A 68,542-nucleotide genomic window follows, 5' to 3' on the forward strand; every position below is an offset into this window, starting at 1 on the left:
AAGTGAATGTGGACAAATAAGTTAAAAGGAATAAGAGACTTTAGGGGAGAAAAAAATCGTTTAAAACCAGCAGCGTCGTGGTCAACGAACAATTTCGGCCTCGTTCAAATTTTTTGCTCAAATCCAATTTTTTTCTTTGGTTCGGATCACACGGGGGCCATTCTGCTTGGTCTAGTTTTAAAAACAGCGTGTGGCCCCAACGGACCCGTTCGGACATTTCATTGGAAATTCTTTCAAAAACAGAGCGATTCCGAGAGGAGCCTTCAAGTTTGGCTTGCACCGAAGTGTCACCCCAAACAGGAATCAAGTCTAAGGCTTCATTATCCCCTGGCTAACTCCAGCTTCACTGTCCTCCATGTTTGTCGTCGCCATGGTGACTCCCTTGTCCGTTTTCCTCAGAATTGTGACGCTCGCCGCTCCAGAAAGGCGTTAAAGTCAACCGTGACCTGGCTGTTCAGACCGCAGTCGCGTTCAAGAGAATCCGATACGTATCCGAAAATACGAGTTTTGCTGTTCATTCAGGTCACATTTGAGCGAAAAAAATCCGATTCAAGGTCAGTTTTTTTGGCGTAGCCTTAGAGACGCCGCGTCAGGCTTTCCTCCTGTGGTGCGTTCTGTAGCGTTCTCAGGCTGGGCGGGGCCGACCTTCTCTCATCTACGTACACCTGCCGGCCGAGCTGCTCCACCTCCTCTCGGCTTTGAAACACCGGTTCATTCAGCCACTCCTCGCCAGTTTGTTGTGAGAACGTTTGGCTTAACGTTTCGGTTAACGTTTTCTCCCCCTGTTGCAGTCCACCCTCTGTTCCCAGCCACGGCAACCAGCGCAGCACGTTAACCCCCTTTTGTGGTCCCGTGTCTGTATTGTGGGTCCAGTTGCCAGGCTAGCTTACCGCGCCAGTGCGTGTTTAATCTAATTAGCTGCGTCGTCTCCGAGCCGCAGAGAAAGACAGACAGGCTAACCATTAAAAATGTTTGTTACCAAACACGTCGTGCAAACACGTGGACGCGACCTTCTGCTGTGATTCATCCCTCCGAAGAGGCTCACAAAAACCGCCTCAGCCGTGATTTCCAAACACAGATGGGACGCTCAGACACTGTTTGCGTTTGTAAATGACGCCGTTTCCGACCGCGATCAGTAATTCATGAGGTCTTTTCTGATGTATGTGGTGACTGACTGTGCAAAGTCTTCTGGGAAATCTGAGGAGTCATGTTTGTGTCTGCGTGTAACGGCCCGTTTGTATTGCAGCGCCCCGCCAGCCTGCAGAATCATTGAGCATGCTGCAAAATCAATTGCTTTATTGATCTATAGCTAATTAGAGGAAGATAAATGGTTCAACTAAACAAATACAGGCTGTATAATGAGCCAATAAAGCTCAAGACATATTAATTGAGTTCTGTATAATATGAGGCTATTCTTCTACATTAGGCTGGGCTCGGTGAGGAGTGACGTTTCGGGACGTGGTAAATCTTCAATGCATCTTTTAGCGCATGCAGCTTAGCGCGTTGCGTGCTCAAACCAGTGTAGCAACCAGTTCCCATGTTAGCATAACGCCTCTCCAGTGTGCCACGCGTGTTGTGTGCAGTCAACAGCAATCAAAGGCTAATTAGTTTGAGCTGAGACGAGGTCTGGCCCTCGGGTCAAAGATCATGACTGATGTTATAGAGATGATGGCGGAGGGAGGGAGACAGAAGCGCGGGGGGGGCTCTGGGATCTGGATCCTCATTAACGAGAAATCGTTGCAGCTAAATCAAATACTAAACTTACACCGAGCGCATATCGGTATCCTGACCACTGTCAAAAAATAAATAAATCTGGATTGTTTGTGTGTTTTTAGCAGAAAATGATGGGAACTGTGACTCCGGAGTCTGTAGATCCTCATTTGGCACACAGTTCAGGGACAGAGTCGCGACCAGGAGCGCCCTCTACAGGCCGCCTCGCTCCCCAGCCTGCTCCTCCTGACAACATGCGCTCTCGCAATGCTTCATTTGTCATAGCAGATGCTCCAAACTATTTTCCCTGGAAGCCTAAAATCAGAAGAAGTAAATTAATATCCTCTCCCCTCCCTTTTCTAAGTCCCCGAGACTCAGTTCATAGCCTGCACTAAGTGCCCTTGTTGACTCAATTGGATTAGCGCTAATATGTAAACACAGGAGGTAAGAGGAGTAATCCTCTAATAAGGGGAGGAAAAAAGAGCAAAATAAATAAGCGCAAATACCAGGCCTCGCCTTAAAGTCAGGCCTCTGTCAGGTAAGACGGATAGATGTGGACCATTAAAACTGGACCGGGGACATTGTGAGGTAAACAGTCGTGACCGTCGGGTGAAAGCGTAATTACTCGTTTGTAACTTAGTTGGATAATGGGAATAAAGCCTCCAGGGGATAAGACAAAGACTTGTTAATTATTAAAGCTTACATCAGCCAGGCACTGGAGAGTTGCAATTATTAATGTTGTTGTTCTTGTTTGTGCTTAAACACTACCTCTGCTGTTAATATGCTCATTAACCAAAATGAGTGATTTTATTACTCCTGATTTGATCTGCGGTCGGCTGAGCGTCGCCGCTGTCGTCGCTCGCCGGAGGATAAACGCGCGCCGACAGGTGATGAGAGGAGAGGAAAAGCCTCCCCCTTCTTTAAATGAAAGGGAAACAGACTGTTTCTATTCACACCAGCTGTTTAACATTTAACTGGTGAAATGTTAAACAGCTCGGATTTGGGCTCTCTTAATATCTGCTGTGTTAATTATGGTGCCGGGAGAAGCAGAGCGGCCCGATCCAGTCTGAATGGGAAATAAAAGACGGTGAGAGGTTTTTCAGTAAATACTCCGGGCAGACCTCCTGCCAATAATGATTTCAGGTGTCCCAACTGTTGTGGCGGCTCTTGGAGATTCTCTAATTGGACCTGTCTGCTCATGAAAAGGCGCCGGTCTCACCAAGAATGCGCGGCTGGCGTCATAAAGCATAATTAGCTTCTTATGACAGCAATTTTCTATGTGACAACTGTTTCCTTTGGCTCATCAGCTGTGTCAAAGACACACGTTTGGTCTTTTCCCGTGTTTTTCGGCTTCGGGAAAACTGACGAACGCGGTCCCGAGAAACATCAGCTGCACGAAACACACACAAACGCACACAAAATGAGTAAAATCAAACAAGCAATTATTTGTGTTCCCTCTCCATTGTGAGTTAAAACCATATGCGGCTTTAAAGGGTGTTCCTCCTCCTAATGGGCCCCGTGGGGACGAAGGGGTTAATTGATGCAGATGTTGTTGGCTTTTACACACGATGCATGGAGCATCTCCCCAGTGGCTCCTATTAGAGGCGCTTTTAATGAAGTGCTAAACAGAAGGCTTTCCTACAGCGGCCCGTCCTCAGGAAAACTCAGTGAGGGAAGCACTTAGCAGGAAAACAAGCGCCTCCATTGATCGCCGTGCCAAATAACGCCATCCTGCCCCCGATCGATGCTTATTTCTCAACTTATGGAAGAGAATGTGAGAGGAAGTCAATCAGGGAGGCGGAGGCGCGGCGCCGCCGAGGCCGCTTTCGAAGTTAATCATTCGGCTGTGATTTGTGATTTGATGGATCAATTAAGTGGCATTTTTTTTGTGGATGATGGGTGTGTGTGTGTGTTGGGTTTAACACGGCTGAAGTGAAATTCACACGTGAATTTAATTGCAAAAAAATAGCCCTTTGATTCTATAATTGCCAGAGGAAAAAAAAAAACCCACCCAGAACGCGCACGAGCCGGTGGAGTTTGGTTAAAGTGGGGTAACGTGATGGGGCTCCTCGCGGGCGTAACCAGCCCACAGTCACTAAATTCTGCTCATTAAAACGACAAACCCAAACACACGGCCACTCAGGCGTGATCTTCAGCTGTGTATGGCATCTGGCCCCCGACGCCGCCCCGCCGCCCCCCGACTCCCTCGAGCATTACCCGCACGTGTGCGCGTGGGCGCGCACGCCTGTGCTGGATCAGATTTTAAAACAATCAGCATTCCTTTCATTTCCAATTTACACCCGTCACAGCCCCCATTAGTGTCCACCGTGATATTAGAGCTTTATAAATGAGGACGGCGTCTCCCGTCTTGTCACTCTGAAGGAGTTTTCCACGTTTTTCCCCAGTCGCTGGGCCGCCATTCGTCAGCCTCTTCCATCCTGATTATCAGGAGACAGCAATTTCAAAGAGAGACATCTTAATAGTGGTGTCAACGTATTAATTAGAAGTGTTAATGAGCTAAAAGCAACCCAAATTAAATTAATGCAGCAATAGACAGAGAGCGAAATTAGCTTCAATTTCTGTAAATGATTCTGAAGTGTGCACAACGTATCAGCCTGTCTGAACATTCCCATCCCCCAAAGCTAATCAAGAGCTACATTGCAATTAGCTGCTTAATTAAAGCAACACTCTGCTCGGCAAATCCGGCACAATTAAGTAATGGCTGTTATAGCATGAAGACAGACTGTATTTTTCTACTGGAGGAAAAAATAGAAAACAACATATTCCATCCCTAATGGCCTGCGGGGGATTGAGCCAGCCAAGATGTGCCAAGATGGAGAGGCTTCTATCTCACGCTTCAATGGGATCTTTGCTCCAGCTGGAAGCCTTGTGAATCAATGACAGCCAGGCAGATCAAACCGTCCTACCCGGGGTGGCTGAGACATCTGAATTGGCAATGACTGGGGTGACTGTGTCCTAATCACCGGCTCTGTTTTAGCAGCTCAGAGGCTTCCAGCTGGACAGAGGAGATCCAGACTATTGACACTTTGCACATATTTCGGCGGTGGACCCGTCACCGTTCCCCGCGGCTACGGACACTGTTGTCCTACAGCTTCTGCTGGTGTCACTGAACGTCCCGGCAGCCAGGAGTAAACAAGGTTCACCGGAGCCAGTGCCTTTTAAGACCGGACGGAGAAATCGGCAACCCATATACAGGCGTTTGACCTAATGTGGCGCCTAAATCCTAAATCGCCTAAATCGTCGCTGCCTTTCTTTTTTACCTCCCTGGAAATATCAGGATCATCCCAGCTAATGTTTATTTCCTGTTTAAAAAGTGTCTGATCGAAGGGGTGCGAGCTGTTAATAGCAGCCGTCTCTGAGGTGGAGCCCAGGGACTGTGGTGTGAACGCCGCCCTCCGGCAGGCGGAGGCCGCGGCGCCGCCATCAGGTAACCAGGCCGGGCCGCTCCACAGAGACTCCGGTGTGATCCCGTCCCAGTCCCTGCTTCTGCCGGGAGCCGGCGTCTCTCATAAACACCATCTGCCAGATGAGACGGCCGCCGGCTCGGAGCATTTATCGGCAGGTCGAGGCGCCGGTGAAGAAAAACAAAGGCGTCCGCCTCCTCTCGCGGTTTTACCTCCGCCACACGGTTGTCAGTCACGGAAACGTGAAGCAGTAAAAGCATATCCGACTGGGCTGCGCTCCAGGACACGTTCCCCTTTGCCGAAGAGACACCTAAAGTGTTTGAAGCTAAATTAGCTTTTCAAAGGCAATAATTAGACTTCCCACCCTCAAGGTAAATTACCTGCTAACCAACTGAACTGTGTTCTAATTATAGGATCTCGCCTCTGAGCCGTCGCCGAGGAGCCTCGTTCCCAACAAGAGGGTGTAAAACACATGAAGGAACGCGTGTCGACGCCACGGAGCCTGCAGACACACGCGTGTTCTGCTCCCACTGATCTGCAACCCAGCTGGGGAAGCTGGCGAGCGGTGGAGTTACTGTTGGGAGGAATTAGCGGAACATAAACTGGTGACAAATGTCTTCCCTGTGCTGAAACTTTGACATTGAAACATGAAGTTGTTGTTGGGGAGGGTGGTGGGGGGGTGGGGGTGTTGCCCTTTGGCCCCGGGTAAATTGTTCCTCTGGGTTACTGCTGATGCTGCCACAAGGGGGCAGTGTGGCAGCGCGTCGCCGGAAAGAGCCGCGCATTTGAATTCATAACCGACGCTCGCACGGCTGCCGCTAATTAATATGTAAATTTGACATTGTTTGTTTGCCGCTGTGTCAAACTTTGATGTGAGAAGCCACTTCCAGGTTAACGGAGATTTAGCGGAGATTGCGGGCTGGAGACCCGCCGCACATCCCCGGCAGCCCGTAATCTAATATTTTACTTAAATACATCAATGGATACCAGCTCAGAACCTGGGAGACGGGCTAATGGTATTTTATTAAGCCAGAGTAATTGAGGATCCCATCAAAATATGTAATTAAACACTTAAGCATAATTATCCAACACAGCAGGAACCCCAATGAATTAATTAAAAATGTCAATACATCAATTTATTTGAATTCCTTTGTCCCCCTTTCTGCTTGTAATAATTAACATTTTAATTGCCTTCATTTGTGGTGAGTAAAAGAAATTCACACTTTATTGGACGGAGCGGATCAGAGCTCGCAGGAAGGTGTTTGCAGGATAAATGTTTAGCCTCCCAGCTGCAGCAGTTCAGGCGTCTGTTTTATAAACGTGTGTGTGTGTGTGTGTGTGTGTGTGTTCATTATCAGCCCGGGTGTGTTGCATACCTGGAGAGCCACCTAATATCCTCGGGCCACCGCTACATGTCAGGGCCATGAGAAAGACACACACAAGACAGAGGAACATCTCCGGCCCCGCTGGAGCCATTTACCTTTCTCCAAGTAGGTTCAAGATATTAATTAAGATAAATCGAACTCAATTCACACATTCTGCCATCTGCCTATTTATCAGAATTATGTTAATCACTTCTGTAGGGCAGAAGAATTATTACCCATTTTGTACATAATTCGTATTAATATTCAGAACTAAATGATTTTGCATCCTGGTCCGTGTGGATTCGCCGACGCCGCGACGCCTTTTCAACGCGCGGCGGTGAAGGAAGTGACACACTCGTAATGCACACAGAGTCCGTGACAGTACCCCCCCCCCCCCCCCCACACACACACACACACACACAAACAACATGGAAATGTATCCGCTCTAATCGTGCACATCCTCGTCATGGTGCACCTCACGCAGCGGCAGCCATCTTCCCCCGATCCGCTCTGTGTCAGTGGATTTGAAGTGGTTCGGCGCCCCCCCCCCCCCCCCGCCCTCGTCTTTTGGCCGGTAGATGAGCTACTTAATTAAACTCTGAGGAGACAATTAAGACGAGGCGGCTGCTCGAACGGCTCGGGTCACCCCGCCATTACGCGGGGCGGGCCGACAGGTGGCGCGGGGCCCCGTCAGGTGGCGGCTAGGCTAACAAATCGCCGAGCCGGACTGGATTTGGCCTTCAGGTTAGTAAATGTGTGGATTCCGCCGGCCGATGGCACGTCCGGGTCATGGGTGGGGGGGCTGAAGGGAGAGTGCCGGGGCTCCAACAGGGCAGATCACACTCCTGCACGAGCGAGGGACTAATGAGGGTGAGGACGGGGCCAGACGATGCTATGTGATTAAATTTAGATCTGGAGGGAGATCTTGACCCACGCTGGCCCACATCTAAGTGACATTTACCCAAGAGAACCACACTGCAGCTGAGGCTTATTAACCTTTTATAGATCTGAGCAGGGCCGCGCGTCTTAATTGGCAATTGGATTATTAAATAGACCAAATTCAGGGTGATTTGATCCAGGCAGGTGTACAAGGTGGGCGTCGCTCGGAAAGGTCCTCAGAGCAGAGGTCATCAGTTAGCAGGCAACAACAAGCACATCTGCTCATTTTTAGCGTTTTCATGCCAATCTAACGCTGCTGTAGCCTCAATATTTCAGACGTGTCGCATTAAAAGTATAATATCTCGGATGTTACTGTTAATTTTGTATTTAAAAAGAAATAAAACCCGACCGCCTGATTCCCTCTGCAGGATTTTCCAGGTAAAACATCTGAAGCAAAAAGCAGCTTAAAGGTTTTAATCACAGCCATAATTACTTTAATGGGTTTTATTTACTTTGACTTTAATATGAAATAAGGATGAAGTGGATGATCCAAATATCATCAGCACAACAGATTTTTCCCAGCGGCTCTAAAACCGCATCTGTCTCGGCGTTGACGCAGATCTTCGCCGCGAACGAGACGGCCACTTTTATGGACTTTTTACAGTCAGTTAAGATGACCGACAAGCACTGGGAACATTAGTTCTGTGCCACAAGTCTCATACATCAACTGTCTGGTGACAAGTAAGGGAGGGGATCAACATATTCTAAATGAGCAGACATAATCCCACTGAATGTGGAGTTAAGCCATTTCATAATTAGCAGATTTTCTAATGTATGCTGGGCTTTAATGACCTTTGCAAATGAGACTGGTTGTTTGAATTTCCATCCTTCACATCATTTTATCCCTGCCATATCTGCCTGATAGAATGAGTGCGCCGGTTGATGATACGCATAAGCTTAATGAACAAGTGCACACACATCTGAATGGAAACTGATGGGCTCCAGCCAGGGAGATTGGAAACGCATTTCCACACCTTGCATATCATCATCAGGGCCATAAGTGGCGCCGCTCTGACCCGTTAACAATGCATTTCAAGCCTTTTCCTTCAATTAGGGACACTCCTCTCTCAGACTTTGCTCATCAAAATGCTATTAATAATCTGAAAAGACTTCCATCAGCATTAGAGTCTTTTAACGAATGTAAATAACAACATTGTTGCTTATTCAGCAGCGAAGATGATAAGTTTTGCCCGTACAGCCCATTGGGTTTGTTGTCTGAAACTTACAAGAGCAGCGGTTTAATGAACCCTCTTTACAGCCTAGAAACCCTAAAAAATGTAAAAAACCCATTGATAAATTTGCCCCTCACATATATAAGCGATTTAGAAATCTGCTAATTACTCTTATTTTATCACAGCACGACCACTCCAACAAACTTTAAACATGGCGGAACCGGTGAAAGATGTCACATTATCCCTTCCCGTTCCAGATTGGAAGTAGCGAACAGCGAAAGGAAAATTTCAGATTAATCCGCAGATGTGTCGGTGGCGCCGCTAACACATGGCTGGCTCCGCTGAAAACCTCCGACATTCATCGCGTTTTTTTCTGTTTCCCCGCGCGCCATCAGACTCTAATCTGTCTGGGATTTCATGTGTGTTAACACAGTTACAGTTGCAGAGAGCAAACACTTCAACAGCGCCGCATAAATGTCTCAATATATTTACCAGACAATAAACAACCTATTCAGTTGGGGGGATTTGCATGAGAAACGTGAGCATTAGCGGAAAGAGACAAGTCTTCTGCCTTTCTGCCTCCGAGAAGGATGACTTCAAACATGATCCTTTGTCAAACGGGATACGAGGCGCAGCCGCGCAAGCCTCTTGGTTTTGGCAGATCTTGGCTCATAATGCCGTAGATTAGTAACAGCCTGACCACAGAGCTGAAATAAGCTAATTGCTTAATTAGCTGACCCAATTCCATAAGCTTCTTTTAGCATATTAACAAGAGCTATGTAACGAATAGTTGTGTTTTCACAGAGGTGGTGTTTGTTTGAGGAATTACAATAATGAGGATCAAAACACAAAACAGGCAGTCAGTGGCGCTCGTTTTCTTTTTTTTTTACAGCTTTGTTTTGATTTTACGCTTTTGTTAAAGGAAAAAAAAAAAAAATCCCGATCCTGTTTATTTGGAATTGACAATCCCCCTCAAACAATTTAGCATCTTTTGAGGAACAGTTTCAGTGAAATATCCTGGAAACATTTTCACACGTTTCACAAAGCAAGAGGGGGAATGAGGAGAGAAATTAGATTGGACGATGATTGAAATGGATTAATTTACATTTGCGCCATGCATACTTTACATACATGATCTCTGCACAGCGCAGGGAGTTCTGGGCAAAAGAGCACTATTTGTATGAGATGAACTCATCTATATGCTAATTCATTGGCATGTACAGACCTGCTTCATTTCTTCCATTCAGGTCTGTTTACCTATTAGCACTTATAGATGCAAAGGGAATTGGAATATTAAAACCAAAAAGCTAACGAATAAGGAGCATTAGCACTACATCACCAGTTATATTTAGCGTATTACGCCTGCATCTCTGCACTTTGTTTAAGCTAAACTGCAACTATTACAAATAAAATAAGCCAACTCTGTGAGTTATGACCGACTTGTTGCCTCCGACAAACCCCCCCAAAAGAGAAAAGCTGCTTAGCATTTCATGGAGTCCTTTTTAGCGTCCACAACATAATTCATGACATTACAGAGTGGAAACACTGACTTGGCCTCATAAGGGGATGTTTGACAGATCAAGCTACAAGTGGCGCAGAAATGCTAATGTAATTTCACAGAAAACCCAACTGAAAGAGATGCAATCAGCCATTCTTGATTCACACAACTCTTATGTTTAAGAGGATGACAACCCTCTTCCTCATTGTCTATGTAATTCACCAAAATTGCCACTTACAGCTGCTAAGAGCGCCACGTTTCATCTCCAAGCTTCCTCTGGTCTTTGCCACTCATCCCATTTTTACTTCCTCAAAAAGTGCCACCACTTCATTAACCTTGCCGGGCGACAGATAAGAGAAGCTGAGCATCAAAGCTGCCTGCCCACAGAGAGAACAGAGCTGCGTGTGTGGTGCAAACCATCCGGCGAGCAGAGACGGCCCTTTGTGCAAACCATCGCTCACAGCCCGCGCGCACGCTGCGCGGCGGCGTTTGGGATGTAACGCCAAACGCGAGGGAGACAGTCAAAGATTTTGAGGGAAATGCAAAATAATTGACTTTCAGGGCTCTTCTGTGATGCGTTCAGGTGCTGATCTGGACGCTTCAAACCCAACAAAAATCAGAAAAACCCACATAAGCATCAAAAGCAACTTTAGCCCAATGAGTAACAAACCCGACTTCCTCGAAGCATGAAAGTAGGTAGCAGGAAAATGTATTAACTGAGTCACAATATTGTTTTACATACACCACATACAAATCTCTGTGCTGCATTTAATCCCTCTACCCACAGTTTCTCAGAAAGGAGGATATAAATTATTTTCCTTTGCTGGAAACTGCAAATCCCTGTCTGGATTCTGTTAAAAGGCTTAAAATGTCACTAAATGCCAAGGCTGAGACTCCTGCTAACACACAGGTCTTTAAGACAAGATGTTAAAACGTTGAAAGTTACCTGAAACTGATGAGGTTAATATTCTTATCTTGAGCTGGCGCTCCTGTGAAAGTGGATGTTGAAAATAGCCAGGTAACCCTTAGCATTAGAGGCTATCACAGGGATTAGCGGCATAAACAGCAATTACGCATTTAATTGTTTATTGTCAGTGGCATTTAGGAAACACCTCGCATTAAATGGATTGGGACGCCAGGGTACGTTTGCTACGACGTGGTTGTAAATACGCGCTCCGCTGGGGGGGTGGAAAAAAAAAAAAACGTTCCCCAAAATAACCTGTCTAACTGCCGGATGCTGGGCTGTAAATGAGTAATTTACCATGAATATCCTTCTCAATCCCTTTACGGATGCTCTTCCCAGCCACCGTGCTCCAGCATGAAGGGGTCTGTCACTGAAATCCGGAACAGAGGACAAAGGGCCACCCCGCAACCGTGTTTGTTTTCCCTTTTTTTCTTTTAAAAACACACCATCCTGCGAGTTCTGCCAGCGTGAATCGGAGGTAAAATACAGCCCGCCTCTGAGGCAGCACAGAGGAGAGGAGAGTGAGACATTCTGCTATCTATTAAGACTCGCTTTATGTATATATTGTGTCTCGGAGGAATTTTACTGATCCAGGAAACCAGCAGGAACGGATAAGTGTGAGTCCCTAAGACCATGTGGTAAGCAACCGCGGCGGCGAATCTCAGGCAAGTCGAAAGTTGCTGCGCCGTTAAGGAGGAAGTCTGGTAGAATCCTGCACGCCCGCTGATAACATGCTTGGATTAAGGATGTTTAAGGGAAGTGAAAATTATTCATTTGAGATGGATGAAAGCTGCACTTGTCAAGTCTACCAGTCATGCACTTTATACATTTCATTTCCACTCGCCAGCATGCATAATTTCCCCTCAATGCAAATTTCCACACATTGGGAACGGCGAGCGCGTTTAGCCCGGCTCCCGGAACACGTTCCCCGACGCAGAAAATGGATCATCTCTACTGAACAGGGAACAAAACAATGCAATTTTGTTTGCGGAGGGTTCGAGGATCTCATTTTGTGCGGGGGAGATAAAGTCAGGGGAGTCTGCGGGATACAAACAGCGGCTTTGGTCGGAATCAAAGGTGACGCTGTTCAGCAGCTCGGAACGTCAGCGCCACGTTTATTAAAATAATCCCAGCTCCCCTCCAACCACGAGCCACCTCTAACCTCCCGGGCCTCGGCGTTCCGCTGGCCGTATCGCTGCACGTATGTGCTGTGTATCCGTCTCTCTGTGCACATATTATGATCTCTCTGATGAGAATTAAGTCTCCAGCATGGATGGCCAATAAATTAGAGGCACGCTTCTCGTTTACTCATCAGAGCTAATGAGCCTGATAAAATTACCTCGAGGATCATAATTACAGGCTAGTGGCAGAGACTGTGGCAGGGGCTAGAATGAGACGACACACACACACACACACACACACACACACACACACACACACACACACACACACACACACAGGCTGTGTTGTGGGACAGGCTAAAGCTGCTAAAGCTACATGACTCAGGTATGAGTAGTATGGTATTGAAACCATTGCAGTCACAGAGTTGCGTCAGCAAATGTTTAACGTTTTTATTCAGGAGGCCGATCAGACACCACTAAAAAAGAAAAAAATATATAAAGGATCATAATTTAAAGGTGCCTAAACAATATTACGACCTCCATCTTTTTTGCGTGGGAGCAGCTGAAACTGATTTTTTTTTTTTTTTACCCGCCCTTTCATAAAGATTAAGCACTTCACGGGTAACGGCGTGTTTTAATGAACGGTGGCAGCCTGGACACGAGAAGCTCACCTCAGAGGATTCCATTTCATCACATATTCACAGGATGAATTGTTTTACTTATGAATATTAATGTCGCTCTAATTTGAGGCTGTTGTTAATGCTTGTCGCTAGGAGCTCGGCAAATCAGGTCCCATTCCTGTTAAAACCATGTATTAGACACCCCCCTGACACTAAGCCCTCGCCTTTGATTCTTAATTGCAGAAGTGCGAGCATTTGCGGGAGATGGGGCGCAAAGCTTTAATTAACTCTAATATCACACGTTCAGTCTCGACTGTCAGCCGCATCACGCCCGGCATTTTCCTACCAGAACCGTCGCCGACATGCGCTCGGCTAGAAAAACGCCTTCCAAGTTCACCATCACAATTTCACGCATCTCAAAATGAGGCAGCTCGCGAGGGGCTGCGGCGCGCGATTAATGGCGCCCGCGAACGCACGTGCAGCCGTGAGATTATGGCGCAGGTTTAAGGCAAAGAAAAAAAGAAAAAAAAAAGGCCCCGGCGCCGGTTTAGTTTCATCTTTTTAGGGGGTTTGTGGTTAAACTAACAGTCAAAAGCGGAAATGTTCACAGATTTTTTTAAAAAAGAGGCTGTTAATGAGTAAAAATCACCCTCACCTGCTCACCAGGAAGTGATTTATTGGAGGACTCGAGTTTAAGAAAAAAAAAATGGAGCGCATAAGATTTAATAACACGCGCGAGGCAAAAGTGCGCGCCCCTGATAAATAGCCCGGATAGCATTTTCACACACGACGGGACACAAACCGTGTTTGAACACTGTAATGGCTCAGGTGGGGAGCATTCCAGATGCAGATATTAGTGAAGAGTAATGTTTAATTAAACCCAGTTTGAAGATAAACCTATAGTTTATAAGCCTTCTCCCACCATAAGCCGCCGCTCGGCCTAATCCTCTTTCACATGACATTATTGCATCAGCGCGGCCGAACATTTCTGCAGCATTTATAAAATTAGCAAAGAAATTAACTGTCCCCGCTGTGGCAAATTGGATTTCCAAGCGGCTGCCCGGTGATGCAGCAGGTCCAGGCTGCCACCTACAGTACAGAGCAGGACAGGAGCGTCTGCAGGGGCCCCCCTCATCCATCCTGCACAGCTCAGCCCTCAGAAAACCCCGTTTTTAAGTACATTTGTTTCCTGGGTGGTTGCATTAATTAAAGTTTTGGATATGAAAATACACCAAAAAGAGGCATCGGAGAGTGTGGTGTGTTCAGGCGTGAGGGGAAACCAGTTATTCGAGAACAGCCGGTTAATATTGCGAGGGGAAAATAAGACATTTTAACTCAACGTTCAAAGCAAAAAGGCAAAACATGAGACATGACTGACATCCCTTCATTAGCCGATGGATTACAGCTTTCTTTCTTTTGTAGTTCATTAATATCAGACCTCATTCCACTCGTCTCTTACTCCTTCGCCTGAACAGCTTCGAGATGGAGGCCTTCCTTTTGTGTTTGGCTTTTTTTACTCCTGTTCAACACAAAAACGGTGCCTGTTGGAACAACGTTTGGGATGATGTTGGAAGGATGCGTTCTGAAGGCTGCTCACCGAGGTTTTTCATCATTTCGTTTAACTGCTGGTCCTCCTCCACCTCTCTGTTAACGACACATTCGCAGTTCAGCTCGTCTTTAACTGTTTCGGAACCCTGCCGGTTCCTGGTACCTGAGCCTGTCTTCGTCCAGGCCCTCCACGATGGCGTTCCTGCCGTCTACGATCTCCACCAGTCTCTGCATCAGCCTCTCCTCCTGCCGCTGCTCCTCTCTGGACTTCAAGTGATCTGTTGCAGCGGGTCAGAGGCTTTAGCGGGAGGAAAGACGCATCGGCCGAGTCGAGGGTCTGGAAACGCAGCCTTACCGGGTTTCTCCAGCAGCCTGCGGAGCTCCCCCTCCACCCCAGGCTGCTGCTGCTCCAGCTCCTGGGTCCTGGCTCTGACGGAGGGGGGGTTCTTGTCAAAAACACCTTCCATATTATTTTTTTCGGCTAGGTTCTCACTTACAAGTACACCAGCTCTGATTCCTTCCTGATGTACATCTGCTTTTTCCGAATGAGGTTGAACCAGTCGACCATCAGAGGGTCCATCAGGATGTCCCCGTCCCCTTCTGAAAGACAAAGGTTTATAACCACTTCAGCGGTTTGGGGGGGGGGGGGCATGTTAGTGCCGAGCGAGCAATCAGGCCTCCTGCTCACAGGGAAGCAGCAGAAGACATTCGGAACAAACAAAGTATCAAAACCCGCGTCAAGGTCGTTGAGGGAGACGGGAACGGCCCGGAACTTTATCTGAGGGGCCGTTCAATTGTGTTTCACGTGCAGGTCTAAACAAGTAGAGGAAGCGAAGGAGTGACAGGAAGTCGCCACCTTCCTCGCAGCTTCGGAGGTTCTTCTCCAGCGCCACGCCCTCTTTTTCCAAGCGAGCCACGTTTGTCTCGATCTCGCCAAGCTGCCTCTCGATCTGCTCCGCTGGAACGTGATAAGGCTTCACCTGAAACACAAAAGAACTCCAGTCGGGATCGGACGCTTTGAAATTCCAGACTCGGGCTGCTTAAATGTGAAGAGGCTCTTCCCTTTTTTTTAAGGGCAATGTAATGAAAGCATATTTGTAGAGCTGGTAATTAATCTCTTAAGAGACTTAATGGAGGGAACTTACAGAGGGTGACCTCATTTCAGTCCTGGAGGCGTCGGTGGGTGACAAATACTTTCCTTTTTTAGCACCTAAGAGGTAGATAAAATGGGATTAGATATTCCTTTAATGGCAGCTCTTCAGGAACGCATTGTCACGTCTGACTCCTGGCTCGTTCCTGGTGCGGGATGACTGTTGACGCGATGGCCGAGGCCGCTCGCGTGTGTGTTGATTGCTGGGATTGCGATGTTTTTAATCAAACCTGGCGGATTTCCAGGATTGGCAGGAACGCGGCTCAACACGCTAATAGATTCCACAGCTGGGCGTCGAGGTGGGGGCTTCACGGGGTGCTGACTACCGCACTTAAAACCTGGAGGCACAAAGGGAATGCTGTCCTGACCGTGGAGGCTTCTCCTTGGTTATTGTAAAACGATTCACCTAATTAGGTTTTAGGTTAAGAAACAGAGCCGTAAATATGTGTCTCACTGGTGTCTCCGGGCCCAGGGTGGCGGGGGGAGCTCTCCCTCCAGGATCCAGGTAGGAAAACAGGACTGACTGGAGCCGCTGCTGTGGGTGGCGGAGCGACGGAGCGGCCTGATGTAGCGACACCAGCGGACGGGGATCCTGGCTCAGGTTCAGCGTCTCTATGTCAGCAGGAGGGGACACATGTTGGACATAACTGGACCCGCAGACATTAACAAACAGGGACACTTACTTTGCTCCTGATTTGGGCTGAGGTGGGGGGTTCGATCGCCTTTGGGAAACTGCAGAGGAATATTTTACTGTTAGCATATGATACAGGAGACGCGGTGACAGATGTCGGATAATGGACCTGCTTTTCATTAGGTAAAAGCAGGAAAAAGAGACAGTGTGATGTCTTCTGGTGAAAACGGAATAACTTCTGTTATTATCCCCAATGATTTGACTGTCAGGAGGCTCCACCCGAGCATGAACGGCGTTTCCGGGAGAACGACGGCTCGGATCGCAAAGTTCGTTTTTAAGTGTGTGAGAGACAAATTAAAATGTCACAGCACTAAATGCAAGGGCTGCATAAATGGGACAGCAGTGACAAAAAGGCTTTGTTTCCTGTGAATGCAGACAGACGGAGACAATTGGGGGAAGTGGGGGCAGCGTGTTGGCCGGGAGTCAGAAAGAAGGATGGAGAACAACTGGGATGGATTGCCTTTGGCGTCTGAGCGTACGGCTGCCGGTCTCGAGCCGGTTGCGTCTGTTTCTCTTGGACATTCCTTATCGGACGGGTCTCCCACCCAGCGTCTGGCCGAGGCTTGGACGTGGTTGCCATTTCTTGAACTGGGCCCGTTGGGGGAAACTGGGTCGCCTCCGAACCTGCAGACGAATCGGTCTCATTATCAGCTGGATGTGGGACCTGCAGAAACCTTGAAGACACTCACCGGCGGTCCGCTGGCCGGACGGTGAAGGGACGCTTGTTGTTGTTGTTGCGGTTCTCCTCAGCCAGCGTCTTCCCGCCCTCTTTGCTGAGCTTTGTGGGTGTCGCGTCACCGGTCGTGACATCAGCCTGGAAAAACCTCTGCCGGGCCGACTGCGTCTTCTGGGCTGAGGCCGTCCAGGACTTGGAGGGCGGACTGGGACCGACGGGCTCGACAGGAGCCCTCAAAGGAGCCAGCAGCACGGAGGGGGGGCTACTCGGACGCCCAGGTGAGACAGAGGAGGACCCTTTACAGCTGTTCTGGTTGCAGACAAATGTGCCCGGCTGGTTCCCCGGCCTGTAGCCCCCCGCGTGAAGCACACTGGAGCATTCCCAGCACCTGGAAGGGGTTCATTAAACACGGAATGAGGAATGCAGGAACCGTCCAGTGGACGTTGGTTCAATCCTTACTTAAAGCAGCTCCTGTGGTAGAGCTTTCCCTCCACAAAGTGCCTTTGAACCAGGTGAACGTGACACTTGCAGGCAGCACATTTGCTGTTCAGAGTGCCGCTTTTGTTGCTGCTTTCTGCCGTCTGTGGAAGAACCAAGAGCTCACACTCCACGCTCACCTGTTACAAATGTCTTTACTGGACTGACCTCAACGGGGACGCCGTCGCCCTTGGATGAGCTCCGAGTATTGACGGCGGGCGGCAAACGAATCTCAGTGGTGGGTCTGGGCATGAAGGTGCCGGCGACCACCGGGAGGTTTTTCTTCCCAGAGGGCGCCTCCCTGAAGTTTTCCGCTGGCCGTTTGACTCCTCCCACTGTGGAAAAGTGGAAAAGTTAGCATCGGGACAGTTTTTTACAGCTTTCCAAAGCAACCGCGTCCTCACTAGGGGGCCGACCGTTGAAGTAATTGTAGTACTGGGAGACGTAGGTGAGGATGCTCAGCCGGTCGGGGATCTTCAGCGCCACCATGTCCTCTGCGTCCAACAAAGCTGGAATCCCCAACTTCTCCTCTGCCACCTGGAAAGCCTTGGTCATAAAAACAACACATTTAGGGGCCGTCTAAAATTAAACTCAATGGGTTCCTCTGGGGACAGGAGTGTCCCTCAGTTCTGTAGAAAGGTTAGACAATAACATTTCCTTTAAATAGCGTCCGTGGCCCGAAAGCATAAGGAATAGTGACTTCCTCTTTGCGTGTTGGGATCCAAATAAACAACAGTGATGGGAAAGGGAGGGCGCGTTCTTATTTAACTCCACACCTGTGAGGAATCTGACACCGTCCATGAAATATAGACGGGTGTGAATTACAGCTGCCTCACGTCCGAGTCCAGCCAACATCCAGGGAGCAAAGCTGGGCCAATAAAAACGCCGCAGCCTCGCGAGCGGCTCCCGGTTCTTCTTTCTCGTGCAACAGTCATCAGTAAAAACAGCTTCTAAACACGGACCATCCTGACGGGGGTCAGGTGGCCTCATTCAAAATGAATAATCCACCCCAGCTCCAGTCAGGACAGTCCAGAGGAAGTCATACAGAGGGAATATAGTCAGAGGAAGCTGCTCCACTCAATAATGGGGGGTGGGGGGGTGGGGTGGGGGGGTGGGGTGGGGGTTCCTGGGTGCTGCAGAGGTTAACCAAAGTAATGAGCTGAGCAGGATGAAAGCAGCAAAAATGAAAACTTTAGCAGCAATAAAGAACAGTTGCAGCTAGTTCTGGTCTTACCAGCCTGTTGTTCTCAAACACATCCTCCTTTCTGAGCGAGTCGTAGTCTCTGAGACAAGAGAGATAAGGAGCCAACATAAACAATGAGAGCAGGCGCCCCCCCAGGTCCCACCCTTACCATACAGCACTGAACACCACAACGTTTCACACAAACCTTCTGAAGACCTTTTTTTACCTGGAAATGTTGAAAATGTCTTCATATTGTGGGCATTTATGAACTTGTGTGCAGTATTTGGGTGCGTGTGTGAGTGAGTGGAGTATTCTATAGGTATATGTTGGATAGACGTTTAAAATAAGTTCCCATATTTACTGAATTTCCATGTTTTGACCTTCAGGGGTCAACACAACAGGGCGCTTCTCAAAGGTGTCACATCAAATAAATACAGGAAGTACAGCACAAGTCACAGCAGCTTAAACTTATTAAGTATTAATAAAAACTGCTGAACAGAAGTGACCCGGGGAAGAAACACTTACATCAGGTCGGGTCTGTAGTTGTGTATGAGGGCGCAAAAAGCCAGTCCGCTCCTGAACGACGTGGTCATGTTGGTGATGGTCACGTCCCGGTAGCCGTCGCAGTGCGCTCGGCACCACTGCTCCAAAGCCTTGATGGCAGCCATAAGAACGCAAACGCGGCGCAGTCCGAGCGGCTCCTCGATGCGCAGGAGCCGCAGGATGAGCGGGACTAAAGAGGAAGTCAGGATCTGAGCCTGGAGAGCAGCTGCGTCCTGTTTCCTCCAGCTGAGGGAGCGCGGAGGGTCCCGGACGCGCCGGCGGCGGCGGCGGGCGGGTGGATGGGCGGGTGGGTGTCACCACCATCCATCATCCACAGACGCAAGAGTCACACAGGTAAATTACGATGTTTAAATCAAACATATGGATGGTGCGTTTCAGGGGGAAAAAGCTGAAAACGAAAGATGAAGCTTCGGAATAATGCTGAATAATGAATGAGATGTTTTGGATTTCACGTAAAGAGGTCAGCCTGGGCTAGAACTGAGGTCCCTCTCTAACCACGTTGCGGGATTTATTCTTTGTTTTTTTTTAATTTCCGTTTACATCGACGAAAAAGACCAATTTCTGAACGTTAAAACGAGTCCTTCTGTCTCAGCCAACGTGTCCGGGTCACCGCACATGATGCATCTTTGTTTTGCGTCCATGTTTGGGCCTAATTGAGGCCAGTTATTGTTTCAGGAAAGTTCTGACCCAATTCACGAGGTCCTAAAAAAAAAAGCTAAATTCACGTAAGCTCAACAGACACATTGGTTCTAAATATATATATTATGACGTATTTTAAATGCACTGACCTCTGACACCACGGGTTAGTCAGCTGAACATGAACGTCCGGAGTGATTGAATCACACCGGATCTACTGTCCAAAGAAATGAGAAAATATAAAAAAATAAATGGCATTAATGTAGGTTTTAGTTGTGTTTTTGGACTCGCGTTCCCGTTTGTGCCCAGTAGGGGGCAGCTGCTGCACACCTCTCCCAACAGTCTCCAACAAATAGACTTTTTATTCATCACACATTTCAGTTTCTGCCACTAATATCAGCAACTTTCACCTTGACGTTTATTTATTTTAAGAAAATAGGAAACATTAGCTTTGGATGTGCATCTGTAGGTAAAATGTCCTTAACCCAAGTCAAATATTTGGCGCGAAACATTAATTATCTAACAGAACTGGATAAAAATAACCTTGATTGAACGAGCGCTCCGTCACAGCGGCGCAGATGTTGACAGTGAACAAACGTGATTTGTTCACTCCTGTCCCGCATTTTCGGGGCGAACCTGCACACGCTATACTTTAAAGTCACTCATGGAGAGAAGAAGAGGGGAAAAAAGCAGCTGTGCACGCTCATGGTGTCACTTTCCATGAGTTCATTTCTCAGCTATTTCCATGGTTTCCTGTGAGGACGTGTGCACGCACGCCGACATCCTGCATCTCTGCGGCGGCGGTGACCCCGAGAGGTCGGTTGGAAATTTCCCCGGATTCCGTGACGAGGCGACGTGTTGAAGACACGATCGGTGATTGAAGCCGCGCTCGGAATATGAGGCGGCGACAACAACACGGGAGAATAATTAACTGGAGAGAGGAGGGAGGATAATGAGACGAGAGGACGGAGACACGGAGACAAAAGGACAAAGAAAATCACGAGATGGTCAAAAGCTTTGGAGTACAGAGCAGGAAGGAATCGTGACGCCTCCACAGCAGCACCAGGACACCTTCAGGTACATCGGTGACAAATGAGCGCTAATATCTGCACAAACAGGAAGAAGATGAAGCCATCAGTCCTCCCGTCTGGCGCCAGCTTCCTGTGTTTGTGCGTCGCCTCCTGAAACGTTTATGGTGTTGTGGATCTCGGCCTCGTGCTCTCGGGCTTTGGCCCTCAGCGTGGCGATGCTGCTGGAGCGCAGCTCCTCCGAACTGGGCCCCTCCGCGGGCGGCAGGTGCGCGCCCGCCCCCGGCCCCCCCCCCGGCCGCGGGGGCCCCGCTCTCTCGCGCCCGCTGCCTCTCGCAGTGCTCGCCGTCGGAACCGTCGGCCTGGAGCCTCAGAGGCCCGCTCGCCGCCTCGGGAGCCTCTCGGTCCGTGTTCAACTGGGGCCGGGAGAGCTGACCCTGGAGCTTCAGCTGCCGCCTCATCTTAGCTCGGCGGTTTTGAAACCAAACCTACGAAGAGAAAAAGACATTTCTGTACATTCTACTGAGATGTGAATTCCTCAGTAGCAAAGACATCAAATTAGCAGGTGGGACGGCGAGTCCCTGATATTAGCGGACTGCGAGGGTGTTCGGGAGGCAGCTCACCTGCACTCTGGCCTCGATGAGGTCCAGTCGGACAGCCAGGGCTTCCCTCATGAAGATGTCTGGGTAGTGGGTGGTCTCGAAGGCCTTCTCCAGCTCCTCCAGCTGCCAGCTGCTGTAGTTCGCCCGTGCACGCCGCTGCTTCACCGGCCGCTGTTCATCTGGGGCGCATAACGGGAGCAGCGGTTACACAGGCGCCGACGGGCGGCAGCCAACTAACCATTCAAAATTAGTGGAGGAAGCATCAGGCCCAAGTTAAGGAAGCCTGATAATTGATCATTAGCTACGAGCTGGTGGCTAACCCCTCGCCTCCATATTTACTTGTGTCTCCAGAAATTTGAGAAATGTTTGGCCCTACCTATGACCTCTGCGAGGGGTCCCATCCCCACCGGCGGCGTGGCCAGGAGCAAGGCTTCCTTGCATGGATCAGGCTGCAGGTAACTCCTCAGGGACTCGTAGGTGATGAACGGCCCCGGGATCAGGATCTGGGGTTGGGACGCCAGTCTGCTCGGGAAAGCGGGGAAAAAGTGAGCCGCCGGTGAGTGGAACACCGCAGGCAGGAGCGTGGAAACCAGCTGCCCGGGGCCGAACATGTCCACGCTTTCAAGGGTCGGCGGGTCCAGGAGGAGATTGCTGCCTCAAGAGGGAACTGGATCCTAAGGTCCAGAGGGAGAAAAGCCCAGATGTGGACGTCCAGCAGATGTTTGCGAGGGTTTGTTAAAGCTGCAGCGCGCCTGAGGCTCAGCTCAGGTGTCGCCTGGAGAGTAAAGGTAAAACTCGAGTGCTGGAGGTGGTCTCACCTTAACTCCCCCCCCCACCCCTCTCCCAGTCACATGACCTCAAAGACAAGCAGCAGCGCTTGGTTTGTCAAGGAGGTGAGACTCCAGCCTGGTGTCATCTGTCATGTGATCCTGCGCCTGCATTCAGCAGTACGCATGTGATTTATAATCAACTCGAGCTGCGCGACACCCATATGTTTCCCCCCCCCCCAGAACGTTTCTGCGGCGTTTAACCTCTGCGATTGAAAATCACCAAGGATGACGGCGGAGACGGGATGAACATTTTGGCTCGTGCGGCGATGCGTGAAGAGAAAGTTTTCCTCTCTGTGCCGGACGCCACCTTCCCGGTCTCAATCCCTTTAAAGTGGGAAAAACAGGAAGTGGGATCAGGATCTAAATAAAAACACTGGCATTTATTTGAGGGGTAAAGTAACAAAAAGACTCCAGATGTATTTAACTTATTTAAATGCCTTTTCCCCCTCCTGTGGACGGTTTTACCTGTTGTTCTCGCCGTCTCCGGAACACTTGCGGGATTCTTCCGGCTCCGATCAAAGCGCATCAACACATTAACGTCTCAGACAGGAAGATTATTAACACTTTTTTTTTTTTTTCAGGGCGGCAGCTGCAGCTTAGTGCTGACGGCTCCCTGATGAGAAGACGCCGCCGTCCGCGTGAATTAATGTCTCCCTAAACGCCCGTCGTCTGTGACGGCGGCGAGCCGCGATGGAGGCCTCTGCAGGTGGCCGCCGGCGGCTGGAGCGGAGGTGTGACCTTTTGACCCGCACCTGTTCAAACATTAAATTAAAGCCTCGGCTGAGGACAGGGGGGCAGAATTAGACCTTTGGGCTTCACGGCGAGGCTGAAACCTGAGGATTGGGTGACGGAATGTCCGTCGGCCACCGAACGCACCGCGTTTGTGACGCGAAAATGCTAAAAAACACACAGAATTAAGGTCAGCAGCAGCGTTTTTGGACCCCAAATCAGCCATCTCACATCGCCGCTCATCAGGGAGCAGGAAGGTGATGCAACCATGGGGTGGGGGGGGGGAATCTAAAGTTTAATCTGTTAATGTTCGTGTCAGACAGACTGAGATGGGGAGGAATAATTCCCCGGATCGCCGCTTCTGTGAGGAAAGCAGAGGAGATTAAAAGTGTCTCCTGAGCTGTGGCTAAACAAACAGCGTGTGTGGCGGGACTGACACCTGAATGGCGCCCGTGTTTGTCCCCGCTGCACAGGTAGTTACGGGGATTTCTGCTCCGTTTGAAAGCGGACCCCCCTCTCTCTGCCGCCGCCCCCCCACCACAAACCGCCGTGTTTGTCTTTCCCTGGGTCCTTTAATGCCCATTGATCCAGATAATCAGGAAGAAAATTGGTGAAACCCCAGCGAGGGAGGGACTGACAGTCGTCGCTCCGAGGAGCCGCTCGTGGCTAATTGAAGGAGGCATTAGGACAACAATGGTAATGGCTCACGTTGGGCCTCATTAGTCTCTCAGGTGTCTCCGGGACGACAAAGCAACACGAGATCCACGGATAAAACAGCAATCACCAGATCATCTGCAGATCCCGGACAGGAGGGGCGGAATGTGGATTAGGAACCTCCAACAGTGCCCAGAAGATTTCAAACTCCAGTGAGGTTTAAAAAGCCAATTTTCTTCAACCTCTTAAGAAAAAAATCCCCCTTTTTTTTTTTAAACAGAGAACATAGGAATGACACAGGCCAGATTTGCCTTTCCCCCTGTCAGACAGATGCGGCTGAAGTGGATTAACTCTCAGGCTCTGCCCTCACTCCGACACAGTACCATCCATCACCATGGCGATGGCCATCACGCCACATTATTATTCCCTCTCATCCGCCGCGACGGCACTCCAGCTCATAAAACAAGAGTTCTGTCAAATGTCAGCAGCGCGATGGATGATTATCGCCGGCTCCTCTGTCACGGGGATCCATCTACCCGGCGCCGTTCGCCGGGCCGCAGCGGCGATCAGCGCAGATAAGATCAATATTTAATGAAAGTGTAAGCGAAGCTTAAGGGTTGTCGCTAATGTCTCTGCTGCTAATGACATGTCACCTTATCTCCCTTATCAGACTAGCTTAACTGCAATTACTGCTCCCCTTTTCTTTCGGATTTCATCACGTTTCTGCCCCCGTGTTGCTGGGATGGTTGCCGTGGCATCTGCAGAAGTTTCCAAAATCCATGAATGGGAACACGGATCAGCTTAATTCAATCAACACTCCTAAAATGTGTCCATAACTGTGGGGGGGGGAGACCAAGAAAAGGGGTCCTTCATGGCTGAGGAAGCCCCTATGCGGGGCGAGTCATTTAGTGGTAATAGTATCCCACAGCGATGGGGCTGATTGTTTTAGTCCTGGATCACTGGCCGTGGCGTAAACCTGAGAGCTCAGCCTGCTTTTCATGTCAAAACCTTCAAGGGAAAGCTGCCACAATCCGCGCACAATCACACTCGAGACATCAAAGTGCCAGGCAGGAGAGAGGCGAGAGACGGGGCGCCCCCCCCCCCCCCCTCCACGCCAGCCAGAGCGCAGCTCAAGCGTGGAGGAAGAGGAGATGATCTAAGGCCGGGGTGCCATCGAGAGGAAGGCGGAGAGCAGACAGATGTGCGCGGGCAGGTAGCGGCACATCGGGGCCCCTCCTGTAAGCTGAGAGACGGCGAGGAGCCTCCGCCGGTCGCATTCCTGCTCGCTGCTCATCCACTGTCCACTTACAGGTGAGGGCCCACTGACAGGGGAGGGCCCACTGACAGGGGAGGGCCCACTGACAGGGGAGGGCCCACTGACAGCCGCGTGCCTGCACTTTTCAAGGTGTCTTCGAGGCCGACGTGCAAACTATTTCAGGGGGGAAAGGGGAATTTCTTAGGGGGGAAATCACTGAAACAGCAACATCTTTCAAGATCTCAGAAGTCCAGAACCAGATGGGGGAGGACCGAAGAGGCTGGAGCGGGGGTGTGGACCTGATCCGGCTGAACGGGTCAGGGTCGGGGGCCTGCGACTGACCGTTTGAAGCACAAGCGCTCAACTGGCAGCTGCGTCGTTACAGGAAGAAGCGCGTTCAGCCTGGATAAATGAGCGGTTAGCTCTTAGCAGCTGCGTTAGGGGGCACCCAGCGTGCCCGGTGACTAAAGGCAGGGGTGGTTAACTTGTCAGTGGTCTGTCACACCACTCAGCAACAGGCCAACCCCGCCCCCAACGCCCCCCTTCCTCTCGTTAGCCGTCATTCATCTCTGTTCCGCCTGACTGCCTCCCAGCCAATAGGACGCTGGCGCCTGACCAAGAGCCCGGGTCCGCTACGGCTTGTGTGGTTGGTTGATTGATAACCATAAACAGAGCTCTCGGCGAGTTATAGGACACCATACAGGTGCAATTAAGGCGTGAGGGAGCAGGAGGGGTGGGGCAGGATGGTGGCTGCATGTGATCAAGTTAATTATAGGACTGAATGTGTGAATACATATTCATTAAAGGGGATTTGGAGGCACGGTGGGGGGGGGGACAAAGATAATGAATTCACACAGAAGTGAGCCTTAACCAACACCTCTTATTTGACTGGCAGCTTCCACTGACCCACCAGTGTGGGCTTGTTCTGCCATCATCATCAACTCTTCGCTCTGTAACAAAACACCAGCAGCAGAACGAGCTGGAAAAGACCCGGGCGGCCCGCATCCCCCCCCCCCCGCCCCCCTCCCTCCGTGATTGAACAATTACCACCATGCCTAATTTACCATCAATGGGAGCTTCCACTTTCCCAGTTTACCGGCACGCCTGCGTGTTGTTGGACTTTGACATCCATCAAGAGGTTTTCAGATATCGTCGGTGACGACGAGCAAAAACAACTCGCGCCGCCGCGGCGGCCTCCGCCGCAGCACCGCGCTCCACGCCGTTAATTTGCCCGTCACAGCCCGGCGACGAGCGACGGCTGATTTCATCAGGGTCAGAGGAACCGGGCTGAAACGCAAACACACTCCACTTATTTCCCCCCATTACTCCGGTGAAATGGTGTTTTTCTGCTCCCTTTAATGCAGCAATGATTCAGAAATGAATGAATATGAACGGGGGGGGGGGGGGGGGCAGACGGATTCCAGACTGGTTTAAAGCAAGAACCAGTCTGGAAACTGTCTGGAATTCAAACAGTTTCATCTTGGCTTTTCAGTTGGAATCGATGGCTAAATTATTCCTAAATTCCACCATTTGTATCAGCTGGGGGGGGGCTGAGGATGTTTGTTTGAGACCCGTTTGAACCAAAGCCCCGAGTAACGACTCCAACTGGGCGCTCTACTGGTCCATGTGAGGCCAGTTCCAGCCAGAAGAGTCATTATCCAAACAGGAACTGTGACTGCAGAAGTACAAAAGCTTCCTGGACAATTTCTGAAAAGGCAATTAGCATCCTTCAATTTAATTAAACCAGAGAATTATAACGTGCATTAGTATAATATTCATTAAAACGTTGTTGACCGAGTCTAATTTGGCACATTTTTAATGGGGCACAATAACTTCACTCAATGACATTTTAATTCTTGTTATCTTTTCAAATTATTGTTGACCGTGTCATTGTTATCAGTTCAAAATGGCTTACATGCTATAAGAGGCCATAAATGCCCTAATTAAAGTATTACTAAAATAACAGCTGCTTTAATAATCAGCTCGCATGGGGGGCTTTGAACCCTTTCACCAGATTATCATGAAGATTCCAACACTAGCGGCAGCAGAGCCAAACTGCTGGAATAAGAACGTTTGAAGCCAATGAAACTGTGATGATGGTTATATCGCTTCCATGTGGAGGACCTTCATCGACTCCGCGATCATGGAACTGGTGTCGATCTGTCCGTAGATGCCCACTATGAAGGCCTTGTGCAGCAGGATGTCTGCGTGTTCTGTCGGAGGGGCAAAATTGGGTCACGACCCCACGTTTTAAGGAGAACTGCGACTCGTAATAACAAAGTCCTGACCTTGGCACAGGAGGACGTATTCTGGCAGGTTCCTGAGGGCCGTCTGCACCACATCGAAGTTCCCGCTGCTCATACAGTACATGAAGGTCGGCAGGAAGTCCGTGGCCAGGCTGCAGGAGAGAGGGCACCCACGGTTACCCTAAACAGGCTGGCGGAGCCACTTCCTGGGTGGGTGCGACGCGTTACCTGGGGTTGTTCTGGATGCAGCGCAGCGCCAGGCTGAAGGCCATGTTCCGACACAGCTCCTCGGATGAAGCCATGAGTCTCTGCAGGTCGCTCTGTGAACAGTGGCACAGGCATTAAGGCGCCGAACGCCGCTTCGCTCGACCTTCTGCTCGGCTGTCGGACTCACGGTGAAGTACTGGATGATTTCAGGGCTTCTCCTCGACTTGTCCTCCACCTCCGTCAACACCTCCAGCACGTCTGCGGCGGACCGTGGGAACATGACATTAGACGTATGGAAGCGGGAGTTGTGGGTAAACGGCGCCGCTCGCTCACTCACCCTCCACCGCCTCCCCGCGCGACATCTTCTTCACGTACGTGGTCATGTCTGCGCCGCTGAGCGACACCGAGGCTGAGATGTTGACGAGCGGGAGGGAACCGGAGGAAAGATCATCTGGAGGGGGGGGGGGAGCGCAAAGACAGGTTGGTATCGATGGTTGTGGCTCATAACAACTGATGGGTCCAGGCTCACCGTCCCTCTCTTCTGGTGGAACCTCGGCAGAAGAACTTTTCACCGGCAGAGTGAGTCCGGCCAGAAGTGACTTCAGCTGAACCAGGTCTGGATTCTCTGCACAAAGAACCCTGGAGGGCACAAAAACACAAGCTAAATGACCCCTCGCTATAGAATGGCCACATCTGCGGGAGGGGGGGGACTTACTGTAGGATGTCAGAGTGTTTCTGTAAGTAAGGGATGGCCGCTGAGGCATTGTGGGTGATGTACTTTTGCGTGAATTGCAAAAACTTATTGATGAAGATCAACGGAGAGCGAGTCCTCTGAAAGTTCTACAAGGACAAAGATGAATATCCACATCGGCGGACTGATATTTGCTCATATTTACATCAAATTCCAAGCCTAAATCCTGCATCTGTCAGGGTTTGACAGCACGAGACACCCACCTGCAGGACCTTCATGAAGGAGAGAAGACAGTCCTGAAGCGCCCCCTGGTGGTCGCCGTGGAAAACAAGCGGCTGCAGCATCTCCAGGATAGCAAGCACGTTGCTGAAGAAGGTCATGTGGTTCTGCTGCCTGAACTCGTGCAGGTTTAGGTGGATTCGACTGTGCAAAAGACCTGCAATCATAGACAGATGCCTGGGGGGGGGGGGGGGCAGGGGGGGCAGGGGACAGGGTTCAGTTGTCTTACAGAGCAAAACCTGTCAGGCGTCAACAAATAATCGATTTCACCTGAGCAGAAGGACGGGGTGAGACACAGCCAGCTTCCGACACGCAAGGTTGGCGTCAGATGCGCGATTTTCGGCGGACTTTGAATCTCCCACGTCGGCCAGCAGCGTGACCAGGCGATGCACCAGGACGTCCAGCTGAGACAGACACCACCGTAACGTACACGGACTGCAAAATCACTCCAAACTCAAACGCATCGCTCTACCTTGCAGCTGTTGCTGTGGGCCGCCCCCCCGCTGCTGAAGGTGCCTTCGGGCAGCGTAACGTGCTGGATGACCTCGGGGAAGTGCAGGTAGATCTGCAACAGCAGGTTCTGGCAGCGTTTACTGATCACGCTGCAAGAAGGAAAGGACAAACCCGTTTCAGAGGCACGGCTCCGCCGCCACCGCTCTCACTCTGACTGGAGCTCGAGGCTTAACAACAACACGCTCAACAGCGTAATCCCCGATTCTGCCCCACTTGAAGCCCTTTAACTGTCAGTGCCACAACTTTTCCACTTAATAGTTGTGTCCGAGGGAAAATGACAGGAAAATAAAGCTTTCATCCATCGGGTTTTAATGGATTACGACCAGATCACAGGTTCCGGAGGACAATAACGGACTTCTCTATTGTTTCTCTCTGAAGGCAACAATAATGAACGGACTTTACAACAGAAGAGGCAGATGAAAAACAACCTAATGCGACTCTGATGCCGTTTTCTTGAAGTCACTGTCTTAACTAAAAAATCTTCTGAGGCTGTTCTTGTAAGTTTGAAATGATTCTCTCTCTTGTATCAACAGCCGGGCATTACGCTAATCAGAGCGACCTTGACTGAGCGTAAAGCCTCTGCTTGTTGTTCAAAAGCTGCTGTGTAATTGGAGTAAACAGCAGCTTACGTGGCAGCGAGGTTTCGCGGGAAGAATGCCGGACAGACCGTCGCGTGTTTGTGCAACACGAGGCCAAAACCCTTTACTTCAACGTGATTTTTATCCGGCCAAACTGCTTCACCAGACAGCTTAGCTATACTTAAAATACTGTAATTTGGATCCTAATTTTGTTTGACCTTGGCCAAAGTTTCCTCATTAAAGCGGTTTAATAACTAGAGACATATTCATGAAAGGAGGGTTTGCCTCCACAAAGAGTTGCACCCCGATCTCTGACAGCTAAGTCAGAGCAGGAATTCACAACACAGGCAAGTTTAGAGCTTCGGCAATAATCCTCTTGGCTTCATTATAATACACTGAGCTTTTAAAGAGATCACAGAACAGACGACTTCTGCTGGTTTTAATTTCACACCAATAGACCTAATTATCGAGTTTTCCCCGCTCCGCGGCATTGTGGCTGACGGAGGAAGTGTAAAAAGTTCATCTGCGCCGAGAAGGCAAAGCTAGTGCGATTCACTGCGCATTTATCACAAAGCCACTACAACGGGGAAAAAAATGTTTTCCATATTTGAGCTAATTAGGTAGAGAAGAGTGTGTGGGAATAGGTGGGAAACCGTATTCAATAAACTGTGAGGAGCATATGTGTCTCTATTAGACGGCTGAGTTAATAGAAACACTAAATCTGCCGGGTTACACCTGATTTAAACCCCACCTGTCTTCATATTTCTTTGTGCAGCTGATGAGGTACTCGGAGACTTTCTTGATGTTTTCCAGATCTCCGTTGCAGTAGGAGTGTAGGAGCGGCAGCCTGGACTGGATGAGGGAGCAGGCCACCTGGTCCAGGCCGCCCATGTCGTCGCCGGGCGACTCGCGGCTGTTGAGCTCGGACTCGAACAGGATCAGGTCGACCAGGCTGATGAGCTCCTCCGAGGCGAGCCGCAGCACGAACTTGTCCGTTTTGTTCTGCGCGGGAGGAAAAGTAGTCCGTCACGCCAAAGGGCTCGGTGGCGTTCGTGGGTGGATTTTTGATCTTACCTGACGGATCTTTTGGTCGCGGCCTTGCCATATTCGTGGGATGTGACTGCAGGCCCAGAGGAAATCCAGAGAGGAGGACGGGTCTAGTCTGGAAGACATCACATGTTTCGTAGCACATTTGTTGATTACGAGACCAGTGGATGACAATGAAAGAATTAAAAGGCAGTACTTGTAGTCTCTGTGCTTGCTGAGAATAGTGCTGATGCACTGCAGCAGGGAGGACCAGTTGGACTGATGCGTGAGCAAGGCTAAAAGGTACGGTCTGTAGGCAGGGCTTCCTCGGGCCTGGAGCAGGAAAGAGCACAACCGGCGGCATCATTAACACCAAGCAAACAGCAACTCCAGTCTGACAGGAAGGAGAGCGCATGACCTCACCTTGTTGAGGGCGAACAGCAGCTTCTGTTGACGGTCGGGACACACGGAGGTGACTTCAGGGTCCAGATGTTCCAGCCAGTCCACCAATAATCCAGAACTCAGTCCAGATTTTGTCACCTCGCAGCTGGTGGAGAAGATCAGACCAAAGGTGAGGTGGGTAGACACGAGCGAATAGTCCGAAAGCTCGACAGCGATCCTTTAAACACAACTCAGCTCCTACACAGAGGCATAAAACCAAATTTCCTAAACCTGCCACCCTCACACTTCTACATCCTAACTGTACTGAATGTTCTCATCTTCCGGAGGCTTGCATCGGTCCAGACTGTGCGACAAAAGGAAACCATCCTGTGTGTACCTGAACTCACTGCCAGTGTGGTTGGAACCCAAGGCAGAGAAGATTTGTTAAAGTGTTCAGTGATTTTCACACCGTTAAGCCGATGCCAAGCCTGCAAAACCAATTAAACCTCTCCCGACCAAATCCTGCAGCAGTTTCGGAGTACAAAGCCACAGCATTCAAGCCCCGCGTTGCCATTTTTTGACAGAGGCAACCGTGTTTGTCATTTATTCCTGTCAAATATTAATGTTTCCTGCATGACTGAAGAGGGAAATAGAATCGCGGCGCTCACTTGTTGGAATCCGCTTCCTTTTTCACAGCTCCCTCTTCGCTTTTCTGCAGCAACAGGGAAATGAGAGTGGTGACAGAGCCTGCTGTGCCGCTCTGTGTCATCAACAGGGAGAGCAGCTCCTCCAAGTAGGGCGACCTGGCCTCCATCAGGCCCTGCAGCACTACACAACAAAACGGTGCGAACGGTCAAGAGATTTGAATGAACCTGCGAATATTGCACGGTCAAACCAAGCAAACCTTTAACGACAAGCTCTGCTTCTGTGTTACACCTGTCTCCCGCTTTCAGCATCGCGATGACGGCTCTCAGCGGCACTTCTGCGTCTCGGTGAACTTCCAGAGCCTCAGCGATGTGGAGGAAACCTGTTCGCACTGCAGAGCGGAGAGAAAGGTCGATTAAAAGAGACGTCCTAAGCTGAGCTGCAGAAAGAGGTGGGCTGCTCACCGTCGCTCTGCATGTGTTTGTGAGAATTCTGACCAGCGAAGGATTTGAGCAGCGTCTTTAACGGTCCTCCCTCCACGTTTGGGCTGTCCAACCACATTAACATCTCAACGATCACCTTAATGAACAGTGAGGAGAAAGCAACGTCCTGGGACACCAGACGCTGGAACGACAACAAAAAGCACCACCAAAAAGAGTTGAAGTGTTTGACGAAGAAGAGGAATTGCTGCACATTTCCACCCAGCCTTACCTGGTAGAGATGAAGCTGCCTCATCAGAGGACAGGAGAGCGCATGGCTGCGGTGCATTGACATGACAATAGGCCCCGCGTGAGCAGAGGTGAGCAGGGCTGTGATGGCCTGGAGGAGCCGGAACGCCAAGCCTCCGTTCTGGTTCTGACCCTGCTTGGCCCTCATCAGCTCCTTAGCCAGGGCCTGCTGCAAGGCCAGAGAGAACTGGCTGGCGGGGGGGCCGGGCCAACGATGGTCTACTTTCATGGGGAATATCTGAAAAGGTTCAGAAAATAGAAAAGAGCTCAGGTGATGAGACATAGAGGTAACGCGGGACTTTGAGTGACGAATGGAAAAGCACGGCCCACCTGCAGAAGAATGCCGGTCAGATCGTCGTCGGGCTTGATGACAGGAAGCTGAGCAGCCGCTCTCATTTTCACAGAGCTGTGGGACATTTCCACCGTCACCTTGGCTTTACTCGTTTCAACAGAATCTGCCAGGAAGAATCAGACATTTACAGATATTTATTAAAAGCTTTTTCTCAGATATTAAAATTGAAACCGCTCTTCCACTCAAGCCACCAACCTTTATCCGGAGGAAGAGCAGACCTCAGTAATGAATGGAAAGTGTGCCCCCCAGTGGCCCCTCGCTCATGTTGCACTTCTACCAGGTGGGCCATGTAGTCTGAAACAAGATAAAACAAAAATAAATAAATAAGAAGAACCCTAAATTAACTTGAGCAATGCATGTTAGCACTCTTACGCTTGTCCATAATGTTCTGTTCCAGTGACTGGGGATCATGGGAGACAGCCTGGTCCAAATACTGAAGCAGTTTACTCATGCTGGATACTGGAATGCCAAAAGACTGCACAAAGAGCAGCAGCTGCTGCGGCTCCAGGTCCTGAAGTGCTGGGGAAAGATAGTGCTCTCTTAAAAATGTGGAAACATGCAACACACCCACGCTAGACTCTCTGTGCCCTCTGAAAGGTTGTACCTGCATCGACCAGCCGAGAAACCTCTGAGCGGATCATCCTCAGTTTCAACCAATCAGGGAGCAGAAGGGCCTCCTCTGAGGTGTCCACCAGGAAGGCAGTAGGCAGAGGTTTCTTATCAGGAAACCAGATGTCCAGAAGAAGGTAGAAATCACTCTCACCTACAAACAAACAGACTGGTCAACATGGTCTCACTCTCCATTTGACACTGCACTGCAACATGAAGGGGACAACCTTTGGGGGGCCCCAGAGTCAGCAGGATGACCATGGCGTGCACGACCAGAATGTGCATGGTGGCCATCTCTCCAGTAGTCCAACGCAGGAACACCTGATCCTGGGACTCTGACTGGGAAGGAACAGAGGTACTATGCTGTCAACCTCAACCTGCTTCCATTACATTCAAACACAAATTTATCCGGATAGATTTTTATCAGTTACTCTAAAGAAAATGGTGCTCACCCAGCTGTAGAGGTCCTCTCCCTCTTTAGTCTTCCTCATCCTCTTGATGTAAGCAGAGAAGATGGTGAGTAAAGCCGAGAGCACGGCGTCAGACTCAGGCCTGCACAAATGTCTGGAGAACAAACTGTTCATGATAGTGGAGCGCTCCACGATAAGTCGGGCCACATCCTGCGGAGGGGAAGGTGGAGAAGATTGAAGATGAGATTCACGCCAGCACAGAACACGGCTAAGAGCTAAGAAAAGCAGTGTTACCAGAGCCAGGTCATTATGAGATGCCTGCTCCTCCACTGGTGCATGCTGGGATAGGTAAATGAGGTAAGCGCTGATCATCTGTGGATCCGTTTCCATGTGAATTGCCTTTAAGGAAAAGAAAAATCCTAAAATCAGCCATCTGCTTCAGGTGACCGCAGGGTCTCCACTGTTGGGTTCCGACCTGCTGTAGAGCGGTGGATGTCATGCCTCTGACACTCTCAAATAGAGGGAGCTTTGGGAGGTCTTGTAACAGCCACTGGTACCCAGACAGGAGCTCAGCATCCACAGAGTCTTCTTCCATGGGCTGGTCTCGCTCCTCTCCATCTTTCAAGGCACCTTCCCCCAGAACCAAAGACAAACCCTGCACACAACTGCACAATGAACAAAACCTCTCTTTGAACACAGCAACGCACGGCAGAGGGTTTTACCTTCACGGCTAATACCCTCGACGCCACCTGAGAGGAGCTGAGACGGCGCAGGAAGTAGTCCAGCACTTCACAGGTCGTCTGTTCATCTGCCTTGGGACCCAATAACAGATCCTGGAGGCGTCCGAGCAGCTGCCTTTGCTTTTGTTGTCTCTGACAAGACAGAAGCCGACATAAAACAGTGGGTTTTACTCCCACTTATTCTGGGGTTAAAATTCGTTTTATCATGTCATGGATATTTTGTGGGTGTAGAAGCTGTAACGTTTGGGTTCATGGTCCACATACTTGTCTCCTTTTGGCTTTCTGTTCTTTACTCCCGCCCTCTTCGTCATCGTCGATGGGCAGGCTGTCATCAGCAGCGTCATGCAGAAGGAATTCACACAGGCACTGCACTGGCAGCACATCCAAGGACCCCTCGCTGGACTGAACCAGATCAGCCAACCACGGCATGGACTGAGAGGAGGCCTGAGGAGAATTCCAGTGTGTTCAAGTGAAACACTACACACGAAAACAAATTCCAAATTTCTCATTTCATTCCGTTTTTCTTTTTCCAAAGTTCTATTTCGTTACCTGTCTTTGGATAATGTTGAGAAGGAAGTCGGGGTTGCGACTACGGCAGAGGAGGTGACCCAGACGCAGAGACTGATTCAGGCTTTTCACCTGCTCCTGGACCTGAGGTGGAGGTCGACGAGGAGGACCCCTGAACACAGACGAAAGACAAGAGTCTAACTTCCATTCACACATCTGGCTGAACACTTCTCTTTGGGAGCCAATCTAAGCCAGGGATTTTGGATATTCTCTGATGGATTGGCTTCAAAAATGGAAATGGTGTTTACTCTTCTCCCACTACTCCCATTAAAGGAAACGAGACTACATATTCTCATGAGCTAGGCCGATGATGTCATGTCCCAGTTTCTTACTGTGGATCCAAACTTGTAAGCTGAGACAGCAGCAAGCTGTTGTTCTCTGTGATGGTCTGTTTGGTGGATGCAGCAGCCAGATGGCTTTCAAAGGCCAGAATCTCTTGTTTCTCTCTCTGCGAGATCTGCAGCTCCCTGTTGATCATCTCGGTTTTTGTGTCCTCATCCGCTACCGTACACGGAGGGTATGTGTAGTTACTGTGGAACCACAGGGATGAAGGATGGGGTTGACTGCTTTAGATAACACCATTTTTCTGTAAAAGGCAACGTTCACCCACTTTGTCATGACCATCTCCATGAGCATCTTCAGAGTAGGGTAGTCTTCCCAGGCAGTCAAGCCTGAAAAGAAAATAACCTTAAATATCTTGGAAAATATGTGAAATATAGATATTATATGTCTGCAACATAAATCCCTACCTATTTTCTGTGGATTAAATGCAGCCACAACAAGCAGGAGCAGCCAGGCCTTCCAGTAGAGGGTGGATATTGCCAAATTAGGAGGTTGGTACCTTAAATATTAAAGTTCCCTTGTTATTTGAGGCAGTAAACATGTCCAGAGAAAGTTGCATAGCGCCAGTAACAACAGTACCCAGCAGGCAGCTGGATGTTCTCTGGATGGTGGTATGTACACAAATTTAGCACAGCGTCAATCAGTTGCATTCTCTCCACTTTCAACACCTCCAGGTCTGTAAAAAAGTGTTTCAATCCAGTCAATGTTACAGAATTCTGATCGTAAAATATTTCCTCCATTTCTGGTTTCCCCACTATGGCGGTAAAATTCACGTGGCTTTGGCACCACTCGACCTTCACACACCATCAGAGTGAACCCCAGCAGCCCTCTTGACCAGGTGATCTGCGAGCTCCATGGCGTCCGCTGGGCCCAGAGGCAAATCCCGCGACAGTCCGATGACAAGGATGCGCATTAGTGTGTCCTCCAGCAGAGGCACCTCTGAGCAGAGGCGAAGGAAGAAGCTGAGGAACAAAAAAAAAACCAAGCTCGGTAAGGTCAAAGTGCTCAGTGCAGTTAAAATTTGTTTTAAAAAACAAAATACTCCTCACTTTCTGTCGCTCTCTGGAGGCCAGTTGTCCCATTTATAATACGTTTCTGGTTGCTCTGTGAAAAGTACTTTGTGCAGGCTGTCCACACGAAAGAGATCATTTAAACAATTATTTAAATGAAAACAGGATTTCCTTGTGAGGTCACTCACCAGTGGACGTAGTCTTTTGCACCAAGTTTACTGATTGTAGGAACCACAGAGTGGAGCCACCACACAGCATCTCTCTGGATGGCAGCGATTTGATTCTGAAAGGACCTCAGCACCTCCAGATCTGAGAGCAGAACTACAGTTTAGTTAACATCGCTGATCACACCCAGCTTTTGAAGAAAGACAGCGCTCACTCTTCTTCTCTCCTTTGTCCCAGGCAATGCCGGCTTCTTTAACCTGCGCCGTGATGCCCAACATCATGGAGACAGTCAGCAAATCTGTCACCTGGATAACAAACCGCTCCTGCGGGAGAGACGAGGACAAACGCTTCAGAGTCGTGCTTAAACTCACTCAATAAGGCGGGATCAGTCAAATGTGCGCACTTTGAACTCCATTTCAACATAGCTGGTCTCCTTCCTCTCCTGCATTAAACCAAAGCAGAAGGACTGGAAGTTAATCTCATGCTTGGTCTGTTTGATGATTTCTCTCAGCAAAGCTCGGGAGGCACGGAGGTAATCGTCCTTATTGGTTAACAGATCCTGGAAGACCATCGCTAAAAACTGAAGGCACACAAAACATGGAGGCAGGAGTTAATGACGTATTTGACAGATAAGATTAAAACAAATAGATGAACATTTGCGAGCAGCGAACTAGCAGCATTTTACCTTTGGAGCCTGCTCAGGGCTGTGCTGCAGCACCGTGTGAAGGACCTGCATGTTATTAGGATTCCTGGCATTAGACAGTTCATTAAAAATCACCAGCTTCACCATCGTGCCCAGATTGTCCCTGTGAGCGTTCAGCAGTTCTCTGGAAAATCAATGAAAAACCACCAGTTCGTTTCAGCCCCGGTGTGACCTTTGTGTTATGGCGCATAGTGAGCGGCTCGGCAGACCTGACACACAACATGTAGTGGTTGAGCAGAACTTTGGGTTTGAGTCGGATCTTGATCAGGTTGGAGATGACCTCCATGTCGTCGGCTCCGTGGGTGTTAGAGTTCATACACAAAGACATGAGCAGATCCTGAGCTGGTCGAGTCAACTGTCAACATACGAACATACAGCCAGTGATGTTTGTATTGCTTCTTTCTTTACTGCTAAGCCCGGTTGTCGAGGGCGATAGTCGCTAACCTTTGGGTTCTGGAGCCACATCTCGAGCCTCTGGACAGCCATGAGCCGCGCCTCTTTGTAACCGCATGTGGCGGTCAGGAGACGAAGCAGGTTCCGAGACACGTTATCCATCGGCTGCCTGCGGTTCAACTGATCCTTGAGGACCTCAAGAACGTAGTCCTCCACGCTTTCTGCCAGTTCATCATACCTATAAAAGCACCAAAGTTAAAGCCACAAATGCCTATGAACTAAAAGTTTAACATGGGTTTGACTCATTCATTCTCACCTGGGCATGATCTGCCCTTCATCCTCAGGACTGAGCTTTTCCTCTGCAATCAGCAGCTCCGCCTGTGCGTCATCCTCATCTGGTGTTGAAGGATGAGGACTGCTGCCTAAACACACACACACCGACAGGACATTGACCAACCGAGACTTGTTTTCAACATGCGTCAGGCCTGCGGGCATCCTGGATGCAGCCCCACCTGCACTGAGATCTCCACCAGAGCGGCCAGTGTCAGCCTGCAGCAACATACTCTTAGGGGGCATCTTTGTCCCAAAAGCAGTCTGGATGTTGTCAACAAAGTTCTTGCAGTGAGAACTGTCAACCCAGATTCTTTCCCCCAGAGAATCTTCGATGTAAACCTGGCAATAGAGCAGACACTGAGAGAGAGCTCCAACGCAACTCAAATAAATCAGTAATCCAGATGACTCCTACTTTAACGAATATTTCTGGCCAGTTCTCGTCCTCCTCGTAGGCTGCCATCAGCAGATTGCAAGCGAGAACAGACACCAGGCTGTTCCCTTTGGCTTTGAAGTTGATCGAAGCGTCCCGGCGCAAGAGGCTACACAATGCCTGGAGAGTAACAAAAACGATTAAACCTCATCCATGCTTTCAAGTTTGGGCATTCGAAAACTCAAAACGTCATTTATATAGAGGGTACCTCAATAATTCCTTCAGTGGCAAAAACATTGGGCTTGATTTTGGCCAGAAACATGAGACTGAGGGACAGCGTGATGTCGGGTTTGGCTCGATTCATTTTCAGTTGCTTCACCGCTCCACACAGCAGTCCCTCAATGCGGTCGTCATTTCCTTCAGACTCAGCGGCTTCAATCTCATCCAACAGCACCACTGGTGAGACTACCGGCATAAACAGCAATTTAACATTTGCACACATAAATACAGAGTAGAGTTCTACCAGAAATCAGGCTGTTGTTTACCTTCAATAGGTATCACTGATGGCTCCTTTATCGAGGGTGATATCGCCCTTTTGTCCACGCCTGCGACATCAGCAAGTCGTCCCAAAGCACTGACTGGAGGAGTGGTGGACAGTTTGGGGCGTTTGGTGAGGCTGGACAAACCCGATGAGGAGGGCAGCGTGGACGATGTCTCTCTCTTACGGTCAGTGGGGAGACCTGTGGATGCCGGCTTCAGGAGGACAGTGGGGGCTTTGGGTTCTCCACCCTGAGTCTTTGACCCAAGAGCAATGAAATCTCCAGGTGGAGGATGACCTGGGGAAGACGTCCATTACAAGAGGACATTATTGCCGAGTGGCTGCTTGACAGGAAAACCAACAGGAGAAAATAAGGTGTGGTCACGTACCTGATGGTTTTGCAGCGCTGGGGCGCCTCAGGGTTGTGGGCTTTGGACGATTCATGGTGACCACATAAAATCCAGTGCAGATCAACTCATTAGCTAGCCATATGTCTAAATGTGAAAAACGGGGAGAAAAGCAAAGATGCAACTTTTAATGTCACAACACAAACGTTAAACGTGCTGCAACGTAATGCGCAGCAGATGATATTAATTACATTCATAGTACATTTTGGACTTGAGGCTACGGATAAAAACAGATGCACTATTAGCAATTTCAATTAGCTTAGCTGTGAGATGATGATCAGTAATGCCTATAATTTACACGAAGTAAATAAAATGAGCTTACGTATTTCTAATGCCTCATTAAACGGCCTTGGGGAAACTCAAATTACAGGAAAGGAAAATAAACACGAATATAACACAGTTTTCTCCCATTCAGTTCGACTTCTTTTTCTTCTTCTTCTTTGACTTCTTCTTCTTCAACTTCTCGGCATCACGAGCTGTCGTTATAATACCGCCACCTAGTGGCGCGAAGAAGCGGTTCAGTATTGTCAGAGTACTCCATGATAAAGAAAAATATTTGATTTGTATATGTGCGTTGTCAGTCCCCGTCACGTTAGCTTTGGATGCTTATGTCGCGTTATAGTCGATGGTATTCCTGCATGGGAAAATCATATTTTAAATTAATTGACTGTAACTCATTATGTCACTCTGCGTGATTTGATAGTCAACGAGCACTGTTACAACTATAGTTCACCAAGATCTTATCATAAATGATATAGATCCAAGGGTACAGGTCCAAAGTCTGTCTCGGAGCAAGCAACAACTCCATGTTATGCTCTTCGAAAATTCTTAGTATGAACGTTGCAGTTATTAGTTCCATCCACCGGATGACGCTGAAACGAGACATTACTGGCATGAAATAAGGGGGAAAAGAAGACGTCAGCAGTGACATAATTGTTGTTTTGACGGCAGAATTTAGGATTATTTTCGCTCTTTTTGCACCTTTTGCTTTGGGAGTCCTTAGGAAATAGTTGATCTCATAAATAAACTGAATACAAAATACATTTCCGCATTTAAGACTACTTAAGACAGAAAATAATAATTTATTGTTTATGTGTATAGATTTATTTTATTTATATGTATGTTTGTATAAGTATGTTAAAATAAATCTATTTATATGATTAGGGTTATGGCTAATTCGATTTCATAGTATTTTAAGAATTTGCTTCACAACTAAAATGCAAATTAAGCAACATTGCATCCGCAGTACATCAACACACCACAAGGGGGCGAGTTTCTTCATTCCAATGCCTTTAGCCCACATTTTCCATAAACACGGAGGGAGGTTTCCAGGTTATACAAGAGTCACATCCTTACGTAAATGTACGATTACTAACAAGTGATCCCCCAGCCCCTCCCCTCAAACAGCACAGAACACTGTAATCAGAGAAGTTGAACTAACCTATTCCAAATAATGACTTGTTTGAATTCGTTTAGGCCAACAGCCATTAAGTCCAGTCATCATTTCAATCCTGAAGAAATGAAGACGCAGATGCCCTTTTCATCTCCTTGCGTCAGGAAGGTGATTCATACGAGAGCCATGTATCTGTAGAGAGCTCTTCATCAGCCTGATGACTCTGCCTTCAGGCTGCAGCATCAGTGTCCCCTCTCACTTAATAGTCACCACAATTCCAGGTAATTCCAGAAACACCGTGAGGATCCGGTCGGTGTTTTTGGCTTGTCCTCATCCGTGGACGTGTACGAGCGAGGCCGCTACTGTAACGCCGCGGCGCTGGTTTCAGACCTGCCAGCTGGTTACATAAAGTGTTCTCATCTGAAACATGTTTAGTGAAGTCAGTGGAATGTCCAGTCAGGCTTCCAAGTGAAATCTTGTGTCATGCGGGAACTCTCCAGCTCTGCGGAAACACTTGCTCGTGAAATGGTGCACGTTTGCAGATCCGTGCCAGCTGTGGGAGTTCAAGTTTCCATGCAAAAAGGCTCTTTTCCTCTTATTTGACCGGGCTCATTAGCTGGAGGGTTAAAGCGTCGGCCTGGTCAACGTCGGCCTTTTACCGTCCAGTAATTGAAAGCAGCTGGGAAGAAGAAAGCGGTTCCTTGACAACAGGAGGCCTGGCTGATCCGGATCAGGTTTCCAGTCTGAGTCCGAGCTGAACCCGGGTCACTTCCTGAGACCCCACAGCAGGTCCCTCTGATGGGAGCCCCACAGGCTCTGCTGCTTGGATCTGAGGTCATCTGTGAACGCCGCGAGGAAGCGCACGGCAAACGTGCACATCTGGATGTCCGACCGATGGAGGATGATGTCATTAATCCTCTGCGGGGAACAGGGACGGGAACCAGCTTGTTTGGGTGTCGTTGGAGTCATCGAATGTAAATAAAAAGCGTCTGCATCTCATTAATGATCGTGGTCTCGTTCCATCCGTCCGTTCACCCCTCTCACTTCTAATCATTTCAATTTCTCATCCTCCAGTTTAATTAAATCTCCCACTTGATCTAATCTGCCCAAATCATCTGTTCTCATCAGAAAGGAATCTCATAATCTCTCATTTAATTAACTCTCGGTAATCTGAAATGATCGATCAGATTCCATTGAATTCCGTTTCCAGTCATTTCAGAACTAAAGTCATCAGTAATCTGCTCGGTGTCAGGTGTCCTGGCCTGGAGGATCACCGGGCCTGGAGGATCACCGGACCTGGAGGATCACCGGGCCTGGATGATCACCGGGCCTGGAGGATCACCGGGCCTGGATGATCACCGGGCCTGGAGGATCACCGGGCCTGGAGGATCACCGGCCTGGAGGATCACCGGGCCTGTAGGATCACCGGACCTGGAGGATCACTGGCCAGATCATCTCATGTTTGATCTCATCTCTAATCCCTCATGATTCAATGTTTCCAGCCCCACGTGGAAGCTGAAATAGTCTGTGTAGAGAAGTGGACTCATTCATCACATTGATAATCATAAATACCCTCAGAAACACACACACACACACACACACACACACACACACACACACACACAACACACACACACACACACACACACACACACACACACAGCAGCTTCTGTCTGCTTTTTAATCCCAACAAGCTGGACGGCAGCTGAAAGAGAGCCGCTGCTGGTCCCCAGAGAGGTCTCCCAGTCAGACCTGGATGACCCAGGCAGGAGAACTGGGCTGGTTCCTGAAACCAGGAGCCTTCACCTCCAGGTCAGGCACCTTCGCGTCCGTTAGAAGAGGAGTTCCTCCTCTCGGACTGAGCGAAGCCACATTCATTCACTCAGCTGAACCCCCAACCATCCACCCACCCCCACCACCAGACCCCCCCCCCCCCCCCCCCCCCCCCCCCGCTTGTGTAAACACTGCTCAAACCTTCTTCTTACATCACTGAAAAGCAGAAGGAAACTAGAAAAGGCCTTAAAAGGTGGTGGTGGCCTAAGCTCGGCTCCGAGGGCTTCATCACCCAGAATAACCTGTGACGGCCCTCGGACCGGAGGAACCCTGGGACTGCTGGGCCACTACTCCACATACTTTCCTCTGGAATGGAATGCTGCTCCAGAGGCAGGTGGAGGGGAGGGAGGCAGAGGGGTGCTGGGGGGAGGCGGTGGCCGCTGTTTTCTCCCAGTCCGAGCGCATTTTTGCGGCTGCGCGCGGAACAGGAGGGTGTCAGAGGACGCGCGGCCGCGGGACCTGCTCTGCTGTTCGGATTGATCGTGCGCGCATCGGGGCCGTGCAGGAAAGTAAGTAAAAAGCAGCCTCCGGCTCTGTCCTCCGTCTATTTCTGGCCTTCCCCCCCACCCCCCTAACCCCCACCCCCCACCTTCCCCACACTGACGTCAGCACAAAGTTATTTTCATGAATGGAGGGGGCGGTCACGAGGAGCCGGTGACGTGAGCGCTTGCGGAAGCAGCGCGTGGAATGTTGGGACATTGTTGTTGTTTTGGACTTAATTCAGTACGAGGATCCGCCGCCGGTGGACGCGCCGCACGGACCGCGTAAAGTTGCTCCCGCCGCCTGGACCGGAGAGCCGCTCGGCCGGATTTACCCCCGTTCCTGCCCGCAGACCCGCGCGTCCCTAAAGGTGAGGCTGTTTTTTTTTTGTTTTTTTAATAGGAGGGGGTTGAAGATGTTTTGACATTCCTATTTTCGATCGTGGAAGTTGTCACGGTAACGTGTGGTGGAGGGACGCACGCACGGCGGACGCGCTTCTGGGAGTTAATGTTGTTTTTGTCAGCGGTTTCAGGAGCGTCTGCACGTGTTGGAACATCAGTGCGTCAGCGGTGCTGGGGGAGAAGCGACCACTCGAAAACCACCGTTTCCCCCGTCACCTTAGTTTAGGACGCTCTCCTGCTGGCGAATTTGAATTTAAAATTGATTTTCAAATGTCAAAAATGGATCTCGTGGGCGCGAGGTTGTGCGTGTGACTACATAAGTAAAATGTTTACTACATTTCTACTACAATTTTTAGAAGAAAGTTATACTCCCAGCGCGTCTCACAGGCTGCAGCTTCTCCGCCGCACCGGAGAATCTTTTTGGGTTATTTTTAGCACCTTTTTGCAAGCTCATTTGGGGAATATGGAAGTGAAATTTTCTCATTAATTCCATATAGCAAAGATCTCACATCCTCCTGAAAGTCGCCAGTCCGGCTGCTTTCAGCGCCCGTTTCCACCAGCAGCTTCGTGACATTGGACACAACACGTGGGCCGCGTTTGAGACATGTGGGACAAAGGGCGCGATGAAGTCAGACCTCCGCGGCTGATGGCCGACCAACAGAGCCTAAGAGTCAGTAAAGGAGGGGGGGGGGGGGGGGGGGCACTTCCAGAGACCATAAATCACTCCAACAGAGGAAGGAAATGCTGGATTTCAGCTCTGTGCTGAGTCCGACCCCCCTGGCCAACCATGTTTGGCCGCACGGCCTGGTGACCTTTGGCGGTGCCGAATGTTTGCGTCACGTCTCCGGCTGCCTGATGGCTGCTGGGTCCACTCCCCCGTCATGAGGCTCACATGTGGCTCGGTGAGGTCGCCTCTGGAGGCGTCATCCGCGCGCCGCCGTAGCCTGTGACGGTGACGAGGCACATTGAGACCAGCCCCCACCCCCACCCCTCCTCCAACCCCCGGTCAAAATAACAACAACAAATAATAGAAAGGCTAATTGCGAGCAGCCCCGGGTCCCCGGCGGGCCGCAGAGGCGGATCAAAGGGAACGCGGGGCGTTTTTGTGGTGCAGGATTGTGAAAGTTGAATAGCTGCGGTCGCCGATGTGATGACTCACGTTCACTAGGATGTGTTTTGCTCCTTTTACTGGAAAAAAAGACTAGTGGAGTTTTGATGATTGACTCTGGGAGCCAGTGGTTACACCCCCCCCCCCCCCCTCGACAGAGAGTCGACTGCTAACAGAGCATCAGCGACCCCCCTGTTGCCCACCCAGACACTTCTCCCCTTTCACTTTGTTTTTTCCTGAGTAAGGTTGTTTTATTGGGAATCCCTTGCCCCCCCACCCCCCCACCCCCCACTGATCCCAGTGTCGATCCGCTTCCTGGCTCCACAGTGGCCTAAATTACACGTTGGCGACAACGTAAACACACACTCGAACCGTCCGCATGTGAAAATAAAGGCCTGAGAGCGGCGTTGACGTTGTGGCTGGCTGGCTGCTCGCCGTTTCCACGGAGACCCATTTTCACCGCGACCGTAGCTCGAGCGCAGGGCCGAGCTTTGTTTTGGAATGTCTAGTTTGGAACCTTGACGTAATAATCGAGAACGGGCTAAAATGTCCCGTGTAACTCAGCCCCCCCCACCCCTCCTAATGGGAGACAATGGGATTAGCTCAGACATTTGGTCATCTCTCCTCTTTTTCCACAGCAACGTTCTGCCAAGGCTGCCAACCATTTTCAGTTTTGTGTACTTTTCCTTCCTCCCCGTGAACCAACGGGATTTTCCAGGAAACGTCAGATCGGGCGGGCGTGATTCCCTGCCGCCGGTCGTCGCTTTTACCAGTAAACAGCGTGACTCACCGCTCAGCTATGCTCTCCATTTCCTTCGCCTAAGATCCCACCAAATGTGCTGCGCTGGAGAAAGAGCAGAGGGCCGCACGCTGCCGCTCCCTCCGCCTCCCTGATGGAAACGCAGGAGCGGCGGGAGCTTTTCCCGGGGCTGCCAGGGGCCGCCGGCTTTGTGCTTTAATCCCTGAAAGATCTGCCGTTCTCACCAGCCTGGAGAAGCTGTTCATTTAGCGGCAAAAGGTGGCGTGACTGCGCGCTCTCGCACAAATCTGCCTTCGCAGCGTTCCGAGCCCAGGTGGGCCCCCCACGTGCAGGAAAGGGAAGTCTGGGAAATCTGTGAGGTCCGGTTTCTGGCCGATGGGCCTGAAGGGTAGAACAGAATAAAAAGTGATGTAATAAAGGTGCGGCGCGTGAGAACGGGTGGAAAACAGACTGTGGGGGGAAAAATGGAAGCGTGTTTCCAGAGTCTGGCAGCGGAGGAGCTGCTGGAAGACTCCTGTTTTCCACATGCGCGCACGCAGGCCGCTTCGGATTTGTTTGGGCAGGCGAAAGATGCGAGACGCGTCGGGATTCCAGACATTTCGCGAATTTTGCAGCCGTTGTTTTACAAGCGGGATCGTCTGAGCTCCACCTCCCCCACAGCTGAGAGCATTGCAGGACATACCAAGGCCCCCCCCCTCCCCCCTCCGTTTGTTCTACATGTGAGGGTTTGCACATGTGTGTTCGCTCAAGAATGTGGTTTTTTTTGAGGGGTTGGGGGTGGGGGGGGTATTGCTATTTGAAATGCGCCATGTGCGGCCTCTACTTTGAGGTATTTTCCCAGAGTCCCTTTCAGGCTGGTTCTGTGTCACAGGGGCCACTTTGTGCTTCTTCTGCTCAGGAGAACTTTGAAACGTTGCAAAAACACAAACACGCGACCAAAGAATTTCTGGGAAACAATCCGGCCTCTTGGTTTAAGCTTGAAGGCCTCTTGTGTGAAGAGAGAGACCCCCCCCCCCACACACACACATACACACACCACTTTTCCATGATCTTTACTCCGCATACCCAGGGAGCCCTCATGACGCAACATCAACGACATGAGTCTGTTTGCTGGTCGGGGACGTTCGGTCCGTCTCTCTTACACTTCTGACTTGTTCAGTTTTAGGTTTTTTTTAAGCTCTTTGCAACACGAGGGCCTCAGGAAGAGCTGCAGCTGCTCTCTGGGCTTCGCTCCGTGGGCCTGCGCACTCCTTTTCAGTTCCTGCTGCAAAAGCACGCTCCGCTTCAGATGGCAGCGCCTAACGTTCGGCTCCCATCAAAGAGCCGCCAAAGCTCTGGATTAGCCGTGTAGCCGTAGCACGTGAAAATACCCGAAAAAAAAAAGCCCAAAAAGAACAGCCACACCCAGGCTGCTTTTCTTCCACGAGAGCTTCGTCCAGCTGGGCTGCAGAGACTCGCTCTCTTGCCGAGGTATTGCTTATCACATGTTCACTTAAATTGTTTAGTTGGCAGAAACTTGTGTCAGCACTGCGAGCTAAATATATCCACTCGAGTTAAATAAGGGCATAGAACAGCTCAGGAAAGCCCAGTGTAAGAGGATCCAGCCGGCCAGACGCAGCACTCAGAACTGAATACATTGTTGCATTGCAGCAAAAATACACCAGTGACTAGAAAGGAAACTATTTTTCTGTGACACTCTGTCTCCAGGAATTTTCCACAGGCACATCCACTGCCCTGTAAAGTTCAGCACAACAGTAAACGTTACGATGATAAGATCTGCTGTATCTCACGCGGGAGGCCGAGCGGACCGAGCCGGGCGTCGGATCGGGGAGGAAACCGTCCGACCGAATTGAGGGGAGGTCACGGGAAAAAGGAAAAGAAAGGGGTGGATTCTGCACAAATCTCCTGATTCTCTTTAATGCGACTGTGCTCGGGTTGTGTTGTGGTTATGAATGAGACTTGTTTACCCTTTTAGTGACCATGTGACTCACACTCCCACACCCATTCAGCAGGGCGTTGCCATGGCAGCAGTTGAGCACGGAACAGTACGTTTGTACTCATGGCTGGTCCCAAAATGGAGCCTTGGGGGTTGTGCGTCTCTCACGGGATCACTTTTTTTTTTTTAGCCCCGGCAGAGAGGAGAGCATGTGCCTCCCTGTAATGAGCACATGAAGCCTGGAAAACACAGATTAGACACAAGGTTTACATGAGAGAGAGAGAGAGAAGGGGGGAGAGGGAGAGAGATGTTTGTTATGGATAAACTTGGTCTAGTGAACTACTTTGACAAAGGCCTCCCTCTCTGATCGGATAAGTGGTGTTGTGCTGCCCCCTGCTGGTCCCTTGACGCTGCAGCAGGCATGTGTGACAACCCTGCAGAGACGTTTTTAAAGCTTTGGCAGGGTGACAGTTATGTTGTGCCTCTGCAACGTGCAAAACCCATTTACACTTCCAACTGCTGCTACTGTTACTATGAGTGAACTATGACAACAACAGAAATCCTTTTAACGACAATAACAGCAGCAGCAATAGTAATAAGAAGAGAACCTTGTTTGATTCACAGTCACAGTGACTTTAATAGCTCTCACACACTAAAGACAGGCAAGTTAATTAGTTACTTAGCTGATCGATCAGGATTCTGCCGCTGCGTCAGCCCTGGAAAGAACCACTGACCCTCTTATACCATCCTATCATCTCAGAATTGTTTCCTTCCTGTTGTTAAAATCTACCATCAAACGTTGGTCTAGTAAAAAATTCGTCGTAAACTAGATTTTGTAGTAATGCTGTTTCTTTTCTGTTTAGTTCTCAGTGGGTCTTCTGTGAGGTTCTGGCCAGTTGTCTGCATGCAGGGAATGACGACTCATTTCAAGACGAGCAAAGCTTTAAAGGTAAGTGAAGTCAAGCTTGTAACGAGGTTCCTCGGGACGTCGGGCTCTCGCTCATCCGCTGCTCCTGTCCTGCAGATCAAGAGGGAAGTGGGCGAGAATGCCCCCGTGCTTAGCGACGACGAGCTGGTCGCCATGTCCGTGCGAGAGCTCAACCAGCACCTGCGCGGGCTGACCAAGGAGGACGTGGTGCGGCTGAAGCAGCGGCGGCGGACCCTGAAGAACCGGGGCTACGCCGCCAGCTGCCGCATCAAGCGTGTCACGCAGAAGGAGGAGCTGGAGAGACAGAAGATCGAGCTGCAGCAGGAGGTGGACAAGCTGGCCCGAGAGAACGCCAGCATGAGGCTGGAGCTCGACGCCCTGCGGGCCAAGTACGAGGCCCTGCAGTGCTTCGCCCGGACTGTGACTCATGGGCCCCTCTCGCCAGGCAAGGTGGCCACCACCAGCGTGATCACCATCGTCAAGTCTGCCAACCACAACAACTCCAGCCCCGCCCCGTTTACAGCCCCGTCGTAGTGTTGACAGGACTGGGCTCTCCTTCTCCTGCCTAGTCCTTTTCCGGTTCCGATCCAGCCTGAACCCGCTCCCCCACCGTACTGAGAGGACGCTCAGTAGTTGGACTGAGGGACGGAGTGGGTCGGCAAAACTCTTCCTTAGCTGTCACGCTGCGTTCACAGCTCTGTCCTCCCTTCTGTCTCACACAGTCTGTGTTGTCTGGTCACTGTGCAAACCCGCCTCCCCGGCCCACCGGCACCGGTTTCGGACCTCCGTGACCCTTCCTCCATGATAGCGGAGACGGTGCGTTTACTGCCGCGTGGCAATAAGTGTTTCCGTCGCCTCACTGCGGCAGCTCCGGCCACGGGCCTCTCTTTTACTCACATGTGTAAATTCACGTGAAGCCGTCGCCTTATTTGCAGTTCCACGCCGTCCGCTGCCTTCAAGCACCAGCCAAAAGGTTCCCCCCCCCTTTAGTTCCTCTCTAAACGCGCCGAGCAGTGCAAAAGGCCCCATTGCGGCGTTTGACTGCAGCGGCTCTCCATTAGACTTCAGGAAGTAAAGCTGCTCCAACCGAGGCTTCCGTACGTGCGCCGGTTCCTCCAGGTTTGGGATTAGTCTGTCAGCCTTTTGTAGGTTTAAATCGATTCCTCCTCGGAACACGTGCCTTTCTCTCTCACATCCAAATAATCCCTCACTCGGACCGACAGATATTCATGCTGTTGAAGAAATAAGGGGGTGGGGGGGGGCTCTGCCAACACAGCACTTCGATGGGAACTGTCGAGTTACAGTATAAAAGGAAACCACCTGCAGGGCCGCCGAGGGCAGAAGCGACTTCAACGCGTGATGATTAAATGTGGTCCGACCACACCACGTAAACTCCGCAGCACCGGTCGGGCGGCGTCCGACTCTCGTGTACGTAAATCTTGGGAAGGTAATCCATATTGGATCATGGTGATAGAGAGAGGGGTCGCATTAAAGCGGGACGCAGCTCAGGTTACTTCCTGTATATTACAGATTTAAGGGTCTCTCCATGTAGAAGTCCGTCCAGATAGAAACCATTCCTGCCGCCGGGTCCCAAGTGCTGCTGCTGGCGTTGGCAAGTCTGCAACCTGTAGCCGCTCTCCTCGCTTTAGGCGCCCTCTTCTGCAAGAACTCCCGACTCCGGAGGGAGCCGCTCAACCAGCACAGCAAACAAAAGCTTCTTCCTGTTGCACATGACGAGATATTTAAGTATGAAACTCACTTGAAAACAAGCTCTTCTTACAGAGGATCCATTCCTAGTCGGGAGCGAAGTCGTCGGAGATGGTTGGTGTCGGGATTTGTCTCTTGGCTCAGAGGACATTGAAGTTCTCCCACTGTTCCACGGCTGCGGAGAACAGGAGGGGGAACTTTGCTGCTGTAGAACCTGCTGGGATTTTCTCCAGCAGGGGCATTGCTGTGTTGTGACTCTCGTTTTGTACTTTCACTCGTTCCCGTGCTGGCGTATACCACGTTCTCTCCGATACCTAGTTTTATATGCATACACAGTAAATAGATATTACATATTTTTCTATATTTATGTCTTCTACTATCCCGGGAGTGGTGTGATCATGTAATCATTCGTAAAAGTCGAATTACGCCGACGCCGGACCTTTTCTGAAGAGGTTATATTCACATTTACAACGAGAAAACTATTCCCGCAGCTTAACCCTTCGAGTAGTTCTTCTCAGCACAGTATTCTTTCTTTTTTATTTGTTTTTTTAAAAAAAATTCTAGACCACAAATCGAATCAAAGACCTTGGCAGCACCGCCGGTTTAAGACGTGTAGAAATACACACGGAGAGATTTAGCCGAGAGGTTTTCACACATTAAAAACCTGAGCAGATGCACAAACAGGAAAATACAGGCGCAGCTCCTCCTGCAGATGATTTAAAGGCTTTTCTGACCAACGTTACGGTGACCTCCGATGCCCGAGGTCAATGCTGGAAAACCAGTCGTTTGATTGTAGCACTTATTGTTTGTGGATGCGACCTGGTGCCTTTGGCCGTCTAAGAGTGTTTCTGTGCCATAAAAGACAAACCTCAGTGAATAAACGCAGTAAAGCCGCAAAGATTTCACAAATCGACGAGCCCCTTTCTGCCTTTGAAGCTTTTATCCAGGAAGAAAATTGGCCCCGATGTCACTAAACGCACCGCGAGATTATTTCCCTCCCGTCAGCTGACGGAACTGAACCGATTTATGGGAAAAAAAAATGAGCTCAGTTGTGCGTTAAAAGGATATTAGTTTAAAATCGATCAGTGAAAATTTGGGTTTAATTAAATAAGCTTTTCCAGCCCGACAAGCTACAGGGTTTAATTCTAGTGATGGAGTTTGAAGAGGTTTGCTAAGATAAAGCTCTATAAATCCAGAGAATTAAGCATGCGCACGGATTCAATGTTGGGTGGGTAAATATATAAACATACAAACACAAAGGTAGTTAAACAGATGTGTCGACGACAAAATGTTTTGTGTGTTGTAACCTGTAAGACACGAACATAAAGGCAGCATAAAGTGAATATGTACTTCCATTTGCTCTTATTCTGCTCATATATTTTCTATTTATTTCATTCACTTGTGTAATTTTATTACAAAACACCTAAATTATTTTTTAGTTTGCCTTCATTTATTGACATGTTTTTCCTCAAAGAACTACCCTCATGTAAAAAACAAAGTCTGTTAATGCTCAGATTGAAATGTATGGTAAATTATTCTTATAAATAGACCTGCTCTGCCTGTTTTTGTACTTTCAAATAAAGCTTTCTTCTCCCTCATTGAGAAGTGTGAATGTGTTTCATTCAACAAATGGTCCAAACACAAGAAAATGAATGAGCCTAAACGGTAGCCGGCCAATTACTTATTCATATATTCAATTACTGTGAATTCATTTCCATTTTTAAAAAAAAAAGCCAACATTGGCACATGCATAAATAAAAGTTTAACTAAAAGCAGCAACTTTATGTGTAAAATCTCCCTGCCAGGATTAATAACGCCTCCAACTGCAACCTAAGAGGAACAAGAATTTCCAAAAGGGCATGTGTCTGTTTTACTTTGGCAACACACACACACACACCATCAAATATAAAATATCAAACGTTAAAACATGATTCCTGATTCAAATTCTGCCCATTTGTCTCAGTCCTTCCAAGTGAAACCGAAGGTTGCGTTTGAGAGACGAGCTCTCACTTTGTCAGAGGAAAGTTTACCCACTTTGCCAGCGCAACAGTCGTCGGGAACAACTGGCAAAGTGCTGCAGCCAGCAGTTTGCTTCAGCACAAAGGTGTCTTTGAACGACCTTCCATTCATCAGGAGCGCGCAGAAGAACGCTCAGCACAAAAGTTCAAACGGAGCAGCCGTGGAAAAAGTCCCACCGGCTTCCCACCCGGAGTCGCACGTGAATCGTCTCTTCGCCGAAACAAAAACCCCCCCCAAAAACAATCGATGTGAATCAGAGAAAACGCGCTTCAGACACTAATGACACCGGCGGAATCAGGGACGCCGTCGAACAACAAGCCCTTTGATTCAGGGAAAATGCGGAGCTCTGGATTTCTGGGCCCTGGTGACGGGCAACTTTCCTGCCAACGCTGAATTCTTTAAACCAGGAAACGAGTCGACTGTCCTAAACAATGAAATGGTGGAACAGGAGCGGCTGGGTTGGATCCATCAGCGCCTCCATCTGATCCAGATGTGCCCGGGACAGGAACGCCCCGCATCCGGCTGGGTTACAGCTCGTCGTCAGAGGTGATCAGCATGATTTTATCCAGTTTGCGAGAGCTCTTGGTGCCCGTGGCCACTTTGCCGTTCATGCTGGGCGGCGCCACCTCCTGCGTGGACTGCTGGGTGTACTGCTGGTAGGCCGGGGAGAAGTTGTGGATGGCGTCCTGCACCATGTCGCCCGGATTGATGGTTTCCTTCAAACCGCTGGAGATGCTGTGCATGTGGGGGAGGTTCGCTGTCCGAGCAAGAGAAGAGGACAAAAACTAATTAGACTCCACCTCTAATCGCAGCGGGTAGCGCCGCGCGGGTCATGTGACCGCCCAACGCGATCAATGATTGACAGCCGGCCGTAAAGAAAAGAAGGGCAAGCAGGAAATCATCTGGTTTTAAAGGGAGGTCATATAATAGTCATAAAGAAATGTTTATTATCCCGGAGACTGGGAACGGAGGAGCTTCCTGGAGGGGGGAATAAATTGGCTGGGTGATTGATATCGGAGCTTTCCCTCCCGAGTCCCGGTTGGAATTTGCTTGCTGCTTCCGATTACTCACCAGGTTTCCCACCCCCCCCTACCCCCTACAGCAGCGCTGCCTTTGCCGGCTGGTAAATATGCACAAACTCTGGGCTTAATGAACTTAATGAACACCAACGGGGCGGAGCGGAGTCACTCCCAGCACTTCCAAGGCTGTGTTTGCCCCGTGGGGGCAACATTCCTTCAGCTCTCACCTGGCACTTCACTCTTCTGCTCCTGGTAGATGGTGCAGGGGAAGGCGTATCTCAGGGCGATGGCCGCGAAGAACATTTCGATGCAGATGATGAAGTTCTGCCAACCCGCCGCCACCGTGCCGGCGCCCACTTCCTGCCCGTCGATGAAAAGGGCGTTGGGAATGACGCCGCAGCGCTCCAGGATGGCCAGGACCATTCCTGAAAGGCAGGCCACAGAACAGTGAGGCGGGATCTGGGCGCGGAGCGGATAGAGGGAGCGACGGAAGGCTGCGTTTACCCTGCCAGAAGGACAAGAAAATGACCGACTTGATGGTGAGGAATTTGAGCACGGGTTCGTAGGGCCGGAGCAGGTCGCTGGTGGCGAAGAAGAAGAGGAAGAGGGCGTAGAGCGCCAGGCTGACGGAGAAGTTGTAGATGATGGTGATGTAGAGGTATCCTCCGTTGACGCTGCGCAGAGAGAAGAGAGTGATGAGAAACCCGATTCCTGCGCCGCCTCTCCGCAAAGCCAACAATCCCTTTATGTACGTGTTTATGTCATGTTGGGTGCAGACGTCGTTATCCATCAGGCAGCGCCCCCGCCTCAATACTTGGCATTCCGGAGAGGTTCCCCGTGGAACTAGCTGTGGCGACACTAATTACCAGCGCGCACGGCTGGTTGAGAACGTACGAGTAAACAACGGGAAACATCACGGCTCTTGTTAGGGAACGTAAAGGCAGACATAGAAGAGAGAGCTATTTCAGGGAACAAGGAAGCACGCGGGGAGGGGAAGGGGTGAACTCCGGGGTTATTCGGAGCGTTGCCACGGCTGCACGTGGGAATCAGTCAGACGGTGCTGCATATTTTAGAGCTTTCAATTACACTCAGAATATAATTTGACCGGCTCCACGAGCCTCTCTGGGGTCGGCGCTCGTGACATGTGCATAATAAAGCTAGGAAGCACCAGAATCATTTATAATACACCAAAGTGAAACTCCACAGGACAGGATGGGGGATAAAAAGTAACCCTGCCCACAGGAAGGCTCAACACCCTCAGTCCTGCTCTGCAACACTTGATTTGCTAGCAAAGCGCGAGAAACGGCGGCGCTCACTTAAAATCCCCGTCGTGGTATTTGCCGTAGGCCTGCAGGATGATGGTGATGACGGCCATGATGGGTTTGAGCACGCAGAACTGCAGCGTCGCCTGGTGAACGGAACACATCACACTTCAGAAGACAAACAAGCAGGAGGCGGAAGGATACGTGAAAACCGGCGGCGCAACTAATCCAGAGGACGTGTAAGTTTGTGTGGAACAAGATTAAGATGCGGGGGATGTGGGGGGGGGGGGTAGACCTGCGTGCTCCATCCTATAAGATGGGAGTCCTTTGTGGTCTGTACTGAAGCCAGAACCAAGCGATTTAACAGAGGCGGCAGGAAAGTTCCATCACTGTGGCCGCGCTCGGGTGCATCAGAGCAGCAGCGCTCAGTTTGATAGTCTGGAGGGGAGCTTTTCCAAATGGCTTTATTAAATTGATTTACTTTGAGGTATTTAGCCTTTGGTGGCGGTAAACCTCTTCTGCTGCCAACGTGTCACAGCGGATATTCTTAAAGAGGGGAGAATTTGCTGACGCATCTTTATACACGCCGGAGAAATCCTCCAACGGTTCCTGCACGAGCGGCGCGTTTCACACAGGTTCCAGACCACCAGGTGCCTCGGGGGCGATATGTGCGGGGACGTTTGATGCCTGTCACGCACTCACGTCACCTGGGACCGCGCGGCCACCTCCTGTGAACTGTGGGCTAAATCTCAGCCCCTCGCCACGCCTGCGCACGCTTACACCCCCGATGAGCCGGGAAAGTGCAGTATCAGCCGGACTGACTGGTTCACATTATCAAAATTACAAAAGTGTATTCTTATTGAAATAATGGCTTCTGCGACGGCCCCCGTCAGTCCCCGAACCCGCCCGCGCCGCTTCCAGGATTACACTTTTGCCTACTTTCCAGAAAATAAGACCTTAAACTGTCTGTCAATATGATAAAGGATTTAAAAAATGAAATGTTAAGAAAAAAAAAAAAAAAAAAGGGCCCAGGACTCCGGAGCTACTTAATCTCTTATCTCATGGAACCACCGCAACACTCGGCAGCTTTTCAATATCACCCATTCATTTGTTCACCTCTTTTTAAGCACACGCCAAAGCCTGCCAGGACCGAGGAAGGAGGGTTTTGGGGTTTTTTTTACTTAAAAATCGGTTTGATCTGGTGAGCTTTGCCTATCAGATTTATCTTAGGTTAGCTGGGATTAGCTTCACGGGCCGGGGATGAGATGCTCCACCTCACCTTCATTCCATTATCACTTCCCTTAATATTGCATTTAATAACAATGTCGCTGTTAGCTTCCAGTTAGCATGTCGCACGTCACGGCTCATCTTCTGAACGTCAGAAAACGCGCCTGGAGGTGGCTGTAAGAGCGGACGCCGCCACCTAAAGTCGCCCAGCAGGAGCGCTTTGGTGTTTGGGGAGCTGGGCACGGCCCTATTGTTTCCTGTGCAGACTTCAGAAAGGGAGCCGAGACAGTCGGGGAGGAACTCACTTGCTTGCAGAATCTTAAGAAGCCGATGGAGTAGCTCATCCCGACCAGGCAGCAGGTACCATACAGACAGCTTGACCTGTGGAAACAAAAGGGCGCCACCTCCTTATACAGCAGAGAGTCTGTCTCAGAGACCTGCTCAATGCGTTCCTTCACTTTCTGGAGAGAAATCCCATTTTTGTGGGCCAAGATGTGAAGAAATCAGATGAATCGGGAATAAGAAAGCTTTTTTTAAAGGGTATTTCTCATTTTTAATAAGTGGATTCTGCTCCGTGCAGAGCTGGGTGGCGCTTCGTTTGACTGCAGCGTATGTAAATCAGGACAATATTATTCATGCAAGCCGCCCACGCGGGTAAATCCCACTTGGTTTTGTTTAGAACTCTACAAAGGACAACCAGGTAAAATGGAAGACAAGCTGCTCACTGGGTTTTTGATACACTCATTGAAAATTCTGGACCCAAAGTTGATTTTTGACAAGTTCCCAGTGGTGAATAAGGTAATTCAGTGCTGCTCTTTTTTAATATAAACTATACGTCAAACTGGAACACTTGGGGAAGGTCAGGGTGGCGAGGATAACACTGGATTTCCCAGGTTCTGGGGCTCATGGTATCTTCGGTGAATTAGCTAAATTGCTTTGGGATTAAAAATTAGAAATGAACCAAGAATCCAGGGTCACGCAGAAGATGGGGTATTAAGGGTTTTTTCTTGAAAATGCTCTGGCTTAATGGATAGTAATTACATTTCTGTAACCCTTCCTGGACCATTAGCCTTAATTGGGGTGGAGGGGTGAAGGGACGGCTGGGCCTGAGCAGCAGGGACAGATAAAGACTAACTTCTAGACTCAGATAGCACCTGACATTTATCAGTGAGCTACAGCACATGTTTGGGCTCATAACTCCAAGATGCTTGTCAGCATTAGGCCTTTCACAATCCTCCCCAGAGAGGATATAAGCACATCTAATTTTAACATTTTCTTCATCTTCGGCAGACAAAAAGATGAAGCTACACACTCAGATTTCCCTGCAGGTTGTTGGATCCGTTGCCCTGAATGTTGATTCCCACTAATGTTTATACCCGATGTGCTTTATCCAAGCAGATGTTAATGTAAACAAGAAACACAGACCTTGATCTAATGCCGAGCAGCAAAGATGTGTAAGGATAGCTGACGTTCACGGGATCATTAGCATTCCCAGGAGCAGCGCCGCTGCGGGAAGACTGAGGAACTTACTGTATGGGCTTCCCTCGGATCTCTGACATGATGGCGCTTTCTCCTCCAAGATACTCGAAGGACAAGCTCAGGAAGTTGTAAATAACAAACGCTGTGCCAAAAAAAAAAGAGGAGCTCGGCGTTATTTTATCTCGATTCGACCGAATGTTTAGAATCAAGAAAAAGTCAAACGTTCCCACAATTTGAAACAATACATGTTTGACTCTTTACATTAAGAAGCCTTCTGGGGTTCTGAGGCCTGGAAATCCCTTCCTAATACTCTGTTGCTATTTAAGGAGGGATTAAAGCAGGCTAATGCAGATGGTGTCCAGTCAAGAGAGGGTTAGCTACGTTTCAGCCGGAGCTGCAGGCCGGTGGCTTTCGGAGGCACCGCGCTATCAATCAGCCACAAAATTGGCCTTCAAAGTTGAAACTAATCTCCTGAATTATTCATTTCCTCCTCCTCCTTTTATCAATTTCACTTGTAATCCAACACGCGACTCAGCTTCAGTGCTAATGCCGCCCCACATAATTATAATTTAAATCTATCAGTGCTTCGTCCGGATACCAGAGTTCATTCCCACTGTACAGCCATTCCCGTTTAGCCAGTAATTCAAATAAACAGGATCATTCTTAGGCGACAAACTGTCTGGGCGCACAACAGGAGGCTGCTCCTGAAATGACACGTGGAAATTCAACACTGCACGTTTGCCAACGTGACAATGAGCAACAATGAAAACAGGTCCGGGCGGTTTCTCCTCTTCCCGCTTGCCAGCAGGAATGAATGAGGGAAGGAAGCGATCCGAAAGGGGACGGTTACCTTCGTAGCAGTCGCGGATGGAATCGAAGTAGACGTAGTACTGCTCGTTATTGATGAAGAGCAGGCTGAGCCAGGAGTCAAAGGCGTACACTGGCACGATGAAGAGGATGCGGATGATGTAGCGCTGCTGGTTGGGGACGGTGTAGGACCGAAGATGCGTATAGATCTACAATTAAAAAAGGAGAGAAAATAAAGTCGTTAATATGACGATGGGTTCGATGCTCATCTCTAGGGAACAGAAACGGGTTGTCCCGGTCCAGATTTTTGCTCCCGATACGATCCGATACTAAATAACCACCGCCGTGGCGATACCGATACAGTTTGCTGATACAGTCATGCCCCCCCCCCCCCCCCCCCCCAGATCCGATACTATTACAAGGCCGATCTGATACTTATGATCGGATCGAGACAACATTTTCTCATCTCTTCGTGACAGTAGCATGAAACGTCCTGTCCTGCTGCATTAGATAAAAGGCAGGACTGGACTTTGAACCGCCCGGCCGACGATAACTGGTGACAAATCCTTCGGTTCTCCTGGATACGGACGCAGGCGTGATAAAGTCGGCGTGTCAGCCACGTAAGAGCAAACAGAGCCCATCGATTACGCTCTTCCCTTAGCTTATTACAGCTAAAAGTCATCGCCCGGCGCTGCTCGCTCCGTGGCGAGACGTCGCTTCTCGGGTGGATGAAAAGTTTACTTCCCTTCGGAACGCTGAAAATAAAGGCGATGAAGAGATAGCAGGATTATTTTACAGCGCTCTTTCAAAGGTCTTCACCCACGAGGCCTCTATAAATGCGGAAGAGATAGACAAGAATGGGACAGTGATTACACTTTAACTACAGAGACAACACTAATACGTAACATACGCCACTTTAACAAAGTGTGTGTGTGTGTGTGTGTGTGTAAGGGGGGGTTAACAAACAATGGCTCACATTTAGCTCAACTCAGCACTGAGGTATCAGCTGGTTTATTAGTAGAAAACCTGCTCGTCTATCAGGTTGCTGTTGCTCAAACACAACTTCCTGTTATCGGTCTGATGCAAGAGTGGATGTTCTGTGTAACCCGAAGCACGACGGCTCAGATTTATCTCTGATGAGCGTTCCCTCCCAACATTCCTCATAGCTGCGGAACGCTCGTGCGGCTCTTACAGGGACGTCTTATCGTTAAAAAAAAAGAAAAAAGATGCCATTGTCTAATCTGGGGCATCTTAAAGTTGTTTTGCTACAGCGAAAAAGGAAACGAAGATGCGGCTCACGGTTTAGCATTCGGGACACGAGTGAAACAGTCCATCGCAGTTCATCCAAACCCAAATGAGAGGAGACACCAGCGGCATCCCCACAGGCCGGTGGTGCTCCTGCTGCTGCCCGCAGGCCCGTCCTGGTCTCCCTGTGGCACACACCTTTCTTGTTTACCTCAATTAAAACGTCTTTCTGGCAAATTTTAGGCCAAACTTACGCAACACCGGAACGTCGGGAATCAATCTGCTGCAAATTGACTCGCAAATCCCAGAAGGAGCTTTGCTGTGGGACGCAACACGGATGCAGAGAGATGTTAGAACAGCCGTTATTAACCACAACACATAACATAAACACTTAAAGCCCACATATGGGGGACAAGTACGGGCTTTCAAGCCCGCGGATTGTTCTGAAGCACGTTGAATCAATTAAATATGGGGGCTGGTACAGCTGGAGAGCCACCAGCCGAACATCGCTCGCTCCTCATTATCCCACGAACGCCATCTCCATATACTTTTGTGCGTGCGCAGCGGGGAAACCCACCGATGCCAGAGGACGCACTCGGAGCGAATCGTTTCCGGGTGCAGGCGGGATGAGATCAGACGCTTCCACGTCCTGAGCGCCGACGGCGCGCGTCACCGGCTCTCGTCGACCGAAAGGCCGCTTTTGTGCATCTGAATATAAATGAGGAAGCAAACCTCCCTTCCCTAGAATGCTGAACGCTGGAGCGGGCGCAGGGAGAAGAGATAAGTGCCTGAGATATGCTTTATGACTGCAGTGGATGGAACAAAGTGGATCCTGCAGGCAGGTAATAATCCTTTTTATGGAACCAAGAGCTTGATTCTGTCCTGTGGCAAAGGGAGGGGGGGGGGGGTGCAATCTGTCACAGTGGAACCGCAGCAGAGCCTGGGCTCAGCTTGGAAGCTCCATTACTCAACACCGCTTGATGCCGCAATGATTGACGCCTCCTCGGGATTGGGCGATTTCGAAACATCGATGTCTGGAGGCCATGAGAGAGACTCACCTGGTGACCTGTGATGAGCAGGGCGGTCCACACAAAGATCCCCGACACCATCCGGGCCACCACGGTGTTTAAAAAGAACTGATCCTCGAGGATCGCGCCGGTCCCGGTCCGGATAATGGTCATGTTGGAAACGTCCGACTTGTCTGGGAGAATTGGAGCATCCAGGTGAACGATGGAGCCATTTTCAGCTGATGAAGCCATGACTTCGGCAGGAAAGCTCATCTGAAACACACCCCCCCCAAAATAAAAGTGGCGTAAAAATGTCGTTTCTGTTGGTTCGAATGCTGCCGAGTAAGAACACATAAATACATCCAGATCCAGCGAGAGATCACCGTCTTCATAAGCTTCTTTCCTACTGTCAAAGAGCGGACCGACACCGAGGAGCCTGGATCAGTTCTGCCCCGACAAAATCGACATCTACGATTAAAAGCAGCCTGTTAAATGAGTTCATTGCCCGGCGCAAATTAAAGGCTTTATTAATCAAAAGGGCTTAAAGGTATTGACTTCCTTGTTCGAGGCGCTTACCTGACTGAGGTCGAAGTCCGCTCAGAACAACTGCGACCACAAACCTGCAGCTTAAAAAACAATCAAATACGATGACGGCCCGAAGCGTTTACCCAGCGAAACCAGTGTAAAGTCAGTTTTCCAGTTTAAACGACGAGGATTCGAACTTATCCTTGCGCGACCAGGAGGAGCCAAGATAAACAGGTTGAGAGCAGGTGAACGGGTCACGTGTGTCCTGCGTGTGTCGTCATCGCGTTGCGTTTATGGCCGCCGGACAAAAGCCGCAGGTGAACAGCGCTACAGCATAGCTCTATAAGTTATTTAATTTAGAAGCTTAGCTTTTTAGAATTTATATCTTTTTATTTTCGACATGAAGTCTTTTTTAGGAAGCCTAGTTTGTAAATTTTAATGTGTATAGTATATATAAACAATGCAATGGCAATGATTTTTGTCATAATGTGCATCGGTGTTGAAAAACGACCTTTATAATTAAACTCTAACACTAGTTCACATTCGTGAGACCTAATAAACATTTAATCTGCAGTAAACATTAACCACAACTTGGGTCACTCAAGAAATAACAAAAACAGAAATGACTGGGTTATAGTTTAAAGAGAGATGAAAACAAAATCCTTTATTTCAAACATCACTATATCAATACAAGCGTACGTTCCAATAGAAAAATGCTATAAAACATTACATTCTGGAGACACATAAACTGGATTTATATTTATATATTTCTAATGTGTCTGATTAACATGTGGGTTCTTAACAGCCTGCGCAAAATCCAGGCTTCATCTTCATCTAGATCCTTTATTCCTACCACACCTGACAACTTCTGATGAGTTCTTTCATTTGTTTTATTGCGTCTATGGAGGAATCTTTGAGTGCGAGTCCCAGCAAGACCGGCCTGTTGCTGGCTTCTTGGGAGACAAAAGTTGCCAGATTTTTGGCGCAGACGTGTGTCAGCGGCTGCAAGTAAATACAAACCACATGTTACTACATAAGGAAATGCAAGGATGGCAGTGAAACATTTAGAATTCATCAATAAGAAAATTCTGGCCAGTGTTAAATTGCCCATGTTAGTTTGGGGGTTAAACCTTTTAAAATATATTCTACATTCTGAAAGAAGCTGATAGCAGTTTAGGTGGATAATCAGAACAGCCAAGACCAACATGAAGCATATGAAGCGTAGGTGAACTGGTCAGTTTGGAAGCTTTAAATAGGTCCTGTGTAACTGCCCCTATTTATTACCTCCCTCATCCACCCCAAGCATACCTCATCTTTGCCCAGCAGTACTTTGGTGGAAAATGTTGGGGTGCTGATGTCAGTAGACCTGGAGTCAGGTGTGATTGATATCAGTGATCCAATTTTGCCATATTGGGTGAGAACAACAAATATGTAATTGCTGAACTCAGTGCAGACCACCTGAGTCAGAATCCCATTTATTTCATTCTCTTTCTGTCTGGACTTGATAACAGTGTCCAGAGAAGACATTTTGCAAGTGCTGTGGAGAAAAGAAATTATATTTAGAGTTGCAGGTACATAACTTTCAGATGTTACATTTAAATGCTTCATATCCTTGAAAAAAAGTCATTCCATTTGTGAATGGATCGCACAAACAAACCCCAAGCTAACGATCCATACAAAATAAGGCGATCGCATCTGGAGTATATTTAATAAGAGATGAAACCCCAACTAAGTCCCCAACCTCTGGACATGCACAGAACATTTGAGCTGGCTCGTTTACTTTAAATATAATGCCGTTAAAACGCCACAAAGGTGACGCTCAGGTGACCGGCAAAACCTGGCATGTCGCAGCTAACATTAGCTAAAGCGCTAACGTCTGTTTAAACTGCACATAAATATCGCTAACAAGGGTCAATTGTTAGTCAGGTTTGATGTAAAATTGGGACAATGCTCACCGGTTTCTTCCTAAATTGCTAAATGAAACACTTTTTCACGCTTTCGTTTTGACAAACGTGTGCGCCGCTCTCTTCTTCCCCCTCCACCGCACACAGACGTGATTCGTTCCGGGTCTGCGTCACAGCGGAAACGCCCGTGCGCGATGACGTAACTCACGCATCCTCGACTTCCCGCATCTTGAGGACTTCTGTGTTTTATGTAAATAACATTTGGTTACCATGCAAACTCTACCTCACTTCTCTGGCCAGGCATTGGGAGCATGAAAATGTCTTTCCTGTCTTCCAAATAATGCTTTACAACATGGGGACTGACACTAGCCTCGATCTCTATGACTGTCTGTATTTATTTCCTCCCCTATTAATAATACATTGTAATTTGCATTTACAATGATTGGGGCATTGGTGCAACTAAACGTTAATAGAGATGCTAATGTTTACATCACGTGACACCATTCTCTGATGAGGATAGAGTAGCATCACTTACATCTTCATAAAGAGAAGGTTTCTTCTAACTGAATGTGAAGATCATGTCAGTTGGGCTAATTTCTGCTAAGCCAAAATTTAACAGGATTAAAATTCTATGAGAACATTAACTGGACCCACGGATATTATTGATTCATATTGCTAGCGAGAGCTTTCCGTGCTGGCTGTGTGCTGTAACGATTCAGGTAAAGTGACCTTTTTCTCCAGGTGGATTTCAGGCTCCGCTTGAGTCTGTGAGATCCAAAAGGAGCAATCACTGTGAACATGGCGCTTGTACATTGTCAAATAGAGCTGGCTCAGCTGGATTGTTATGCACTGTGAGTCAGCTGCAGCAGGTATGAAATTGGTTGGACCCTTTCCTTCACTCTGTACCGCTGACCAGCTGTGACCTTGAACATTTTGATACTAACACATATTGATATTAATAAACCTTGTAGCACCTTTGTGCGTTGCTAACAGCTGCAGAGCCCTGCAGCTCCGGGGCCTCCATATAAATAACACAATCCATGTCATTACAAGACCAGCATGTGCTGTAGGTGGTTATTAAGTTGATTCGTTTTTCTGTATCGTTGCTCGGATTCGCAAATGTCCGCCTCTGCACGACAAATTGGGGGGGGGGGGGGGGGGGGGATAGAAGAACAACTGAGTTTATCCAGAAGAGAAATGAGGTTGTTTTATAAAAGAACTCATGACTGAGACTTTGTAATGAGCTCTACCTTCATATAAAACCTTTTGTGTAAAAGTAAAAGCCTCGCATTGCCTGATCAATTATAGATTGAAGCTAATGGTTATTATGCTTCCATTAATGCATACACCAATAATACTTGGCTGTTTGGGGGGTGTTAAGGGTCCATTTGCTGTAGGAAAGCTGAGAACCAAAGGCACTCTAATCAGACTCATGTGGAATGATTGCTGCTGCTTTTTCTGTCCCTTTTCCATGTTGCAGGTCTGTAACCTTCATTTCATCTTGCTCCTCGGCCCTCTGTAACAGTTTACACGTGCACGGCGGGGGGATGTCACAGTTCTTGGATTATATATCAAAAGAGGGCAGGTGTTTAAATATAGCCGCAGGTTGTGGAAATGGATTTACTGTTGTCAACATGCACTTTGGGTGACACTCGAATCTGTGAGTAACATTTTTAAAGCCCTCCTGGCTCAAAGTAATGCAAGATCCTGTTCAGGTGAGGCAAAAACGGCCCCAACTAAATCTCTAAGATATTTGCACAACGCCAATAAAAATGGTCTGGCTGAGTTTCAGGGGGGGGAAAAAGACTGAAAAGTTTTCTGGGTTCTAAAATCATATTTAATATCTGACAGTTTGACAAGGCGAGCCTTTTCCTCCAACCCTCTTTCTCTCCAGCTGTCTCGTGAAATCACAGTGTCAAAACACCGTCCAGGAGGAGAAAAGCTTTTAAGTGGAGGGGCCAAGTCCTGCCCATCACCTCTCGCCGCCCAGCTACATATGCAAAGCTGCCTCATCATATTCTCTCTACCCTGCCTCCTGACGCGTACAAACACATGAACACAGAGACAAGTCGCACCCCTGTGGCCACTAGAGTGCTGTGCTGGATTACAGATAGAGCTCAAATGCAACTTTCTGGTGACATTTGAAGGTAGCCCACCCACCACAGGAGTCAGGAAGGCTTGGGCAGTTTAAAAGCTGCGTGTTATCCTCAAGCAGAGCCTTTCAGAGTGGGCGATTCTTAGATATCTGAGTCTGAAAGGTTGAAAAAGCCGAGATATAAGCGGTAGTATTTTAGCCCGTCTGTTTCACCGTCATCAGCAGAGCCAGCTCTTCATGTTTCCAAACCGCAGCCGAACAGAGAGTGTTTCTTTCTGTCTCTTTTTTTGGGAGGGGGCTTGAATCTGCTGTGATTGACAGTCAAGAAGCTATCCAAGTGTTTTGGAGAAAAAAACAGAAACCAGAGAGGCTGCAGCAACACCTCCCACCCCGTCTAATCTCATATCTGTGGAGACTCTCAGAAAGCAACATGAATTTCCAACAAGAAATCAGTTTTTTCTATGTAGTCAACACACTTTTTAACTCATTTGGTAAATACCAGTGATTATTATTGATCAGAGCTTATTCATCACTGGTCGACACTGGGAAAGTTTAGGCCGTAATACTGAATGAATGGCAGTGGGCAGTGAGTCCTGCACTTAAGAAATTACCGGCGTCAGCCTCCAAAACCTCCTCAAAGGCTGAAGCACACGAAGCCATTAAGACTTCAAGGTGTAATGAACTTAATACAACTGGAGTAAAGAAATAACCGGAGTATGCTGAGTTAATCTTTTAATCCAACCAGGATCCGATTAGCCTCGTACATCAGGAAGCATAGATATGGTACAGTTTGATTCAGTAGACTTGCTGTGTTTCTATTACTGTCCCAACTATTTAATTAGTGTAGAGGAGAGGAGAGGAGAGGAGAGGAGGAGGAGAGGAGAGGAGAGGGGAGGGGAGGAGGGGAGAGGAGGGGAGAGGAGAGGAGAGGAGAGGAGGAGGAGAGGAGGAGGAGAGGAGAGGAGGGGAGGGGAGGGGAGAGGAGAGGAGAGGAGAGAGGAGAGCCTGAAAGGAGGAGGAGAGGAGAGGAGAGGAGAGGAGAGGAGAGGAGAGGAGAGGAGAGGAGAGGAGAGCCTGACAGGAGGAGGAGAGGAGAGGAGAGGAGAGGAGAGGAGAGCTGAAAGGAGGAGGAGAGGGAGGAGAGGAGAGGAGAGGGGAGGAGAGGAGGGGAGGGGAGGGGAGAGGGAGGAGAGGAGAGGAGAGGAGAGGAGAGGAGAGGAGAGGGGAGGAGAGGAGGGGAGAGGAGAGGAGAGGAAGGAGAGGAGAGGAGAGGAGAGGAGAGGAGAGGAGAGGAGAGGAGAGGAGAGGGGAGGGAGGGGAGGAGAGAGGAGAGGAGAGGAGAGGAGAGGAGGAGAGGAGAGGAGGAGAGGAGAGGAGAGGGAGAGGAGAGGAGGAGAGGAGAGGAGGAGAGGAGAGGAGAGGAGGAGGAGAGGAGAGGAGAGGAAGAGGAGAGGAGAGGAGAGGAGAGAGGAGAGGAGAGGAGAGGAGGAGAGGAGAGAGGAGAGGAGAGGAGGGGAGAGGAGGGGAGAGGAGAGGAGAGGAGGAACAAACTCATACATGCAGTACATCACCAAGAATAAACAAGGTTACATATAAGTTATACATGATGGAGACGTGAGAAGAATGTTGGCCTCGGTACATGTGCAGGGAGGAGGAGGTTTAACATGTCTGAAGGGTCAGAGGAGAGAACAGCAGCAGTGAGACATTGATGGGTGGATTTGAATGTTCACTTGTAGCGGAGCTTCTTTTTTCTTCAGTTAACAGCTATTAGGAAATATATATGGGTAATTCACTCTTCTATGTGCTCACACGTGCATTTCCTCAAATGTCCCCACAGCCCGATCGACAGAACACAAAACGGGCCAGAACGTGATCACTCAAACCCTCTTTGTTGTGGTGTGAATCTGTGTGAAATCAGGAGGGGCAGAGAAGAGGCGCGAGGCGGCGGGAGCAAGGCATTGTGGAGATTTCTATCAGCATGAAAGGAAACCTTGTTGTTCTTGCAAGTTGCAAATGGGCAAACCTTCAACACGGTCAGATATCAGCATTCAGGAGCAGGAGACGCACAGCTGTCCTTGTTGCTAGCGAACGCACCCTTGCTCGTCGTCTCTGCAGTGTTGCTGATGTTGTCAACAGGGACAAGATCATATCTCACGGCTTTTGCTCGGTGTTTGTTCTTCGCTATAACAACAGTTTTTAGAGCTCAGTGTTGCATTTGTGGGCTGAGAATCTCTGAGCCTGTTTGCTAAACAGAGTAAATGAATGAATTTAAGCCGATGCTAATGTCATCAGAGTCAGGAACTATTGATTGGCGCTGCCTAACGAGCCCATTCTGACACAGGAAGGAGCACAAAACACACATAAGCAGTGTGTCCTTCACTGATGCTCAGTTTCTTTACACAACTCTGCCAACTGATTAGTTCAAGTGACTTCATTTGTGCCGGTGATGATCAGCCCAGTCACTGATGCAGCGCCTCATTAGAGCCCGATGGCCCCAAGACATTTGTGGCAGTTTTTTTTGCCCCAGGAATTAATAATGACAATTAATTGTGGCATTCAGAATCATGACAGCCGCGGCGCCAGAACTCCAAATTGAATTATTCGCTGTACGCTGTGAACTTCTGCCGTCGCCGCTGGAATAATAAGCTGGAATGTCTTTAACCTTTGAGTTGGAGAAACAGTAAAAATATGTTGTTTTGTTTTTAAAAGTGTTTTTTTTTTCTTCCCGACGCCAGAGGAACTGGTCTCAAATGGCAGCCATTATTTTTCTACACCACCACCGGAGTCGTGCCGGGGAGACGTCACCCCGCACCTTGAAGCTCGCTGCCTCCTGGTATAAAACAAATCCTCACAACTCCCATCTCATCTGCAGCGTTAAAAGACAAAGTTGGCTCTGCAGCATGTCTCCAGCGAGGCCCACAGCTGGCACCGAGATGGAGGGAGAAAGGTTTCCCAGGACAATCTGCTCTCAGCTTTTATTTTATTTCTTATTTACGGCATCCGCCGCTGCTTTCATGTGATTTCACTGGTGCCGGGCTGATTAACACCAATCACTAAAGAGGCAAATTCTCTGATCATCTGCTGTGTCCCGCTGTGAAGACGTCCTCATTGTCTGTCAGCTCAGTTTCTCTCATCAACTAAAATGATTGTGTCTTTTTGATTTGGCTGATTTACTCAGGATAATATTCAAATGGGATTCTTCCAGCACTGTAGCAATGTTCAAAAATGGAAGGTTTAATCTCAATTGCGACACTGATGGCAGGCTAGAAACATCCAAAACAAATTGATATTATAACGTATGATTCAGAAACAATGTGTGAACAAAATTGTCTCGACTGAATCGTATCACGTCTGAATCCTGTTTAAAGACACATTTTTTTTGTCCTTCGGGGTTAAAAGAGGCTTTATTCTATTTTCGGTGTTTATATGATCGGCTCTAATGAGGACGTTTGCTTTTTAAACAGACGTAAAAATAGCATAATGGCAATTAAAGAATGTGCAACCCAAAGCAAAAGCAAAGCAGCTCCGTAGGAAGCGAAACAACGGTGACACGTGAATCAAATCCCTCCGGAACCATTAAATGAGAATCTTTAAAATAGAGCTGCAAACACTAGAAGGGATGATTGACCTTGATTAGTTTATTTAACAGCTATAAAACAAAGAATAACAACCATTTTCATGATATTGAACGCAACACGGCAGCTTATAGAGTCTCATATAGAAAGAGTGGTGGGTGGGTCGTGGGGGGGTGAGAAGGAACGTGGGATCAAAAAGGAGGAGACCTGCATATTTTAGAGAGCTGAAAGTTCTCACATGCATAGGCGGCCAGTTCACGTCTGGCTCCAAACCCAGAACCTTGAAACAGTCAGGAGTAAAACAACACGTCTGCTGTGGGGGGGGGATTCTAATTCCCCTGCCCACCTCATGCACTCAATTCTCCTGCTGTCAATCAGCCAGCATGCAGAGAGGGCTGGTCACCCTCACCTCGTCCTTCCCTGGTCTTTGTGTTTGCCGGAGGGTTCCGTCAGCAGAAACGGAACTCTTTCACTCACAGATGTGGTTCTGAAAGGAGCAGCAGCCTCGTGGAGTGGGGGGGTCATCTAATATTCTTAGCTTGGAAAATATTGTGAATAGAGATTTGGCTGAGCAAAGGGGAATTAAAACAGAATCCACCGGTAGGATGGGGTGTCGGTGCTGTGAGAAAAGAACCGTAACGGGCTTCCACCGCGAATCTATGCTAATTTGGAAGGAAAAGAGCCCTTTTGAGGCCTTTGTTAAGCCTGCCCTCGCTGTAGATTCAGCATCAATCACACATCTGGCTGGTATTCAGTCGCTGGC

General features: G+C 49.2%; 5 protein-coding genes across 9 annotated transcripts; 1 reads left to right on the forward strand and 4 right to left on the reverse strand.

Moving 5' to 3' along the window:
* Positions 1-12,629: 12,629 nt before the first annotated feature.
* micall2a (mical-like 2a) lies at positions 12,630-19,388 on the reverse strand. Its single transcript, XM_057014932.1, has 17 exons — positions 19,064-19,388; positions 18,590-18,638; positions 17,760-17,901; positions 17,524-17,690; positions 17,338-17,459; positions 16,892-17,266; positions 16,663-16,826; positions 16,195-16,243; positions 15,966-16,123; positions 15,742-15,849; positions 15,507-15,571; positions 15,218-15,341; positions 14,859-14,961; positions 14,717-14,790; positions 14,525-14,639; positions 14,411-14,457; positions 12,630-14,332 (listed from the first exon to the last, which is right to left on the reverse strand). Exons 1-17 carry the CDS (start codon positions 19,204-19,206, stop codon positions 14,253-14,255), a joined length of 2,085 nt encoding a protein of 694 aa, XP_056870912.1. The 5' UTR covers positions 19,207-19,388; the 3' UTR covers positions 12,630-14,252.
* A 1,484-nt stretch (positions 19,389-20,872) lies between these two features.
* Positions 20,873-26,504, reverse strand: si:dkey-43p13.5 (paired mesoderm homeobox protein 2). Its single transcript, XM_057015508.1, is given in 4 exon segments — positions 20,873-21,005; positions 21,007-21,254; positions 21,390-21,547; positions 21,745-26,504. Coding segments are annotated over 4 exon segments (774 nt in total). The 5' UTR covers positions 21,980-26,504.
* A 130-nt stretch (positions 26,505-26,634) lies between these two features.
* ints1 (integrator complex subunit 1) lies at positions 26,635-39,553 on the reverse strand. 2 transcript variants are annotated; one of them, XM_057014878.1, is made up of 48 exons: positions 39,392-39,553; positions 39,052-39,156; positions 38,670-38,960; positions 38,393-38,589; positions 38,167-38,304; positions 37,934-38,093; positions 37,738-37,843; positions 37,473-37,659; positions 37,238-37,383; positions 37,011-37,152; positions 36,729-36,905; positions 36,540-36,648; positions 36,349-36,469; positions 36,200-36,277; positions 35,955-36,112; positions 35,730-35,826; positions 35,558-35,649; positions 35,419-35,479; positions 35,141-35,338; positions 34,791-34,920; positions 34,506-34,685; positions 34,224-34,373; positions 33,977-34,156; positions 33,796-33,900; positions 33,544-33,711; positions 33,319-33,430; positions 33,087-33,245; positions 32,855-33,001; positions 32,678-32,776; positions 32,461-32,585; positions 32,114-32,368; positions 31,867-32,026; positions 31,662-31,793; positions 31,426-31,585; positions 30,800-30,923; positions 30,594-30,709; positions 30,425-30,512; positions 30,102-30,352; positions 28,732-28,861; positions 28,530-28,663; positions 28,244-28,436; positions 28,005-28,129; positions 27,819-27,928; positions 27,627-27,740; positions 27,477-27,547; positions 27,311-27,402; positions 27,125-27,234; positions 26,635-27,049 (listed from the first exon to the last, which is right to left on the reverse strand). In XM_057014878.1, the coding sequence occupies exons 2-48, from the start codon at positions 39,104-39,106 to the stop codon at positions 26,937-26,939; spliced, it is 6,546 nt and encodes a 2,181-aa protein (XP_056870858.1). In that variant the 5' UTR covers positions 39,107-39,156; positions 39,392-39,553; the 3' UTR covers positions 26,635-26,936. The 2 variants fall into 2 exon arrangements, with proteins under 2 accessions (XP_056870858.1, XP_056870857.1); XM_057014877.1 differs by having other exon boundaries at positions 36,349-36,481.
* A 3,232-nt stretch (positions 39,554-42,785) lies between these two features.
* On the forward strand, positions 42,786-51,213 carry mafk (v-maf avian musculoaponeurotic fibrosarcoma oncogene homolog K). Of its 2 annotated transcripts, XM_057014996.1 has the most exons (4): positions 42,786-42,804; positions 43,020-43,145; positions 47,844-47,929; positions 48,005-51,213. In XM_057014996.1, the coding sequence occupies exons 3-4, from the start codon at positions 47,885-47,887 to the stop codon at positions 48,440-48,442; spliced, it is 483 nt and encodes a 160-aa protein (XP_056870976.1). In that variant the 5' UTR covers positions 42,786-42,804; positions 43,020-43,145; positions 47,844-47,884; the 3' UTR covers positions 48,443-51,213. The 2 variants fall into 2 exon arrangements, with proteins under 2 accessions (XP_056870976.1, XP_056870975.1); XM_057014995.1 differs by lacking the exon at positions 42,786-42,804 and having other exon boundaries at positions 42,889-43,145.
* A 70-nt stretch (positions 51,214-51,283) lies between these two features.
* On the reverse strand, positions 51,284-60,476 carry tmem184a (transmembrane protein 184a). 3 transcript variants are annotated; one of them, XM_057014954.1, is made up of 10 exons: positions 60,257-60,476; positions 60,041-60,148; positions 59,732-59,953; positions 57,472-57,637; positions 56,673-56,763; positions 55,448-55,523; positions 53,970-54,061; positions 53,158-53,327; positions 52,881-53,078; positions 51,284-52,391 (listed from the first exon to the last, which is right to left on the reverse strand). In XM_057014954.1, exons 3-10 carry the CDS (start codon positions 59,951-59,953, stop codon positions 52,162-52,164), a joined length of 1,245 nt encoding a protein of 414 aa, XP_056870934.1. In that variant the 5' UTR covers positions 60,041-60,148; positions 60,257-60,476; the 3' UTR covers positions 51,284-52,161. The 3 variants fall into 3 exon arrangements, with proteins under 3 accessions (XP_056870934.1, XP_056870935.1, XP_056870936.1); XM_057014955.1 differs by having other exon boundaries at positions 60,041-60,142; positions 60,257-60,457; XM_057014956.1 differs by lacking the exon at positions 60,041-60,148 and having other exon boundaries at positions 60,257-60,465.
* Positions 60,477-68,542: the final 8,066 nt, after the last annotated feature.

The sequence above is a fragment of the Takifugu flavidus genome, chromosome 18 (genome assembly GCF_003711565.1).
Source record: "Takifugu flavidus isolate HTHZ2018 chromosome 18, ASM371156v2, whole genome shotgun sequence".
Taxonomy (NCBI): Eukaryota; Metazoa; Chordata; class Actinopteri; order Tetraodontiformes; family Tetraodontidae; genus Takifugu; species Takifugu flavidus.

What these genes read in the sequence shown, in the direction of transcription:
- micall2a (XM_057014932.1), bottom strand. Translation starts at nt 19,206, where the DNA reads ATGGCTGCCATCAAGGCTTTGGAGCAGTGGTGCCGAGCGCACTGCGAC. An exon ending in GCGACGGCGTCCCCGTTGAG is followed by an intron (nt 17,460 to 17,523) that starts GTCAGTCCAGTA and finishes GTTCTTCCACAG; the next exon opens with ACGGCAGAAAGCAGCAACAA. An exon ending in CTGGACGAAGACAGGCTCAG is followed by an intron (nt 14,458 to 14,524) that starts GTACCAGGAACC and finishes TGTCGTTAACAG; the next exon opens with AGAGGTGGAGGAGGACCAGC.
- ints1 (XM_057014877.1), bottom strand. Translation starts at nt 39,106, where the DNA reads ATGAATCGTCCAAAGCCCACAACCCTGAGGCGCCCCAGCGCTGCAAAA. An exon ending in GGACAAAGGAGAGAAGAAGA is followed by an intron (nt 36,482 to 36,539) that starts GTGAGCGCTGTC and finishes ACTAAACTGTAG; the next exon opens with TTCTGCTCTCAGATCTGGAG. An exon ending in TGACCGGCATTCTTCTGCAG is followed by an intron (nt 32,369 to 32,460) that starts GTGGGCCGTGCT and finishes GAACCTTTTCAG; the next exon opens with ATATTCCCCATGAAAGTAGA.
- mafk (XM_057014996.1), top strand. Translation starts at nt 47,885, where the DNA reads ATGCAGGGAATGACGACTCATTTCAAGACGAGCAAAGCTTTAAAG. An exon ending in AGACGAGCAAAGCTTTAAAG is followed by an intron (nt 47,930 to 48,004) that starts GTAAGTGAAGTC and finishes CCTGTCCTGCAG; the next exon opens with ATCAAGAGGGAAGTGGGCGA.
- tmem184a (XM_057014954.1), bottom strand. Translation starts at nt 59,953, where the DNA reads ATGAGCTTTCCTGCCGAAGTCATGGCTTCATCAGCTGAAAATGGCTCC. An exon ending in ATCCGAGGGAAGCCCATACA is followed by an intron (nt 55,524 to 56,672) that starts GTAAGTTCCTCA and finishes TTGTTTCCACAG; the next exon opens with GTCAAGCTGTCTGTATGGTA. An exon ending in GCAGAAGAGTGAAGTGCCAG is followed by an intron (nt 52,392 to 52,880) that starts GTGAGAGCTGAA and finishes TTGCTCGGACAG; the next exon opens with CGAACCTCCCCCACATGCAC.